Raw genomic sequence first — 71,838 nt, 5'->3', positions numbered from 1 at the left:
ATGTGTCTCACCCTCCCTTCTCTGTGCCGGTCATCCTTCTTTGGACAGTGTTTATTTAGCACATTACCCAGCACATAGTAGGCACTTAATACATGCCAGCTGACCACTGACTTGGGACAAATCCAGCTCACAGTGTCTGGCTTAGGTAATAAGGAGACCCCTCATTCAGTGATCAGTTGGAGGAGTGGGGAGGGTGGTGCTTCCACAGCATAATCAGTAGGGAAGAGTTATCACAGAGAAGAGAGATCTGACCATCAGCCACGGGGGGAGGTGCACGGCAAAGCTCTGGGCTCAAGCTAAAGACAACTCCCTATTAGTCCTGCCAGAAAATGAGCTGCTAGGGGGTGCTGGGAGTCATGGAAGCCTTGGGTTCAAATCTTGCCACAGATACTTCCTAGCTCTGTGACACTAGAACGGACAAGTCACTCAGCTCTTTCAGCCTCAGTTTCCTTTATTTGTCAAATGGAGTTAATAAGAGCCTCTGCCTTCTGCCAAGGTCATTGTAAGGAACAGATTCAATGGGGGCAGCTAGGTGGCGCTGTGGATAGAGCACCCGCCCTGGAGTCAGGAGGATCTGAGTTCAAATCCGGCCTCAGACACTTGACACTTACTAGCTGTGTGACCCTGGACAAGTCACTTAACCCCCATTGACTCACTCCCCCCCCCAAAAAAAAGGTTAAGGAACAGATTCGATAATGTATATCAAGTTCTAGACAGAGGATGGCTAGTGTAGTTAGTAGGGATTTATACTCACTAGAATGAAATTAGTCTCTGCCTAGGATTATAGTCTTAGAGTTGGGAGGGACCTCAAAGATTCTTTACTGTTCAGTTGTTTCAGTCGTGTCTGACTCTGACCCCATTTGGGGTTTTCTTGGCAAAGATACTGGAGGGGTTTGCATTTTCTTCTCCAGTTCATTTTACAGATGGGGAAATGGAGGTCAGCAGGGTGAAGTGACTTGCTCAGGGTCACACAGCCAGGAAGTGTCTTAAACCCTCCTTTTGAAGCTGAGGGATCTGAGGCCAAGGGGAGTTCTGAGACTTTCCCCAAATCACAAAGGTCATAAGTGTCTGAGGTAGGATTTGCACTCAGGTCCTCAGCTCTGTCTGCTTTCTCGGGAGGTTTCTCTTCATCACAGAGGAGAGTGTTGCCCTGGGACTAGCGATGCTGGGGCACTCTGAGCCTCTCCTCGGGGATGAGAGAGGTAAGAGGAGGGGACATGGCTCCGATAGGCGGGGGCTTCCGTCCTTGGGTGTGTGATCAGACCCGGACGGCTGCTGCCTTGCCCTTGTGGTGGCTGGGAGCTCACCTGCCCTGCCTGGGCTTACGAGCTGCCCCGTGTCAGTTTGCCGGTGTGTCCATGGCGCCCTCTAGTGTTTGAGAGGAGAGCAGTCTGGGCTTGAGCAGGAGGCATCTGGTCCAACCCCCTGTTTTAGAGAGGCTGCCTCAAGTGAGCTGCTCCAGGCTAGCCCAGGCTGCTCAGGGAGTTAGCATGGGAGGTGAGATTGGAACCTGGGTCTTTCACGCCCCTCCTCTTGGCGTGCCCCACCCTTTCATTTTGTACACGGAGAAAGAGAGGTCGGAGAGTCCAGGAGAGGCTTTATCAAGGTCCGCTAGCGAAGGCGGGATCGGATGATAGCACTGAGAGGCGGAGAGAACTTGGGAACCATCTAACTCAATTCTTTCCTTTTATAGGCCCAGAGAAGGGAAGGAATTTACCCAGGTACACACAGCTCATAAGTAGCAGAGTCAGAATTTGAACCCAGCTCCCCTCACTCTTTCCCCCTATATGCAGGTCCCAGGGCTTCCTTTCCAGGCTTCCTTTCATCTCATCTCATCTCAACTCTTCTTCCATTGCTAGCTTCCCCTTGGAACTCTGAAAAGCAGCCGGCGCTGGGGCTGACCGGGGGTGGTCTCCCTCCACCCACCTTCCCCCTACCCTGGGATTCCATCCTGGGAAGAAAAGGGCCCTCCATGAGCTCGCTCCCCCAGGATCCTGGCCCAAGGGGGAGGGCTAAGAGGCCGTGGGCCGGGAGATCATCGGTTTCTCAGAAGGAAACGGGAGCCTGGGGTCTGGTGGGGAGGGTGGCAGGAGCCGGCCATCCTTCCCAGCTGGTGTTTGGAGCCGGTCCGGCGTGTGGTCCTTGTCGGCGTCATCCCCCTTGCCCCGTCTCATCCCCTTGGTCGTCCTTGTGACTCCTGACCGTGTCAGCCAAGGTGTCCCATCCCAGAGCCCTGGGGGAGGGGGGGAGAGGGGGGAGTGGGATTTTGGCCAGGATGGGTCTGTCCCCGTGGCCGTGGCTGCTAAAATGTTGTGTCAAGCCTTTGTGTGTTCACGTGTGTGTGTGTTTGTGTGTGTGTGTGTGTATCCTTCTTTTCCCACAGGGAGCATGTGCTGCTGAAGACCCCTCAGAGTATTCTAAACGGACAGTCTAAAGGCCTTCCCAGATTGGGGCCTGTGGCCAGCACCCAGGGGGTCCCCGGAAGCCCCACCAGACACACAAATGTTAAGAAGGTGTCTGGAGTAGGTGGGACCACATATGAAATTTCAGTGTGAAGAGGGAGCCTCCCCCTCTTCTGGCCTTGTGACCGACGGCACCCTGAAGATGGAAACCCAAGAAGATGACACGGGGGGTTTGCCTGCTGTTGTTCCTGTCTTTCTCTCTCTTCCTCCCTACAAACCCACCTTCTTCAACCTCTTTCCCCTCCCCACAACCCCAAGGGAATGGAATGAACAGTCTTGAGAACTGACTGACTTGGGATTGTCAGGAGAGTAGGCACGTGTACATCGGTCCATTCCCAAAGAGGCTCCGATTTGGGGACCAGTTGGAGATGCTGTGCCAGACAGGGTGTACACATCTGTCTTGGGGAGAGCCGGAGGGCCCCCAGTTTGTGGCTGCGGCAAGCAGCACCCCTCTGCTGAAGACAAGCCCAGACAACAAGGGTGTGTCTGTGTCCCTGGGTTCTTCAGTCCTCTCCCTATCAGCCGCCTGGGCTGACTGTGGCTGTGGGTAGGTGTGGATCAGAGAAGGATGGGCCACAGAAACACCCCCCCCCCCCCCGCCCCATTTCTAAGAAGCCGGCTTGTCCAGATGCATCAGCCCCACAGGCACAGCACCTCCCCTGTGTCTCTCCTTGTTCCCCAGCCCAGCCTCCATCAAAGTGCCACCACTTGATTGGAGGAGTGTGAAGCGGCAGGGCTGAGCCTTCCGTCCTATGGGGTCACCTGACTGGGCAGTATGGAGGGCTTGGGGCTCAGCCACATCCTATGAGCCCACTTTGCTACCCGGCTCATACTCTCCTCTTTCTTTCTCTGTTCACACAAGACTTTTTTTTTTTCCACTTTGGACGGAGCTCATCATCTCTACTCTGAATTTTTCCAGGCAGAGCACACATACCTCATTAGGCTTGACCACAAAGACGGGGTAGGGTGATTCCATTAAGAATCCAAAGGAAATCCCTTTTGTTCCCATTGATGCTCTTGGAGAGAGAAGAGCAGGCATAAAAGACCTCTGCTGCTTGGTTGACCAACTTGTGAGAAAGAAGGCACATCTCTCACTGAAACTATGCAGAAACTGCTTGCCAAGTGTGCGCCCGAGATCCTGGCTGAGCGTGCGCCCCTTCCCCCCCCCCAGTCCAGCTGGCTTCCCCTAGCTAGCTCCTTGCATCAGGTCACAGGAGCGGAAGTTGCCGTGTAGAAAGCTGAGGGGACAGAGACACTTTTCCAAGGATGGTGTGAACTCCCACGGACCCTGTCTCCTTGCCTTGATGAGAAGTGAGGAGCTAAGGATGTGAAGGATACCGCCGCATGCCTACTGCTCTCGGCTCCGGGGTAAATGGTGATCTGAAGAGTGTGAACTGGTCTAGCTTCAGTGAAGTCCCACTGGGGCCATGCCTCAGCCCTTGAGGACCCCAGAATTCTTTGTGGTCTAACCAGCACGAAGATGCCAGCCAATTATTTCAATCTTCCTGGAGCTGCTAGCCTTGGTAGACACATGCCTGATACCGACATCTACGAAAGGACCCAAAGTTACCATATCTAGAACCCTTAGTCATGAACCATTGGCAGGCACCCAGATGCTCCAGTGAATCCCTCTGGGCTTGGCACATGGAAACACCCCAACTTCCTGTCTCTATTAACGAGTTGCCTTTTCCCCAACCTCGTTCATTATTATATTTAGCTTCACCAGTTTTCCATCCTTCCTTCCCAGCCCCCCCCTCTCTTTTTCTCTCTCCAAGACCTCCAAATGCCTCCATTTCTTGGCTTTGAGGAGGAAAATAGTGTTACCCTTTGTATTTGCCGATTCCTTTTGTGCCGTGTGTGACAAGAGGGGTGTGTGTGGATTTTTCCAGGATGAGTAGCAATAGTTTGGGTCTCCAATCCTTCTGTTCATGGGTCCGCCTCCCCCCCCCCCAATCCCCTCACCAAGCCAATAATTCTGTTGTCTCTGTTCTCTGGTCTTCTAGAATCTGTCATTTGTCCATACTTTGTATTCACTGTATAATGTGGTGGGGGCAAACTGTGCTTATGACTGTGGGGACGTGTTGTTACTTGAAGCCTTAATTCTCCGTGTTTCTATTGCTGGGTGGGTTGATGTAAATGGAAACCATTAGTTAATTACCTTTGGGAATCATAGACCTGTGTGGATAAAGCAGGCTGGATTTACCCCCTTATCTCCACCCTGACCTCTCTAGGTCCCTGTCAGAAATGATAACCCTTGGGGCCCACTTTCTGCCATTCAGGACCATTAGGTGTCCAGATCAGGAGCTTGGGCCAAGAATGTGCTCAGATTGACCTCACTGAGAAGCGCATTTTCATCATTTGCTTCTGTGTGGGTTGCTTTATTTTTATTTTTTTGGTTTTATATAATTTTATTAAAAAAAGAGAAACCACATGTAATCCATGTGCTGTCTGAGTGAACCTTTGGGGTGCCCCCATCGAGGCTGGAGGATATCTAGAACCCTTGGCCATGAACCATTGGCAGGCACCCGGATGCATCAGTGAAATCCCCTGGACTTGGCACGTGAATACGCCCCCACCTTCCTGTCACTATTAACAAGTTGCCCCCACTCCTGCCCCTGCTTTGTTCTCCATTATATTTAGCTTTATAAGTTTTCCCTCCTTCCTTCCCTCCCTCCCTCCCTCCCAAGACTTCAGTTGACCAATGTGTGAAAGACCACACAGTTGTGTTTCTAAAACAGGGGCTGGTAAATAAGGAAGCTCGTCTCCATCCAAGATGGCGGCCAGGTCTGTGAACTGTCCCTTCTCCCAGTCATGTGGCTGGGAGTCCCTCTGATGGGCGAGTCCAGTATGTTGTGGATGCCAAGAAAGCCCATTTGTCTGGCTTGAGGAATCCCGGGGTGGCAGAACTTGAAGGACCAGACCTTGTGGTCAGCTAATTGAAACCTGTATCTACTTGGCTCTTTTTTTTCTATTCTTTCCCTCTCTAGGCCTCAGTTTCTTTCTCTGTCAAATGAGGGTTTGAATTAGATTATCTCAGAAGTCTCTTCAAATGTTCCATCTTATAGTCCTTTAAAACCCTTCTTTCTTACCAGTGAAGAAACTGAGGCCCAGAGAAGGGTGGATCCAACATCCCACAGCTAGCATGTAGCTAAGGGTCCACGGGGACCACTGTTGAAATGGATGTCAGTGGAGTAGTCTAAGGTCACTCCAGTCTCCAGGTAGTCAGGAGTGAGTGTGCTCTGCCCCCAGGAGGGTCTGTGGTTACTGGAAGGGAAGCCTGGGGGGCCCTGAGGCCTCCTCAGAGTTATTGAGCCTTTGACTGACCTCTGTCTGGCCCCCAGGTAGAGTCAGAGAGGACCTGGCATCAGGAGAGGAGGAGGAGAAGCCTACAGAATTCCTGGGGCCGGGCAGTCAGCTGTGGATGGAGCCTAAGGGAGGAAAGCCCACAGCTATTGCTGGATCTCCCCAGTCTGGGCAAAGTGGAGCCTCGGTTCTCCAACCTCCTGGGCTCTGGCTGAGTGCTGGGGTCTCAGGAATGGTCCAAATGTAGCCATCCAGAGCCCAAAGCTCAGAGGTAGCAGGAGGTGGTGGGGAGAGCCCTGGGTTTGGAGCAGGAGGCCTTCTACTGGTAAACAATGTGACTTTGGCCAAATTCCTCCTCCTTGGTTTCCCTGTCTATAAAATGAGGGGAAGGGACTTAGCTGGTCACTAAGATCCCAGTAAATTCTCACATTCTAACAATCGCCCTGCTGACCCATTTGTCTTCTAGCTCATTTCTACTTTTTTTTTTTGTTTTTTAGTGAGGCAGTTGGGGTTAAGTGACTTGCCCAGGGTCACACAGCTAGTAAGTGTCAAGTGTCTGAGGTCAGATTTGAACTCAGGTCCTCCTGACTCCAAGGCTGGTGCTCTATCCACTGCGCCACCTAGCTGCCCCCATTTCTACTTTTAAGAAAGAAATGTTTTCATACCTGGGTTTCCCACTCATAGCCTGGCAAAGCATCAGGACCTGTGCCACACTCTGCCAAGACACACCCTACTTTTTACAGGTTTGCTTAGGAAAAGAGAACAAAACAGGACTTCTTAAATATTGCCTGATCCCTGGGGGGAAGGCTGCCCGGATGCAGTGGGGGCAAAATATATTTAGATCATAGATCGATAGCTGGAGTGGACCTTAGAGGTTCTATGCTCCTCTTTTTACAAGTGGGGAAACTGAGGCCCAGAGAAATCATTTGCCCAAGGTCACAGAGCTAATAAGCAGCAGGGCCAGAATTTGAACCCAGGTCCTTTGGTTCCCAATGCAGAAGTGCTCTTTCAGCCCCACTGGCTACTTCAACCCTATGGAAAGGCTGCTGGAGAGGGAGGTGTGAGTGGAGGCAGCAGTAACAAGATAACAAGGCTCTCTGAGGGTCTCAGCATGAGGGAAGATCTGGACTAAAGGAGGCCTGAAGAGGTGTGTGTGTGTGTGTGTGTGTGTGTGTGTGTGTGTGAGAGAGAGAGAGAGAGAGAGAGAGAGAGAGAGAGAGAGAGAGAGAGAGGAGAGAGAGAGAGAGAATATTTATCCCCTGTGGCTCCCAGTTGTCTCCCAAACACCAGAGATCACTGACCTCCAAAGACAACTGACTTTGCAGTTAGGGTTTGGTGGGTTGAGTTGGAGGTCCGTGCTCTGCTTGCATTTGGTCCTTGGGAAGAGCCAGGGCATGGAAATATTTAGCTAGAGGCTGCTCTCCTCAGTCAGCATCATGGAGGAGGTCACGGGACTCATGGAGAAGACCCCAGGTTTAGGGCTGGGAGGGGCTGTGATAGAGGAGGGAAGTGAGGGGGGGGGAAGGGAAGGGGCTCCCCAGCAAAGCCGGGATTAGAAGGTGAATGGAATGGTCTTTCCCAGTAATGAGATCTCGGAGCACCAAGGCTGGCTTAGTCACGTGTTTCTACCCAGGAGTCTGTCTCACAGTAGTGGTGGCCCGAACCAGGCCCTTCTGGTGAATGAAATCAGGCTCACCCCTTCCTGCCAGGCTCAAGTGTTCTGTGAGGATGGTCTGGCCTGCTGTGTGACTGCTGAGCTGCTGATGAGGGACCACATAGGCCAGGCCATGCTAGCCTATAGTATATCAGGATGTAGATACATTAGGACAAAAGGTTCTTCCTGGAGGGACCTTGGAACCTAGAACAGTAATGTCAGAACTCAGAGGAGCCTGAGAACATAGACTATCAGGTGGCCTTAGGACAGGGAATGTCAGGGCTGGAGGTGAGGGTGAGACTTAGAATAGAAGGAATGAATACCAGAGCAAGGGAGAACCTTAGAACAGGGGTTTGGAACTTTTCCTGTGTCATGGAACCTTTCGGCAGTCAGGGGAGGCCTATGGGTTCCTTCTCAAGAATCTTGGTTGCTTACGTTCAACATTTAAAAAAAACATTTTTTTATTGATCTTGTTAAATATTTTCCAATTACATAGAACATTTTTAACAATAATTTTTTAAAATGTTGAGTTCCAAGTTCTCTCGCTCCCTTCCCCCTCCATCCTCCATAGGAAGGCAATTTGGTTTTGATGATACCTGTGAGGTCATGCCAAAGCTATTTCCATATTAGCCACGTCGGCATTCATAATTGAGGGAAATACAAAATTTCAGTTTGAGATTAAGGAAAATCAATATGTATTTTTTTTCCTGTCCAAGTTCATAGACCCCCTGAAATTATCCATAGACCCCATGGGACCTAGAGTAAGAGCCCCTAACTTAGAATGGAAAATGTCAGGGCTGGAGAGGCCTGAGAATAGGGGATGTCAGGGCTGGGAGGGGCCTTAGAACAGGGGATGTCAGGGCTGGAGGGGCCTTAGAACAGGGGATGTCAGGGCTGGGAGGGGCCTTAGAACAGGGGATGTCAGGGCTGGAAGGGCCTGAGAACAGGTCATATCAGGGCTGGGAGGGGCCTGAGAACAGGGGATGTCAGGGCTGGGAAGGGCCTTAGAACAGGGGATGTCAGGACTGGAAGGGCCTGAGAACAGGGGATGTCAGGGCTGGAAGGGCCTGAGAACAGGGGATGTCAGGGCAGGGAGGGGCCTTAGAGATTATCTAGATGATAAGGGACCAGATAGGCAGTGTCATGCTAGCCTATAAGATCTCATTTACCTGGAGATCCTCAGAAAACAGGTGACTTGTCCTGGGTGGTCAAGGCTTTGATTCCAAGTCCAGGTCCCTCCCGCTGCCTTCGGGCAGTGGTGGTGGTCCCTTGCCTGACTTGCCTCTCCTCCATTTCTCTTCCTGCTGCGGCCTCCCCCCAGGGGGCGGATCGGAGCCTGCAGCCGAGGATGCGGGAACAGCGGGCGGCTGAACCCCAGGACCAGCCTCCACCTTTGCCGGTACCACTGCGCTAGCTCGGCCCTCCGCCCCCCGTGGAGCCCCACGGCCTCTGGCTACTGCCCCCCTGTCGGGGTGCCCCAGCTGGCTGCCGTATGCCGCTTGCACTCAGCCGCGTCCACCCTTTTTCCCAGCCTCTCTTGGCCAGAACGGGATGCCAAGTAGAGACCCTTGGTGTCCCTTGTCCAGAAGGCCAAACTCCTTTCACAGACTCACTCAGGATGAGGCCCCCTGAGGACTCTGGGGGCCAGGGAGAAGGAATTCAGATTCCAGGGGCAGCTGCCTCCCGCCAGGCCCTGTGTGTAGTGGGGGGGGCAATATTGACAGGGAACAGTCGGGAAATCTTGGCCATAGCTCAGGCTGCCACAGCAGCAGTGGTTATCAGACATCAGTGTTTCTTTCCTTGAGCCCTTGCCCTTAAGCAGAGCCACGTATTAACCTGGACCTCTTGGCAAAGAAGCCCAGGTCCCCCAAACTGAGTGTTCACCTGTTCTAGGAGGCCCCCCAGTGCGGGGTGCCTGGGGTATCTGCCCTACTATTAGAATGGGACCAAACCCCGTGCCTGGAATAATCAGCCCCTTGGAGGAGAAGCTGAGATAAGCTCAATGCCCCCACAGAAGAAGTCTACAAGACACCCTGATTCCAATCCCAGCCCCAAGTCATTTCTCCAAGGTGGCCAGGAGCACTGAGGGGTGAGATGGGAGATGGAAGGTTTGTGAATCACCTCTCAGGGAGTGATGGGAAGTCCAGGCCCTTGGATGCTGAGGAGCTGTGTTGTATCAGCCCTGGGCCACACCAAGGCCCGAGTCCTTCCCCTGAAACAGGCCTGACCCGGCCCAGACTCAGAAGGAGGAGCCAAGGAGAAAGGTGGCCCTTAGGAAGCTGTGCCCCCCCACCCCAGCTCTGCTTCCCCAGTGGTGTTTGTCCTTAGATGCCACGGTGCTCAGAATTGATAGCTCGAGAATTTCCCCAACTCCCTCCACCAATAGGGGTCCCCAAATTCACAGCTCCCGCCCACATGGCCTCTCCCCTCACTCACCCAGCACTTTAAATGTCCTTTCCCTTATGCTGGGTTTTTGGCTTCAGGTAATTTAAGAGGTTTCAGGTTGCATGGAGGGGGGAAGGGGGGGGTCTGGATCCTGAGCAGGGATTGCACCGAGGGCCCACCAGCCTGAAGGAGGGCTGTGCACAAAGTCCAGGAGGCCCTGCTTGGATCGCTGTTCCCTCACCCCCACCTCCCAAACCATGGCTGTCCCCACCTTCCCTCCCCACCAGGGCGTGCACGCATGTTGCCTTAACCCCCCACCATTCCTGCTGCCTACTTCCCACTCCAGAGCCTGGCTGTTCACTTGGCTCTCTGTCCTGTCTTGTGTCTGTATGGAGCCAAACCCCAGCAAGTCCTTGCAACTATGATAAGCCAACATCTCAGGCCCAGGCATTGATCTGGGCCTGGGGGTGGAGAGGTTAGAGGTCCTCCTCAGAGCCAGACTCAGCCAGGCTGGGGCTCGTCTATCTCTCTTCACAGAGAGCACCCTCACCCCTTCCCCCTCCACACACACACACACAGTCCCCACACCCCATGCTGCTATGTTTCAACTAAAGAAACAACCCTTTCTTCCTTTCTCATGCTAATTTCAATGTTGTACAAACCATACCCTATAGATGCCTAGAGAAATAAATGTATTTATCTTCTCCCCAATATCATGGGCACAGCAGGGGGGAAAATCTGCCTCGGCCCTCCCCGGTTTAAGAGTCTCTCTTGAACAATTACTCCTGGAGGGCGTCCCGGGCCAAGCTGGATGGAGAGGGGATGTGGGTCCCAGCTGTCCCCAGAGGGATATCTGGATAACCTTTGCCAAACCTAGGGGCAAGAGGTCGAGGGTTTGGGTCGTTCCCAGAATGCCGAGTGAGGGGCCAAGCTCAGGAGCATCAGTGAGTGGGGACACATTGGATTTGCATGAGTTTATTTAACTGCCTTGAGGAAGAATGAGCAACAGATCTATTTATTTTCAATTGTACTGAAGCACAGAATGACATTTTCAGACCCTATAACCCCCAGCTATGGAATATAAAGTATATATTATGGTCGCCTAACTGTATTTCTTCAAGTTTTTGAAAAACAAAACAAAATTATGATAGATTGTTCTACAAGGGTATTTTTTCCATTTAATTCCCTGAATAAATTTTTGGTGTTTTATCTCCATGCCTCCTGTTTTTATACTTGGCCTAAATTCCCCAGTCACTGACTGGTCTTGAAGGAGAGAAATCATGGCACCTAAGAGTTGAGGCAGAATTGTCAGAGCTTGCCCTCCTGTGTTCTTGGAAGTGGTAGCAACACTGCCAAGCAAATACTGAGAGGCCTGAAACACTAATCTTCTTTGGAAGAAGGGAAGGAGAGAAGGAAACAAGCATTTATTAAGTACCTACTATGCACCAGGCACTGTGCTAAGTGCTTTACCAATATGTCATTTAATCCTCACAACAACCCTGGAAGGTGGGTAAGATTATGTTCCCTTTCTTTGATTGAAGAAACTGAGGCAGACAGCAGTTAAGTGACTTGTTCAGAGTCACACAACTAGTAAGTTTCTGAGGCCAGATCTGAACTCAGGTCTTCCTGACTCCAGGCCCGGTGTTCTATCCACTGCACCACCCAGCTGCCCAAGACAAGATACCTTGGAACAACCAGAAATATTACTAACCTTTCTCTTGGAAATGCTTTAGTAAGGATGATACAGACTGCTACTGAAGACCAACCATGATGGGCCATGAAATGGATTGAAGACATATATGCTTTTATATTATTTTATTTTTTTGAGGGGCAATAAGGGTTAAATGACTTGGCCAGGGTCACACAGCTAGTAAGTGTCAAGTGTCTGAGGCCAGAACTCAGGTCCTCCTGAATCCAGGGCGGGTGCTTTATCTACTGCGCCCCCTAGCTGCCCTCCATATATGCTTTTATTTTACACCAGGACTAGGAAATAACCAAACTCAAAGTAGTTCTTGCCAATTACAGGCAAGGACCTGATGATGGTTTTTTATCAATGAAAACCTCCCTCCAAGTCAAACAACAATATGTTGGGGTTGATGTAGGGCAATCATAAGAAATAACTTTGTTCCTAAGTCCAGATTAGAGGAAATAGAAGTAGAAACTGAGCAATGACTTAAATCTGAAAGGGGGGAAATACTTGAAAGTATTCCAATCTATACCTGAAACTCCCTAAGTACCACTTTATGATGAAATTGATAGCAATAGTAATGCCAGTGATTTTTAAAGAGATGGGTATACTTTGAAAGGAATTTTTAAAATTTTGGTGGCACAAATCCAACTACTACATCAAGTGTGCCCAAACAGGGCAATTTTTATACTTTTAACAAAAATATATTTTTTATTATTTCATAATTTTTATCTGCTCTGAGAAGCAATGTAACCTAGTGGATAGATGTCCAATTTTGGAGCCAGGAAGCCCTGGGTTTAAGTCTGCCTTCTATGCGTACTGGCTGCAGGGCTCTAGGCAAGTCACTGACCCTTTTGGAGTTTCAGGTTACCTACAAGAACAGAGGGAGTTTTATCACTAGACTTCTCTATACCAGTAAAATCACATGTCCATTCCCTATCCCTGATATAACCATCATGAATGAATGTATTCTCCTATGATATTAGAAATTATAAAAATGTTTCAGGACTTGTGCACAACAGTATGTGTTGCAGCTATTGACCCATGGCAATGGTCACAAGAGGTAAGGTGGAACTATCTAGGAATCCTCCCAAACAACTACCATGGCAAGAGAGGCTTGAGAAGACTATGGAAGACCCATGGAGAAGCACTGGAATCAATTAGAATGAGCATGGGAAATAAGCACCATATCACCTGATTAAAGACAATGAAGAAAAAATATGTTATGCAATGTGGAAAATGAATTATATCAGAAATTCTGATATTCTTAATTAACAATGAAAACAAAAGTCATGGTTAAGGTGACAAGGATTTGGTAATTATTGAACAAGTCACCTGAAAGCATTTACACTTCACCTTGGACTCAGTTTTGCACTCATGATTTGTGATTTATTGTGAACAATATATAAAAGATGCAGGCAGTGGTTGTATTGGTGCAAAGGCATTTGTGTAGTCAAGGTTATCTATTTGTCTTTTGTAATTGCCTCTATTTCTTGTTTGGCTAAGAATACATCCCCTACATAGCTGTGAACAAGTATTTGATCTCCCTCTCCTATATTTTTTTTCTAGTATAATCTCTACTATTAAGGCCATACATCTTTTAGAATATATTATGGACTATGATCTCTAAAAAATGAAGATAAGCAAGAATAATGTTAAATAGTGTTAGAGCGTTAAATAGCCACATGGAAAACTGTTTTCTTTTAAAAATATGACACAAACACAATTAAAAAACAATTGTCATAAAAGATGACATCTTCCAGGAAGATGGTTTAGAGCCTGCTACAGTTCTGACTAGCCTTAAATCCATTATCATTCCTGAAAAGAGCTAAGTTTTACTTTAAAATAAGAAAAGGCAGGGGCAGCTAGATGGCGTAGTGGATAAAGCACCGGCCCTGGATTCAGGAGTATCTGAGTTCAAATCCGGCCTCAGACACTTGACACTTACTAGCTGTGTGACCTTGGGCAAGTCACTTAACCCCCATTGCCCCACAAAATTAAAAAAAAAAACAACAAAAAAAAAAATAAGAAAAGGCAGTCTACCAAAGCACCATGTTAATTGCTTGATGTACATGGATGGCACCAAGTTATATATGACTCCACTAGGGAGAGCATCTCCATTTCCTGGAGCCTTTCTCTAACAATATCAAAATGTCTTTTGGGCTCAGTAAGTGTAAAAACCTTCATGCATGCCAAGAAAAGACAGATAATGAATGCTATGAGATTGGATTTCAAGGTTAAATTGAACCAGTGGGCAAAGGTGATATTTACAAATACTTTGGTTTCTTCCAGGAAAGACATATTAAGCAATTCTATCAAGGAACCTTGTATGTAAAGAGACTGGAATCCTAAAATCATAGCTTACTGGGAAGAATATATTTAAAGCAATTAATGCCTATGCAAAACCCATCTCAAAGCATATTTTCAGAACAATAAAATGTTCCATAACAGATTTGAAAGGGATCCAAATTGGGGCAGCTAGGTGGCACAGTGGATAGAGCACTGGCCCTGGAGTCAGGAGGACCTGAGTTCAAATCTGGCCTCAGACACTTAACACTTACTAGCTGTGTGACCCTGGGCAAGTCACTTAACCCCAATTGCCTCACTTTAAAAAAAAAAAAAGGATCCAAATTAAAACTACATACAATGGGGGCAGCAGCTAGGTGGTCCAGTGGATAAAGCACTGGTCCTGGATTCAGGAGGACCTGAGTTCAAATGTGGCCTCAGACACTTGACACTTACTAGCTGTGTGACCCTGGACAAATCACTTAACCCTCCTTGCCCCACCCCCTAAAAAAAACACAACACATACAATGTTAACAAAATAAAAGACCCTTCACCTAAAGCAACTATAAAAAGGTTAATACTTCCTCAGCAAGAGGGAGGAAGAGGATGGATAGACATTTGAAAAGAATATGAAAAGGGGATAAAACCGTATACACAGACTTTTCGAACAAACAGATCACACGGCGATGGGGTAACTCATGGTTCTTGGTTGCTGGAAGTCCTTTTCGTGGGGTCCTCAGGAGGCTCCCCTGTGGAAAGGTGTAGCTTTTTGCGAGGCACCTTGGAAAGTCCTGAGCCTGACTTTCTTCAGTGTGTCTGGGATATTGCTAGGATGTTGATAAGAAGTCCAAATCCTTTTATTTTCAAAAACTACAATGTCATCCTCTAGTTGGGGGTGAGGAAGAGATGGAGCTTTACTTCCACCTACTACCCCCACAAAGCAATTTTCTTTCAGAGCTTGGCTGAACCCTATTTCCCCTCTAAATTTCCAAATACTTGAATGCTGGCTTACTTGTGGGGGTAAGACCCACAGGGCACAACAGGGTTTACTGCCTTATTCGATTGATTAATTAATCCAATTAAGATGTTCTCACCTGGGGTAGCTAGGTGGTACAGTGGATAGAGCACTGGCCCTGGATTCAGGAGGACCTGAGTTCAAATGTGGCCTCAGACACTTGATGCTTACTAGCTGTGTGACCCTGGGCAAGTCATTTAATCCTCATTGCCCTGCCCCCCCCCCAAAGTTGATTTATATGGAGTAGGGAAAGTCAGAGCCTGGGAGACTAGATCATATCCTCTTTTCTTTTTTCCTAGAAGAGTAGAGCATCTTTGCTTACTCTATGGATTCTTACCCAGCCTCACTAACAATCTCCCAGGTAACCCAGGCAGCTAGCCCTTCACCATGTCCGGCCAGAAGCCCCTTGATTTCTATCCACTTAGATCCTCACATCATCAGGAAAGGCAGAGAAAGGTAGAAAATCCCAGTCAGAACTACTCTGGTGATACTGAGATGAGTGAGAGGCCAGCAGTTTATAGGTTCATAGGATTTAAAGCTGGAAGGTGCCTTGAAGATTCTTTTGTCCAACCCTTTCATTTTACAGATGAGAAAACTGAGGCCAATATTTGTACAAAGTCATACAATTTGCAAGTACTCAAGTTGACATTTGAACTCAGGTCATTGAACACCAAATCCAAAGTTGTTTCCTCTAACAATAGCGATAATCATGAAGAATGATCCCAACTTCCAGTCCAAGATGGCAGAGTGAGGCAGGAACTCCCTGAAGCCCTCCCAAATTCCCTTGCACACAACCTTACAATAATGTCTCACAACAAATTTTGGAGTGGTGAAACCCAGACCAGGACAGATCAGAGACTCAGCAGAAAGGAACTATCTCACTGGGGTGGGAGGGGAGCATGATCAATGAGTAGCAGTGGCAGGCTTTACCCCAGGGGGCCACCAGCAAAATCTCCCCCAGGCGCAAGCCAGCAGCAAGGCTCTGCCCCTAGGGCAGGCCAACAGTGAGGCTCCACCCCCAGAGAAGTCCAGTAGAGAGGTCCTGCCTCCAGCACAAGAAGTTTGAGATAGTGCATGACCAGAGTTCAATTCTTACATAAAAGTACAAAGTCACAAAATAGGCAGAAAAAATGAGCAAAAAAACAGAAAAATAACCTGACCATAGAAAGTTACTATGGTGACAGGAGGATGTAGGCACAAATTTAGAAGAGAACAACAGTGTCAAAATGACTCCATGTGAAGCCTCAAAGAAAAATGTAAATTGGTGTCAGGCCCCAAAAAAGAACTCCTGGGAGCTCAAAAAAAATTTTAAAACCCAATAAGAGAAGTAGAAGAAAAATGGGAAAAGAAATAGAATAATGCAAGAGAATAATGAAAAAAGAGTCAATAGTTTGGTAAAGGAAACACAAAAAATGGAAAAAGATATAAAAAAACTCACTGAATAAAACAGATCTTTAAAAAATAGAATTGGGGGCAGCTAGGTGGTGTAGTGGATAGAGCACCAGTCCTGGATTCAGGAGGACCTGAGTTCAAATCCAACCTCAGACACTTGACACTTACTAGCTGTGTGACCCTGGGCAAGTCACTTAACCCTCATTGCCCCACAAAAAAACCAAAAAATAGAATTGGCCAAATGGAAAAAGAGGTACAAAAATTCACTGAAGAAAATTGTTTCATAAAAAGTATAACTGGGGGGCAGCTAGGTGGCACAGTGGATAAAGCACCGACCCTGGATTCAGGAGGACCTGAGTTCAAAACTGGCCTCAGACATTTGACACTTACTAGCTGTGTGACCCTGGGCAAGTCACTTAACCCTCATTGCCCTGCAAAAAAACCCCAAAACAATAAAAACAATAAAAAGTATAACTGGCCAAATGGAAAAAAGAAGTATAAAATCTCAATGAAGAAGAAAAAACCTTCTTAAAAAGCAGAATTGGGCAAGTGAAAGCTAATGACTTCATGAAACATCAAGAAATGATAAAACAAAGTCAAAAGAATGAAAAAATAGAAAATGTGATATTTTTCATTGGAAAAATAAGTGACTAGAAAATTGTTCCAGGAGAGATAATTTAAGAATTATTGGACTAATCAAGAACCATGATAAATAAAGAGGCCTGGCCATCATGTATCAAGAAGTTGTCAAGGAAAACTGCCCTGATTTCCTAGAACCAGAGGGCAAAATAAAAATTGAAAGAATCCATGGATCACCACCTGAAAGAGATCCAAAAGTGAAAACCCCCAGGAATATTATAGTCAAATCCCAGAGCTCCCAGACCAAGGAGAATATATTGCAAGCAGCCAGAAAGAACAATTCAAATATTGTGGAGCTATAGTCAGGATTAAACAGAATTTAGCAGCTTCTACATTAAAGAACTGGAGGGCTTGGGATACGATATTCCAGAAAGCAAAAGATAGCTAGGATTACAACCAAGATCACCTACTCAGGAAAACTGAGTATAATGCTTCGGGGCGGGGGGAGAGAATGAATATTTGATGAAATAGAGAACTTTCAAGCATTCTTAATTAAAAGATCACAGCTGAGAGGGGCAGGTAGGTGGTGAAGTTGATAGAGCACCGGCCCTAGAGTCAGGAGGACCTGAGTTCAAATCCGTCCTCAGACACTTGACACTTACTAGCTGTGTGACCCTGGGCAAGTCACTTAACGCCAATTGCCTAACCAAAAAGAAGGAAAGAAAGAAAGAAAGAAAGAAAGAAAGAAAGAAAGAAAGAAAGAAAGAAAGAAAGAAAGAAAGAAAGAAAGAAAGAAAGAAAGGAAGGAAGGAAGGAAGGAAGGAAGGAAGGAAGGAAGGAAGGAAGGAAGGAGGGAAGGAAGGAAGGAAGGAAGAAAGAAAGAAAGAAAGAAAGAAAGAAAGAAAGAAAGAAAGAAAGAAAGAAAGAGAAAGAAAGAAAGGAAGGAAGGAAGGAAGAAAGAAAGAGAAAGAAAGAAAGAAAGAGAAATAAAGAAATAGAAAGAAAGAAAGAATGAAAGAAAGAAAGAAAGAAAGAAAGAAAGAAAGAAAGAAAGAAAGAAAAAGATCACAGCTGAACAAAAAATTTGATCTTCTAATACAGGACTCAAAAGAAGCAAAAAAAGGTAAACAGGAAAGAGAAAATAAGAGATTCAATAAGGTAAACTATTTGTATTCCTACATGACAAGATGATATTTGTAACTCTTAGGAACTTTATCACTATTAGGGCAATTAGGAGTAAACATAGATAGAGGACGCAGGTGTGAATTGACTACAATGTTATGATATAAAAAAAGCAAAAACAAAATTAAGGAGTGAAAAAGAAGATTGCACTGGGAGAAGAGGGAAGAGGGAAATAAAATGGGGAAAATTATGTCACATAAAAGAGATGTAAAAGAACTATTTCAGTGGAGAAGAAGGTGAAGGGTGATGGTGGTAGGCAACACTTGAACCTTATTCTCATCAGCATTGGCTCAAAGAGGGACTAACATACACACTCAGTTGGATATAGAAATATTTGTTACCTTATATGTAAGTAAATAGGAATGGGGATAATAGAAAGGGGGAACTTATAGAAGGGAGGGTGGCTTAGAGGAGGCAGTGTTCAGAAATAAAACACATGAGGAGGAACAGGATAAAAGGTAAGAGAGTGAGAAGGACAAACAAGGGAAAAATAGGATGAAGGGAAACACAGTTATCATAACAGTAAAAGTGAATGGGGGGCCGCTAGGTGGCACAGTAGATAGAGCACTGGCCCTGGAGTCAGGAGGACCTGAGTTCAAATCTGGCATCAGACACTTAACACTTACTAGCTGTGTGACCCTGGGCAAGTCACTTAACCCCAATTGCCTCACTAAAAAACAAAAACAAAAACAAAGAAAGAGTATGGGAATCATGACATAGATATAGATGAGGAGGCTGCAAATGGCCAAGCCAAGGGACACATGGATAAGGCACACCTGGACTCACCTGATCCAAGAGACAAGGTGGGGTGAGTTCACCTCTTTACATAGCTCACAGGATCGAGGTTGGAAGACCTCAGAATGCTTTGAGGCCAAGCTGTACTTGATCAGAAGGCCCAGTACAACTTCCCTGACAAACAGAAATGAAAATGTGAGGTCCAGAACTGAATATAATACTCCAGACCTAGAGACCTTTGGGGTGTGAGCCCTTCTAGCTCTTGAGTTCTATGATTCTGTGGCCAGAGGCAGTGTGGTGTCACAGAGAGATCACAGGACCTGAAATGGGGTGAAATCAGATGTGTGCCCAAGGGCATCACATCTCCATTTTGAGCCCCAGTTTCCCCCATTGTCAAATGGGGATAGTTACACTTGCATTCCCTTCCTCTTGGGATTATCAGAGAAAGGACCTTTGCAAACCTAAGTCACAGAGAAATGGGCGATTTCTTCTCTGGATGGCCTCTGGGGACCCCCTGGTTTTCTGCCTAGTCTGTGCCCTTCACTGCAAACACACCAGCATTTCAGGCACAGCCAGGCTGGGCCCTGCCCACCAGAGAAAACACACCAAGCTCCCAGTTCCAAACAATTCACTTAAAAATGGGATTTTGGAGCCTGACCCCCTTTGTAGGCTGGAGAAGGCCCCAGTGTGTTTTCGATTAGAGTCAATGTAACTTTATTATGATGTGGGAATTTCCCAACCTCCTCTGCTCCTCTCCCATGCCCTTCCCCCTTCAGATGATGAGACACAGCCTGGAGAGTTGCCCCGCCCCCACCCCAGTCTGGCTCCAGGGCCTCTCATGAGGCTCCACTGACCATCCTGTCCTCTCAATTATCCAAAGTCTCATATATAAGGACCCACCCACCCCAGGTTGAGTTCCAGCAGGGAAAAAAGTCTATCTCTACAAGTTGGCTTTCTCTTATTAGACAAACAGAGCTGCAAAGCTCACAATGCTTCCCTTGGGCTTCTGCTTCTAAGAATTTTGGAGTGCCCAGTGGTGGGAATCAGGTCCCTCCAGGTACCTGACACATCTACTCCTTCTTGTTCCTTTATTTTGGTTATGCCCTGCCTTTTATTCATTTGTTTATTTATTCATCCAGCCATCCATTCATCTAGTTATTTATTTATTTTGGCAGGAGGGGCAGTGTGTTCAACGCTAGATTTAGAGTCAGGAACACTGGGTTCAAATCCTGCTTCTGACTCTTACGAGCTATATGACTGAGCTATTCACTGAACTTCTCAGTTTTCATTTCCTTCTCTGTAAAATGAGGGTAAGAATAGCAAGCACCTCTCTCACAGAGTGGTGAAAGTGGGAGGATCCAATGAGAAAACTGATAGAAAGTGTTCTAAAAGGGGCAGCTAAATGGCGCAGTGGATAAAGCACCTGCCCTGGATTCAGGAGGACCTGAGTTCAAATCTTACCCCAGACACTTGACACTATCTGTGTGACCCTGGGCAAGTCACTTAACCCTCATTGCCTCACCAAAAAATTTTTTAAAAAATGTACTACAGACCTTAAAGAGTTGTATAAATTCTAGCCAAATCCCTATCCCTATCATGTTGTTGTCTGTCCTTTGGTATAAAAGACGTCATGACTTGCACTGAATTGGATTTAAGTGAGGGAGGGCTGTGCAAGGTCACCAACCTCACTCTCTCCTCCAGAGTCATATGGGTCCAGTGGCAAGATATACATCAGCAGGACTGGAGATGGCCCCAGATGTTTTTTTTTTTAAGGTAATTAGGGTTAAGTGACTTGCCTAGGGACACACAGTGTCTGAGGTGAGATTTTGGACTCTGATCCTTTTGACTCCAGGGCCAGTGCTCTTTCCACTGAGCCATTCCAGCTGCCCCTCTTGCATCTTGTATTGGTGTAGAAGAAGTTGAATTGACCTAGAGGGGCCACAAGAAGGCCACACACCTGCGGATTCCCTGGAAAATTCTGGGGACTATAGAGACTCAACATTTCATCATGTCAGAGGTAACAAATGGCCTGGCTGCTTCCAGCCATGTGGTGTCCCTGCAATGAAAAAACTTGAAGTTTCAAATTCTCCCTTGGGCCTCCTGGACTAGTGATCCTGAGATGAATGTGTCTAGGCTTGGAGGTCACCTTGTGAGTTTGAGATTCCTGGGCTAATTTCATGCAGCATACAATAGTCAAGATTGGCCTGAACCTGGCCTGTTTTACTAAAAGATATATATTAGAAGTTATGTGGACAGTGAAGAGATGAGGTGAAATGTAAAATAAGAAATTAGCCATTCCTCAAATTGCTTTATGGTCTGATGATGGTTAAATATATGTCTCCTACAGACTGTAACAGTATTTCTAAGTTAAATTATTGAATCCTGTTTTAAATTTTTGTCAAATGCAAACTTGTATTTTGTAGTTAGCGATCCTTTTGTGTGCAGGAATAAAACAACTGTTGTATCAGATTCCTATTGTGTGTTAGGTACTCTTTTATTCCCTGCTTTGGCAAAAGCACAGACATGAGCCTAAACATTAGCTTTAAAAATTTGTCTCCAGGGTATCAAGGTTGTAGTTTAAGGAGCCAATGAATATTTAAAAAGAAAAAATAAAGGGCAGTCTACTCACCGTTCATAAATGTTTTAGGACTGAACTCAGTCCAAACAGTATTCCTGGGTCCAAAACAGGAATGACCCTGATTAGAAAAGGGATTTGGTACAGTGTCCCAACTCTTTTGGACCCAGGAGTGGTACGTTAGTGTTAGAGTGGAAAGAACATGGGATTTGACTTTTGAAGACTTGGAACTCAGTCCAGATTCTGGTACTTACTAGATATGTGGCATTGGGCAAATTACTTCCCTTTTTTGCCTCTCCGTTTCCTCTTCTATAAAATGAAAGGTTGATCTCAATGAATTCTAAGATCCCTTTCCATTTTATTTTTTTTAAGTCATTTTATTGATTTTTTAAAAGATTATATTTCTTTCTTTTTAAAAATTTAGTTGTTGGTTTTTTTTTTGGTGGGGTAATGAGGGTTAAGTGACTTGCCCAAGGTCACACAGCTAGTAAGTGTCAAGTGTCTGAGGCCACATTTGAACTCAGGTCCTCCTGAATCCAGGGCTGGTGCTTTATCCACTGCGCCACCTAGCTGCCCCTTTTTTCTTTTTCTTTTTTAAATTTAGTTTTAATTTATGGATTAAAACAATCATTTCCATAACATAGTATAATAAAAGGATAATTGCACATGAAACTATAAATCTATTATGCAGAACTTGTTATTTCTTTTAAATATATAATAAAGCTTTCATGTATATTTCTTTTTCCCCCTTTTTTGTTACCTTGCCCCTACCCTAGAGATGGCTACCACTAGACACAAATAGGTGTGTGTATGTATATGCATATATGTGCATAAAATTATTCTATACATATTTCTATTCATCAGTTCTTTCTCTAGATGCAGATAGTGCCTTTCTTCATATGTCCCTTATAGTTACTTTGGGTATTTATAATAGTCAAAATGACTTATTTGCTCAAAGTCATTTTAAAAACAATATTGCTGTTACTATATACAGTGTTTTCTTGCTTTTGTTCATTTTGCTCTTTATTATTTTGTGCAAGTCTTTACATGTTTTTCTTAGATCATCAAGTTCATCATTTCTCATAGCTACGTAGTATTCCATCACAATCATATATCACAACTTTTTAAGTCACTCCCCAATTGATGGTCATCCCTGCAATTTTCAGTTCTTTGACACAACAAAAAGAGTTACTATAAACATATTAGAACATAAAGGTTCTTTTCTTTTTTCCCTAATCATCTTTGGAAATAGACCTAGTTGTGGTATTGCTAGGTCAAAGAATATACGCAGTTGAATAAATCTTTGGGCATAATTCCAGATTGCTCTCCAAAATGGTTGGATCAGTTCACAATTCTACCAACAATGAATAAATATCCCATTTTTTCCTCAACTCCTCCAACATTTGTCACTTTCCCTTTCAATTATTTTAGCCAATTTGTTAGGTACAAAATGTCAAGGTTGTTTTAATTTGCATTTCTTTAATCAGCAATGATTTAGAACATTTTTTTTTCCATATACTATAAATTGTTTTGATTACTTTACTGGAAAACTGCCTGTTCATGTCCTTTGACCATTTATTAATTAGGGAATGACTCATTCTTATTGATTTGACAAAATTCTTATATATTTGAGATATAAGACCTTTATCTGAGAAACTGCCTATACATTTTCCTCCAATTTTTTACTTTCCTTCTGATTTTGGCTACATTTGGTTTTTTTTGTTTTTGTTTTTTTTTTTTGGTGAGGCAATTGGGGTTAAGTGACTTGCCCGGGTCACACAGCTAGTAAGTGTTAAGTGTCTGAGGCCGGATTTGAACTCAGGTACTCCTGACTACAGGGCCAGTGCTCTATTCACTGTGCCACCTAGCTGCCCCTACATTTGTTTTATTTGTACAAAACCTTTTAAATTTAATGTAATCAAAATTATCAATTTTACACCTAACTTTGCTCTCTGTGTCTTTTTATTCATAAATTGTTCACTTATTCATAAGTCTTATAAGTGATATGTTTCATGTTCTTCTAATTTTCTTGTAATACCTCACTATATCTAGGTCATGTATCTATTTTGACCTTATCTTGGTAAATGATGTAAGAGATGCCCAGTTTCTGCCATACCACTTTCTAGGTTTCCCAACAATTTTTACCAAATAGTGAATTCTTTGGGGCAGCTAGGTAGTATAGTGGATAAAGCACTGGCTCTGGATTCAGCAGGACCTGAGTTCAAATCCAGACTCAGACACTTGACACTTACTAGCTGTGTGACCCTGGGCAAGTCACTTAACCCTCATTGCCCTGCAAAAACAAAAACAAAAACCAAACAAATAATGAATTCTTATCCCCAAATCAAATACAAGGTTATTATAATTTTTTTTTACTGCTGTAAGTTGTGTCTATTCTGTTCCATTGATCTTTCTATTTCTTATCCAGTACCAAATTGTTTTGATAATTACTGCCTTATAATATAGTATAAGATCTGGTACTGCTAAACCTCCTACTTTACTTTTTTCCCCATTAGTTTCTTTGATGATCTTAAATTTTTGCTCTTTCAAATGAATTTTATTATTATTTTTCTAACTCAATAAAATAATTTTTTGGTAATTTAATTGGGACAGTATTGAATATATAAATTAGTTTAAGTAAAATTGTCATTTTTATTATATCAGCCCTGCCTACCAATGAACAATGAATATTTCTCCAATTATTTAAATCTGATTTTATTTGTATAAAAAGTTTTTTATAATTTTGTTTATCTAGTTCCTGGGTTTGTTTTGGCAGGCATATTCCCAGGTATTTTACACTGTCTAGAGTTATTTTATTTATTTATTTTTTAAATTTTATTTTTTTTGCAGGGCAATGGGGGTTAAGTGACTTGCCCAGGGTCACACAGCTAGTAAGTGTCAAGTGTCTGAGGCTGGATTTGAACTCAGGTACTCCTGAATCCAGGACCAGTGCTTTATCCACTGCGCTACCTAGCGGCCCCCCTAGAGTTATTTTAAATGGGGTATCTTTTACTATCTCTTCTTGCAGGATTTTGGTTGTGATATATAGGAATGCTGATGGTTTATATGGATTTCCTTTTGTGAGAATATTATTAATTTTATTATTAATAATTAACATTAATATCCTGCTACTTTGCCAAAATTATTAATTATTTCAACTAACCTCTTAGTTGAGTCTTTGAGATTTTCCAAGTATATCAGTATATAATTTGCAAAAAGAGATAGTTTTATTACCTCATTCTTATTCTGATTCCTTCTATTTCTTTTTCTTCTTTTATTGTTATGATTAACAATACAATATTGAATAATGTTTGTGACAATGAGCATCTTTGTTTCACCCCTGATCTTACTGGGAAAGCTTCTAGCTTATCCCCATTACAAATAATGCTTACTGGTGGATTTAAATAAATGCTTTTTATCAATTTAAAGAAAAATCCATTTATGCTAATACTTTAAAGTGTTTTTAAAAGAAATGAGTGGGGGGGGCAGCTAGGTGGCACAGTGGATAGAGCACCGGCCCTGGAATCAGGAGTACCTGTGTTCAAATCTGGCCTCAGACACTTATACTTACTAGCTGTGTGACCCTGGGCAAGTCATTGCCTCACTGAAAAAAAAAATGAGTGTTGCACTTTATCAAAATGCCTTTTCTGCATCTATTAATATAATCATATGATTTTCTGAACTATGACTATTGATATAATCAATTATGTTAGTAATTTTCCTTATTTTAAACCAGTCCTGCATTCCTTGCTCCCACTCGATCATAATGTTTAATCTTTATAATATATTGCTGTAATCTTTTAGCTAATATTTTATTTAGGAGTTTTGCATTCATGTTCATTAATGAAATTGATCTATTTCTTTCTCTGTTTACTCTTCTTGGTTTATATAAGAATAAATAAGAAAGAAGTCAAAGAAGTGAACAGAATTTTAGATAAGCTAGATATGATAGATATCTAGAGAGAACTGAATGGAAATAGAAAGGAATATACCTTTTTCTTGATGGTTTGTGGTACTTTTACAAAGACGGACCATATATTAGTATATGAAATTTTAGAGTTAAAAGCAGAAAAACAGAAATATTAAAAGAATCCTTTTCAGATCACAATGCAATAAAATTATGTTTAATAAAGGAGCCATCAAACATAGATTAAAAACTAATTGGAGGGGCAGCTAGATGGCGCAGTGGATAAAACACCTACCCTGGATTCAGGAGTACCTGAGTTCAAATCTGGCCTCAGATACTTAACACTTACTAGTTGTGTGACCCTGGGCAAGTCACTTAACCCCAATTGCCTCACCAAAAAAAAAAAAAAACTAATTGGAGACTAAACAACCTAATCTTAAAGAATTAGTGAGTTATAGAACAAATTATAGAAACAATTAATAATTTCATTAAGGAGAATGACAATAATGAGACAATATATTTATTTCTGAATGTATTCTTCCCCTCTCCACTAGTCATGGAGCCAGCCCTTGTAAGAAATAGTTTGAAAGGGGGGGGGCAGTCCAGCTAAACTAGCCAACTTATTAATAACATCTGATAGCATAATCAATATTCTGTACTCTTAGTCCTCATTCCTCGATGAAGGGGAAGAGGTTCAGTAAGCATTCAATTCTATGAAAATAGTGGGTTCTGTGACTTTAATATATTCCTGGGGACCTAAGAGTATTGAGCCTGGAGTCAGTAAGATCTGCATTCAAATTTAGCCTCAGACACTTAATAGCTCTATGACCCTGGGCAAGTCACTTAACCTCTGTTTGCCTCAGTTTCCTCCACTGTAAAATGAAAATAATAATAACATCAAGCAAAATAGCATCACAGAGTTGTTGCCCTATCTCACAGGGTTGTTGTGAGAATCAAAAGAGCTTTTATCGGATAAAGCACCGGCCCTGGATTCAGGAGTACCTGAGTTCAAATCCGGCCTCAGACACTTGACACTTACTAGCTGTATGACCCTGGGCAAGTGACTTAATCCCCATTGCCCCGCAAAAAAAAAAAAAAAAAAGAGCTTATATCAATAAAGGGCTTAGTACAGTGCCTGGCACATAGTAGGTGTTTATTAAATACTTGTTCTCTCCTTCCCTCTTCCCTCCTGTTGGAAGGAAAGAGAAAGATCCTTCTCCAAATGATGCAGAGTTTCCTGAGAATGGATGCCCCGACCCCTGCCAAAGCTACACTGGAAGATTCAAAACCTGTCAGAGCTGAAAGACTTCAGAGGCCTCAGATCCTGGGCAGACCCGGAATGGGAATCTCCTAGACAGCAACCTTTCTGAACAACCAGTTAGTGCCTGTTTAAATACTCTCCGTAACAGAGAGCTCACTATGATCCCAGGCTGACCACTCCACTTCAGGATTGCTCTACTTTTTCAGAAATTCTTTCTCATAATCAATCAAAAATTCTGTTTCCCTAACCCTTCTACCCATTTCTCCTGGTTTTAATGTCTGGGGCCAAGGAGAACTTTTTTAAAAAACCTTTTTGACAGTCCTTCTAATACCTGAACTCAGCATTCATCCCTCCCCTCCCCCCACAACCCCCCCCCAACTTCTCTAGTTCCTTCACATGTAGACAAAGAGGATCTTTAAAGCCTTGGCCACTACATGGAGCTGGCCCAGATCTTTTCTAAAATATGCTTATTTTAAATACTATCACATTCCATTCCCAATTTCCCCTCCCCCAGTCAGAGGACCATACCTTATGTAAGAGATACGTGTGGTTGCTGGCTAAATATAAAGATTGCTCGGCAGGCATTTGTGGCATGAGGAGATATTTGATCTGGAATTTGGCCCACTTCTCTCCAAGAAAGACAGATCTCTGTCTTTAAAGAGAACAATAGGAGAACTATGGCTGGGTGCTTACTCCTTCCCTCACCTGCCTCTGAGAGGGGTATTGGACTAGAATTAAATCTATTTACCACACCTTGAATATTGATAGTCTAGGGATACAATCTGTTCAGTCATTTTTCAGTCATATCTGACTCTGTAACCCCATTTAGAATGGTTTCTTGGCAAAGATCATTTTACAGATGAGGAAACTGAGGCAAATAGGGTGAAGTGACTTGCCCAGGGTCACACAGTCTGAGGCAGGATTTGAACTCAGAAAGAGGAGGCTTCCTTACTCCAGGTTTGGCCACTTATACCCACTGTGCCACCTAGTGGTGGCCTTTCCAAAGTTCACACCTGGATTGTAAGGATGCTTTGTTTAAGTGTGAACATTTGCCCTTGCATAAAGGTAGATGATCAGCCTGAAACAGACCAGGAAGGTTATACCAGAGCTTCTTAAACTTTTCCCACTCACAACACCTTTTCTCCCGAGACATTTTTTATGCGACCTAGGTATAAAAGTATATAACAGGGGCAGCTAGGTGGCGCAGTGGATAAAAGCACTGGCCCTGGATTCAGGAGTTCCTGAGTTCAAATCCGGCCTCAGACACTTGACACTTACTAGCTGTGTGACCCTGGGCAAGTCACTTAATCCCCATTGCCCTGCAAAAAAAAAAAATACTCTTTCAAAAGTATATAACAAAGCTTCTTAACCTTTTACTGTTGCCAAATTTTTCACAACCCCCACATTCAGCTTCACAAACCTATACGGGGCCACAACCCACAGTTTAGGACGTTAGGAGTTATCCAACAGAAAATTCAAAACAAAGAAGATGAAGGTTGACAAAGATACAGAGGAAGATAAAGAAGCAAAGAAAAAAAGTCTCACCACAGCAAAGGTGAATTGGAAATAACTCTCACCACTGGAATCGTGTGTGTCCAGGGTAGAGAGAAAACACGAATTACAATTGTTCTCTTAGGGGAGGCTTGGGATTTTGTTTGTTTTTGTTTTTTCACACTTTCCCTTTCACTGTAAAAATGTCAGGGTTGTGAGTCACAGGAAGGAGCAGGTTTTGTTTATCTTTGTTTGGGTTTTTATTTTAGATGATTTAAAAAAATCTTTCATGAATATAAATGTGTAGTATTTAACTATTTGGTGTAAAATTGTGTCATATGTACAAAAATAAAAAAATCTCCCCCTCAAATTCCATGTCTCCCCTCTTTGAACCCTCTGTCTCATAGTCCTGTGCAATATCTGCCCCATGCAAGACCCAGTTTCATGGAGTTATCCCTCAGACAAACTGCCCCAGGCCTGAGCAAAAGTGGGGTTACATTTATAATGAAGAATTACAAAGAGAGAAAATACACCAGTTTGGAAAAACTAATCAATTTAGCAAGAAAGTCCAGTGCTATTATCAGTGTTCCACACTCATAGTCTACAACCTCTGCAAACAGGGAAGGAAGTACATCTCTTCTTCAGAGCTTGCAGACCAAACTTTGAACTCTCCTTGCCTTGCCCCCAGGTGCCAGGGAGGGAGCTATGCTAAATACTCACTGGCTTCTCCTTGGAAAATTTCTGTTGACATGATACTGTTTAAAAAAAAAAAAAAAGACACCTCTTGTTTGGGGAGAACTCTGAGATCCATAAGGCTCCTGGGCGATAGGGTGTTCCTCCCTTCTTTTCTAGAGCCTGAATTTTTCCATGCCCCTAGGCATAGCAGGAGCCAGCTGGCTTGTCGTTGGGGTCTCTCATTTTTTGGTCTCAGAGGTGGATAACCCATCAGACATGTCTGGACAACAACCTGCCCCTTCCTGGAAAATGCATACTTGGGTTACTGAGTCACCCTGGTACCTGAAATGGAAACAGACCCAACTGTCCTTCCCAGTCCTCTGAGAAGAGTAACAAGAGCTTGGTAGGAACTGGATGTGGCCAGAGGGCAACATCTGGAGAGACCAGCAGTCCTGGTGTCTGAGGTCCAGAAGTATCCATTACCTTGAACTTCTCTTCCCTTGTTCCAGCTGGGTCCAGGAGTTCTCATTAGATAGGATAAACTCTTCTGTGTAAGATACTATAATAAAGACCTACTGCTTTAGAAAATATCAACAAAGTTTTCTATTATTAATTTTAAGAGTATATTCAAAAGAGCAATTTATAAAAGTGAATTTATTTTATTGATATGTTAACTTTTATTCATTATAACAAACCTATTTAAAACATTGATTTTGTAAAATTAACATATTGGTTTGTGAGGGCCAAATTTAGTATGGGGAGTTAATTGGGCAGCTCGCTATAATATTGGGGTTCAGAAAATAATGGGGGACCTCTAGGTCCAGAGTTTCCCCTTCTCCAAACTGCCTCTTTTCCAGTTATGTGTCCCAGACTAATAAGAAAGGAGATTAACAAATTAACAAATCAGGTTTTATTAATGGTAACAAAAATTACAACACAAGTGGAATTAATAAAGCTAGGGACAATGAGAAAGGGGATAGAGAAAGTTAGAATCTAATCTCTAGGGTAAAAAGGCCCCAGGTACCTTGAGTAAGCTCTATTTCCTCAGCTACTCATAACAGCTTATCTCAAACAAAAACTGACTCAAACGCTAAATTTGTTTCCAGTTCAGCTGACTTAACGAGACAGCCTTGCTGGAAGGAACACAAACTCACCACCACCTGGAAACTGCAGTTCTAAGGAGAATTAGCTTTGCAGTGTCTCCTGGTTAGGTCTGAAGATCAAACACCCACCAGCTCCTCTCTCTCTCAACCTTCCTCCTCTGTCCCTCTTTGAGAGTCTCTCTCCCCCTTCCTCCCTCTGTCACAGGAAGGGTGGTCCTATCTCAATGCTGAGTCTCTAATTCGTTTAACATACCCCCTAGGCTGTCCCCATTATAATTTGGCCAGGCCCATATGGGCATGGGGGAACTCCTAGGTGGGAGTTAGGTACTTTAGTTTGATACTTTGATTCAATAAATGTTCTTTGTGTTGTTTGTTCCATAATCTCTTAAAGTACACACCCATCTTCTCTTAGGCTTTTAAAGCTTGCATCTTTTCTGTCTGACCATGATGGAGCAAAGAAGGGGTTATAAAAACTCCAAATCACAATTAATTCCTTATAGGTTTTATTATGATGATTAACACATAAATCAATCTTAAAATAAAATAAAATAATGTGGCATGCATATATGTACAAATTATTAAATAATAACAATGTATCAAATAGATTATTAATGTGTCATTAAATATATAAATTAATTTATTATTAATTGGTATATTAAATATATTATATTATAATGTATTATATTAAATATATTAAATTATATTAATGTATCAATGGGCTTTTTTTGGAGAACGTTTTCAAGAGTTTTTGTCTTCCATGACACTACTACCTATCACATTGTAAACTGTGAGAGCAGGAATTCTTTTTGTATCCACAGAGCTTAGCACAGTGCCTGACTCTCAGTAGGCCCTTAAATGTTTGCTGATTTTTACCTATCTATCTATCTATCTGTCTGTCTGTCTGTCTTTGTTTATTTATTTATTTAGGTGAGGCAGTTGGGGTTAAGTGACTTGCCCAGGGTCACACAGCTAGTAAGTGTCAAGTGTCTGAGGCCAAATTTGAACTCAGGTCCTCCTGACTCCAGGAGGTGCTCTATCTACTGCACCACCTAGCTGCCCATACCGATTGATCTTTGATGATGTCTCTTTTGCCTTCATCAATCCAACCCTCACCACCCCTTTTCCCACTGAGCAAATTAAAAACCAACAACAACATAAATCCCTAAATGCCTATGTGCACGATCCATCAAAACAAACTCCCACATTGTCCATATCTGAGACTATATTTCTCTTTGCATTTTAGCTTCATGATCTTTCCAGCAGGAGGTGAATGTCCCATTTCATCTAAATTCTTTTGGACTCCTGCTCTTTCATTGAATGGACGGCCGTCTGAAGTCTTTCCAAGTTCTTTTGTTCTGCTGTTGTCATTGTGTAGATGGTTCTCAGGCCTGCTGCTTGGGGGGCCAGCCTGGCCCTTTGGTGAATGCCTCCAAGTCCCAAAGTAGCTGCAATGGACCTTAATGAACAGTTTGCAGAGTTGGAAGATCTGATAGCAAATGATCCAGAAAACAATACACCACATAGATGCGCATTGGAAACAGGAGCTCAGCTGATTCTCACAACTGTGGAAGGTCGCTGTTACTATGATCTCCAATTTCCAGATGAGGAAACTGAGGCAGGTGGAGATTGTGGCCACAGCTAGGGATTTGAATTCAGGCCTCTCTGACTCATACTTCAGGCTGATTCCCAGCCACAAGGCCACCTAGATCCCTGCCTTAAAGGGCTTCACTGCTAAGCTTAAATATTTACCACACTCAGGTCAGGCCATCTTCTTCTTCTTCTTCTTTTTTTTTTTTTTGGTGGGGCAATGAGGCTTAAGTGACTTGCCCAGGGTCACACAGCTAGTGTCAAGTGTCTGAAGCCAGATTTGAACTCAGGTCCTCCTGACTCCAGGGCTAGTGCTTTATCCACTGTGCCACCTAGCTACACCATGGCTATCTTCTTTATCAGAGTATATTATCTGAGCCACCCTACCCCCCAACCCCCCATGCCCCCACCCCAAATGTATACAACTGGCAGGTGTCACCATCTGCAAAGCTTAGAGGTTTTCCAATAGAACAGGAAAGCAAAAGAGACTCGCGCTCAACTCTCCTTCTTCCTCTTGGGAATGAAGGTTGGGTAGATTCTTTCCAGATCCTATCTCTGGCCTCCAACTGGCCAGCCCAAGAGATTGGACCTTTTCTTGGTTGGCACCTCTATCCGATGCCCACTCTCAGACCAGAAACCTCATAGCCCTTTGCCAGCCTTAGTCACTTGGATTTGGCTCACCAGTGACTGTTAATTCCCCATCCGAAGTCACTTAGCTCATTGACCTCTGCTACTCGGGTCAGACTTGTAGAACTGAGATGACTAAAGACCTGAAATCCTATCTTAGACTCCTTCTTAGTCATTTTCAGTCACATCTTCATGACCCCAATTGGGGGGTTTCTTAGCAGAGATCCTGGAGGGGGTTTGCCATTTTCTTCTCCAGCTCATTTGACAGATGAAGAAACCGAGGCAAACAGGGTGAAGTGACACAGCTAGGAAGTGTCTGAGGCCAAATTTGAGCTCAGGAAGATGGGTCTTCTTGACTTCAGGCCTGGCACTCTATCCACTCCACCTCCTTGCTGTCTCCTCTAAGAATTCCAGAAAGAGTATTTTAGAGACAAAGTATCAGAGCGTCTGAGAGACAAAGTTTCAGATTCTTAGTGACCAAAGCTCTTAGATTGTTACACAGTAGCTAGAAACAGTATTTTTAAAGAAACTGTTTTAGACTCTTAGAAATACTAAATCAGGGAGCAGCTAGGTGGCACAGTGGATAGAGCACCGGCCCTAGATTCAGGAGGACGTGAGTTCAAATCCAGCCTCAAACACTTGACACTTACTAGCTGTGTGACCTTGGGCAAGTCACTTAGGAGGAGGAGGAGGAAGAGAAGGAGAAAGAAGATTTAAAAACAAACAAAAACAAAACCAAAACCAAACAAATGTTAAAAACAACAACAGTGGGGCAGCTAGGTGGCGCAGAGGATAAAGCACCGGCCCTGGATTCAGGAGGACCTGAGTTTAAATCCAGCCTCAGACACTTGATACTTATTAGCTGTGTGACCCTGGGCAAGTCACTTAACCCCAATTGCCTCACCAAAAAAAAAAAAGAAAAGAAAAGAAAAGAAAAAAGAAATACTAAATCAGGAGTCAGGTCAGCCCCAAACTTCTCTGAACCTCAGTGCACTGATCTGCAAAATGGGGATGAGTCCTTCTAATAATCTCAGATAATTCTTCATAGGACTTAAAGCTAGAAAATACCTTAGAACATAGACCAACTGTCTCATTTTAAAGAGTAGCAAATGGGGGCAGCTAGATGGCACAGTGGATAGAGCACCGGCCCTGGAGTCAGGAGTACCTGAGTTCAAATCCGGCCTCAGACACTTAACACTTACTAGCTGTGTGACCCTGGGCAAGTCACTTAACCCCAATTGCCTCACTTAAAAAAATTAAAAAAAAAAAAAAGAGTAGCAAATGGAGGTCCAGACCTGAGGTGATATAGTTAGGTAGAGACAGAATTTGAAGCCATCTAGACTGAGGTGGGGGTGGGGGTGGCTCTTTCCAAACTACCCATTCTTTCAGACAGTTGGAAGGAAAAAACTGAAAGGCAGGTACTGTAAGGGACAGAGAATTAGCCTTGGCATAAAGAGGACCTGAGTTTAAGTCCTACCTTTGACACACACTGGCTGTATGACCCTGGTCAAGTCACTTATCTACTTCTATTCAATGGTTTATTCACATCAGGTTTTTCAGCTGCAGAGGATCCCTGGCCCCCCAGAATCCCAGCTCTGGCACTGCCACCCCCCATCTCGTTGGAAGGACCCTTTAGAAGCACAGGACATGGAGCTGGAAGGGGCCTTAGCTATCTTCTAGTCTAGCTCCTCAGCCTAGGGAGGGGAAATGATTTGTCCAAGGTTACGGGGGGAGAATTCAAGCTCCCCAGGCCCAGCTCTTTCCCTCCAGTCTCTTGGGGCCTCCTTGAGGGGGTTAATAGGAGATTCGCTCTGTACAGCTGTGTCTCACTAGGAGGAATTTTCCAAGGGCAAGGGCTTATGTATCAATGCCCAGACATCTCTTCTGTCCTCCTTATCTTGGACAACCCCAAATCACAGGTTTCACATCCTCCCTGCTTTATCTGCCACTCCTCCTTCATAGAGCATTTGGGTTTTGTTTTAGAGTTGGGTGTTAAAGGAAGAATCAACATGGTGGAGGGGAAAGGGTGTCTCCAGGTGACAGAGAAAGGGAAATGCTAGTATGCAATGGCAACATACTCCCTTTGCCAGAGCAGGGGCCCAGCATCCGCTGCAATGGATGACTCATCCTGAAGGATTAAAATCAGCCTTCCTTCTTAGAAAAACATCTGCAAATATTCCAGGTAAAAGCAGTCTCCAGGGTAATTAGAATCAGTCCAGGAAAAGAAAATCTACTGGCAAGGCAATTGAAGCAATTGCTGTCTCAGAAGCTCGTTGATTGCCACCCAAATGGTGCACACCCCCCCGGGCTCCAGATCCATATTTATTGTTGTTTGGTTGTTCAGTCGTGTCTGACTCTTCGGGACCCGATGGCCCACAGCCTGCCAGGTCCTTCTATCCTCCACTGTCTCTTGAAGTCTGTCCAAGTTCATGTTGACTGTTTCCATGACACTACTCTCTGTCCATCTCATCCTCTGCCGGCCCCTTCTCCTTTTGCCTTGAATCTTTCCCAGTATCAGGGATTTTTCCATTGAGCCCAGTCTTCTCATTATCTGGCCAAAATATTTAAACTTCACCTTCAGTATTTGACCTTTTAGTAAGCAGCCTGAATTAATTTCTTTAAGTATTGACTGATTTGATCTCGTTGCTGTCCAAGGGACTCTCAAAAGTCTTCTCCAGCACCTGGGGACAAAATTAGCTCTTATTGTCTCAGGTATCTTTTATAACTTCTTTCATAACAGTCCCTGATGGCATTGTGGGAGACTGGGCAGGGGGTAACTCAAGTGTCCCCAGTTCTACCAGTCTCCTGGACCCTAACAGACTTCATGCCTGTTCCTAAATGAGCAAGCTATATTCAGTAGCAGTTACCCTCCATTGAAACCTGGAAGGACTTAAATGAACTGATGCTGAGTGAGATAAGCTGAACCAGGAGGACACAGTATACCGTATCAACAACATTGTGTTTTGATCAACTGTGATAAACTTGACTCTTCTCAGCAATAGTTCCAAAGGACTCATGATGGAAAATGTTCTCCAAATACAGAAAAAAAAGAATTGTGGGGGGGCAGCTAGGTGGCGCAGTGGATAGAGCACCGGCCCTGGAGTCAGGAGTACCTGAGTTCAAATCCGACCTCAGACACTTAATACTTACTAGCTGTGTGACCCTGGGCAAGTCACTTAACCCCAATTGCCTCACTAAAAAAAAAAAGAATTGTGGGAATTATCTGACAAAATAAATAAAAAATGCAACAAAACATAGAAAACCATATATTAACATTATCTATGTTAACGAATAGATCTACCATATATATATATATTTTTTATTTTTCTTTAGTGAGGCAATTGGGGTTAAGTGACTTGCCCAGGGTCACACAGCTAGTAAGTGGTAAGTGTCTGAGGCCGAATTTGAACTCAGGTACTCCTGACTCCAGGGCCGGTGCTCTGTCCACTGCGCCACCTAGCTGCCCCAGATCTACCATATATTAACATGATCGAAGTCAATCTGCAAACCACAGGGAACCTTATATACAGTTATACTGGCCCCCATTTCTATTTGGGTTTGACACCACTGGCCTGAGGCAACTGGGTAGTTCAGTGGATAGAGCACAGAGTACTAGGCCTGGAGTCTGGAAGACCTGAGTGCAAATCTGGCTTCGGGCACTTACTGGCTGCTTGACCCTGGGCAAATCACTTGGCTTCTGTTTGCCTTAATCCACTGGAGAAGGAAATGGCAAACCAGTCCAGTATCTTTGCCAAGAAAACCCCATGGACAGGATTGGTGTGCTATGGTCCACAAGGCGATAGTCAGGCACGATTGAGAAACAACCCCCATCACTGGTCTACAACCCTCTGTGCATTTTATTTCCAGGCAAAATGGCTATGAGGGCCACTGCATACTGAACTCTGCCTTTCCTCTATTGCTTGGGTTCAGGGCAGCCTGTATTCTGCCTGAAAACTGCCAGGTCTGGGAGAGATCGCGAGGTCTGTGGCCAAGCTACATACACTACATTGTAAGTTGTGTGTCGCTTTTATTGATTCAGTGCCAGGAGTAAGTACCACATACAGCTAAGCATTCTTTGTCAATTCCTATGGAAGAGGTGACACCATCAGGCAGTCAAGTGACTAGAGTAAGTAGAGGAAGGAGGCAGTGTTTGGGGGGCATACAATGGGGGCTTAGAGAAGATTCTGATTTGAATCCCCATCACCAAACAATGAGCTGCTGCAGACCCCCAGAGGGAGACAGTGGGGAGGGGCACAGACAGGCATCCACTCTTTGACAGGTCCTTTTGGTTGTAGAGTGGCCTGCCCTGAGTGACCTGTGCTGCTGATGTCAGCAGGAGAAACCACTCTCCACAGGCAGTTTTGAAAGACCTCCTCTTTTGGGGGAGGAAGAGTAAACACCTGCTGATGGGAGCTAAGTCTCTTCTGGAGTGACCTTTCCAGTGGTGTGAGCAGCAGGAGCAGATGAGTTCTGCGGGGCCCTGGCTACAAGCTGGTTTTCCATTGAAGCTACAGACCCCAGGTGGTGAGTTAACAAACGAGCCCTGCTCTTTTGAATTAGCTGAACTGGAAGCGAGTTTGAGGATTGTATAGACTTAGGTTAGAGTCAGGAGGATTATCCATATTTCTTTTTCCCTATTCCCTTGTCTTTGATTTTATTAATTTCACCTTTGCTGTTTATTTCATTTCCATTAATAAAACCTGATTTGTTTGTGGAAAAGGGGGCAGCTAGGTGGTGCAGTGGATAGAGCACCGGCCCTGGAGTCAGGAGTACCTGAGTTCAAATCCGGCCTCAGACACTTAACACTTACTAGCTGTGTGACCCTGAGCAAGTCACTTAACCCCAACTGCCTCACTAAAAAAAAAAAAAAAAAGAGGCTGTTAGGCTCCTCTTATTGGCCTGGGAGAAATATCTAAAAAGGCAGTTCAGAGGGGAGGTAGCTTTGGATCTAGAGGTCCCTCATTATTTCTGGGACCCCAATATTACAATGAGCCACTCAGTTAACTCTCCATATATTAAATTTGGCCCTCACAAGTTCAAATCTCACCTCAGACACTTACTAGTTTTGTGAACCTGGGCAAGTCACTCAAACCCAATTGCTTTAACATCCAGGGCCATCTCTAGTCATCTTGAAATATATCCTGCCACTGGATCTAGATGGCTCTGGAGGAGAGAGGCTGGTGACTTTGCATAGCCCTCCCTCACTTAAATCCAATTCAGTGCAAGTCATTACATCACCCCAATGTCTTTGAGGACAAATGACAAATGACGACGACAACCACGATGACGACGATGACCTGCCATGACCATAGGGAGCAGGTGCGACTCGCCCAGTAACTGAGACTTGATGCTGAATAGGACCAGGTTAGGGACTGCAGCGCCACCTGGTGGTGGTCTGTAAATTCCTCAGCCTGGCAGGAAAGCCCTCCTCAGTCTGGTTCCCATCTCTATCCCCACGCTCATTTCATACTCCCTCCCTCTCTTCATACAGTCTCTCTCCCAGTCAAACCAGCCTGTCAGCAGTTCCCATATCTCACATGCCAATGCCTTTCTGCGGGTCTTTGCACCAGATGGCAGGTCATCCAAGTCATTCAGTTTACAGATAGGGAGACTGAAGTCTCACATGATGTGAGGCGTAGTGCAGGGGTATTGCTGTGTGTGGCTTGGAGGAAGGCAGAATAGACATCTCTGGCCCCTTCTCCCCCCACCCTTCTCCAAGGGAGACTTTAATTCCTGCCAGGAGGAGGCACAGGAAGTTGGGGCCAGAGGCCACTCAGCTCTCCTCAGAGAGAGAGGGCACCAGGCTAGAATTCAATCTATCTGCTCCATCAAATATTATGAGTCTAGGTGATATGACCAGGTTCAGTTTAACTTCTGCTCACTCTTTCACTAAATGGGTGGAAGGAGAACCCCAATTTAATCTTCAAGACTTGACCTCCTCCCCACCAAATGCCAGTTCCACAATGAACACATATAGCAAAAAGCAGAGAAATCCAAATCACAGCAAAGTAAGAAGCAGAGAAAGTATCTATAGGAGAATATGTGCTAGGCAAAACAGAGTGAAGGAGCTCTCCCATTAGAAGTGAGATCACTCAGATCAAGCAGAGAAGAGAATCCTAAATAGCATCCAATGGGATACTGACCACCTCACACCCATCAGAAATGACAAATGCTGGAGATGAGGAGGGAAAACAGGCACATTAATTAACTGTTGGAGGAGTAGTGAGCTGGTCCAACCCTTCTGGGGAACAATCTGTAACTACACCCAAAGAACTATAAAACTGGGCATACCCTTTGATCCAGCAATACCACTACTAGGTCTGTACTCCAAAAAGATTAAAGAAAAAAGTAAAAGGATCTATATGTACAAAATACACAAAAGTTACAATATAAAATCTAAAAGCTTTACAAAAACAAAATCATGTATTCAGAATCAAAAGATGAGAAACCAGGATTATGAATGAATGAATGAATAAAATTATTATTTATAGCAGCTCTTTTTGTGGTGGCAGAGAACTGGAAATTGAGGAGATGCGGATCAATTGTGGAATGGCTGAACAAGTTGTGGCATATGATCGTGATGGAATAGTATTGTGGCATAAGAAATTACAAGGGTGGGACGGTTTCAGGAAAAACATGGAAAGACCTATATGAACTGATGCAAAATGAAGTGAGCAGAACCAGGAGAATATTATGCATAGTAACAGCAATGCTATAATGATGGTCAACTGTGAGATAATTCCAAGACAATTCCAAAAGACTCATGATGAAAAAAATGGTATCCACTTTCAGACAGAGAATGAAAGGACTCTGAGTGCAAATTGAAATATAATTTTCTCATTTTTGGTGATGTAGCTAATATGGAAATATGTTTTGCTTGATTTCACATGGATAATTGATATCATACTGTTTTCCTTCTCAGTGGGTGGGAAGGAGGGAGAGAATCTGGAACTCAAAATTGAAAGAGAAAGGAATGTTAAAAATAAATAAATAATAATAATAATAATAATAATAAAAGAAACAAAGAGGAAAAAAATCTCCAGTAATGAGGAACTCATTAGTGAAGCCTGGAGTAAGGCCACTGAAGAAAATCAAGCCGAGATATTTAGCAATGAAAGAGAGAAAGAAGATAGGGTGGTAGCTGGATAAGCCAAAGAAGGGTCAAAGGAAGATTTCCCAAGGATTGAGAAACCTAGGAATGTTTGTAGGCAGATGAGACCCTCTCACTTCACAAGGTTGTTTTGAGGATAAATTTCAAACTTTTTGAAAAAATGAAGTCTGAATAGGGTAGTATAAACATATGGTGCTTTTAAAATCTGACAGTCATTTCTTCTTTCTGAAGGGGACAGGATACAGGACTAGAAATAATGCTGGGGTGGGGGCAGCTAGGTGGCACAGTGGATAGAGCACCAGTCCTGGATTCAGGAGGACCTGAGTTCAAATCTGACCTCAGACACTTACTAGCTGTGTGACCCTGGGCAAGTCATTTAACCACAATTGCCTCACCAAAAAAAAAAGAAAGAAAGAAAGAAAGAAAGAAAGAAAGAAAGAAAGAAAGAAAGAAAGAAAGAAAGAAAGAAAGAAAGAAAGAAAGAAAGGAAGAAAGGAAGAAAGGAAGAAAGGAAGGAAGAAAGGAAGGAAGGAAGGAAGGAAGGAAGGAAGAAAGGATGGAAGAAAGAAAGAAAAATTTTTTTAAAAAAGAAAAAGAAATAATGCTGGGGGAGAATGTGAGGTCTATCCGTTCTGCCTCAAATGTTGGAAGAAACCTTTTTGAAAACCAGGCAGTCAGCTCTAAAGCTGTTTATTTTTATGGACCAGTCTTCCCAGGAAACACTGATAAGTATGGTTTCTATGTCTCTAGGTTGGGAGAAACCTGGGGAAGCAGTGCCAGGGTAGAGAGAGGAAGCAGCAGATCAATGAGGAGGAACATCCCAGGCAAATAAAAATCACTGAAGGGAATGTTTTCAATCAAGTAAGAAGCCACAGACATGATAAATATGGGTTAAGATGCAGCCCAGGGCCAGAGCTCTTTCCTGAACAGAGAAGGAGCATAGGAAACAATCTGGGAGACTGTCAAACACACAGAAATTGGTTTAGGCTGTATCCAGAACCAAGTAAATGTGATGTCTATGAAAAGGAGAGATTGTCTAATTGTGATGGACCTGAAGAAGCCTTCAATTCTAGTCAGATCTCATTGAAAAGCATATTTATGAGAATAAAGTGAGAAACCTTATTGATATAAAGAAGGTGGGAAAGCCTCCAGCTAGAAGAGAAGCCTTACTAAACATTAGAGAGAAACAACAGTGACAACAGCATTTGTATAAGCACTTTAAGGTTTGCAAATATTTTATCATTTGATCCTCACAACAATCCTGGGAGGTAGGTGGTATTATGATACCCACTTTCCAGAGAAGGAAACTGAGGTAGAGGGTGAGACTTGACTAGGGTCAAACAACTACTAAATACCTGATATTGGATTTGAACTCAGGTCTTCCTGACTTGAGGTCTAGTATACTACTGAACCATCCAGCTCTTGAAACCTTATAAATATAATCAATGTGGGAAGGTCTTCCTTGGGAAGACAGGATTTTCTCATCATCAGAGACTTCATACTGGAAAGAGACCATTGCTGTCATTGTTTGTCCTTTGTTCTTGAAGAGGACCATGACATCAGGGTGATGTTATGACTTGTAGTGAATGAGATTTGAGTGAGGGAGGGCTGTGCAAGGTCACCAGCCTCACTCTCTCCTCCAGAGTCATATGGGTCCAGTGGCAAGATATGCATCAGGAACGACTGGAGATGGCCCCAGATGTTTTAAGATCATATGAATGTGGGGCAGCTAGGTGGCGCAGTGGATAGAGCACCGGCCCTGGAGTCAGGAGCACCTGAGTTCAAATCCAACCTCAGACACTTAACACTTACTAGCTGTGTGACCCTGGGCAAGTCACTTAACCCCAATTGCCTCACTTAAAAAAAAAAAAAGATCATATGAATGTAAGGAACATGCAAATGCCTTCTTTCCATATGCCTGCTGGAGTTTACTCTTATCCAACATCAATCAATAAACACTTACTTAGTGGCTCCTATGGGCCAGGCACTGTGCTAAGATCTACTGGAGACCTTATGAAGGTAATCAACATGGGAAGGTGTTCCACCTGAGCATACAATTTATTCAACCTCAGAGACCTTATGAACATGAGAAAGCCTTGAGGAAGTTTTGTTGTTATTCACTCATTTCAGTTGTGTCCAACTGTCTGTGACCTTATTTGGGGTTTTCTTGCCAAAGATGCTGGAGTGGTTTGTCATTTCCTTCTCTGGCTCATTTTACAGATGAGGAAACTGAGGCAAGCAGGGTGATGTGACTTGTCCAGGGTCACATAGCTAGTAAGTGTCTGAGGCTAGATTTGAACTCGAGAAGAGAGTTCCTGACTTCAGGCCCAGGGCTCTGTGCACTATGACGCCACCTCGCGGCTGCTTATGAGGCAGTATGCACCTTAATTTATACAAGAGAAATCTTATGAATGTAATGTGATGGAGAGAATATGAATATGGGAAAACCTTCCACCATAGGACAGTGTTTACTTATCTAAAAATTCATGAAGGAGAGTGACTTTATAAATACAATAAGTTACTTATGGGAAGGCCTTCTGCTGGGGTCCTTGTTTTATAGAATTTCAGAGTTCATACTGGAGAAAAACCTTATGAGTATAATGAATCTGCTTGGGTCTTGTACAGGATACAACTTCTTGTACATGGGAGGATTCATAGAAGCCAAAGTAGTTACTAAATGGATCATACATAGGAAGACTTTCCTCAAAAGAAAATACCTTACTCAACACCAGAAAAGTCATTCTTACCAGATCTTAATCTATATTATAAGGCAGTAATTATTAAAACTATCTGGTTACTGGCTAAGAAATAGAAAGGTGGCTCAGTGGAACAGGGCAGACACACAATACACAGTAGAAAATGATTATAGTAACCTTGCCTTTGACAAAAGAAAAGACTTAAGCTTTTGGGATAAGAATATACTATTTGGTAAAAATTGTTGGGAAAACTGGAAATTAATCTGGTAGAAATTGGGTATAGATCAGTATCTTATACCATTTATCAAGATACGGTCAAAATGGATACGTGACCTAGATATAAAGGAAGGCATCATAAAAAACTAGAACATGGAACACATTACTTATCAGACCTATGGATAAGAAAATAATTTATGAATAAACAAGACATAGAGAACATTGCAAAATGTAATAATTTTGGTTCCATTAAATGAAAAAGGTTTTGTACAAATAAAATCAATGTAGCCAAAATTAGAAGGAAAGCAGAAAATTGGGGGAAAAATTTATAGACAGTTTCTCCAATAAAGGTCTCTTATCTCAAATGTGTAAGAACTTTGTCCAATTTATAAGAACATGAGTCATCCCCCAAATCATAATTGGTGAAAGGATATGAACAGTTTTTTGATGAAGAAATTAAAGTTATATATAGTCATGTGAATCATTATTGATTAGAGAAACACAAATGAAAATAACTGTGAGATGTCATCTCACACAAATCAGAGTGGCTAAAATGATAGAAGGGAAAATGACAAATGTTGGAGGGGATGTGGAATAATCAGGATGTTAATATACTGTTGGGGGAACTGTGAACTGATCCAATGATTTTGGAGAGCAATTTGGAATTATGCCTTAAGAGTCATAAAAGTGTGTATACCCTTTGACCCACAAATTGGTCTGTCTCCCAAGAAAAGAACCTGTATGTTCTAAAATATTTATAGCAGCTCTCTTTGTGGTGGCAAAGAACTGGAAATTGCAGGGACAATCTTCATTTGGGGAATGGCTGAATAATTTGTAATATATGATTTTCTTGGAATACTACTGTGTTGTAAGAAATAGTGAGCTGGATGAGTTTAGAAAAAAACATGGAGCAGGCAGCTAGGTGGCACAGTGGATTCAGGAGGATCTGAGTTCAAATACAGCCTCAGACACTTGATACTTACTAGCTGTGTGACCCTGGGCAAGTCACTTAACCCTCATTGCCCTGCCCCCCACCCCCAAAAAAAAGAGTAGGAAAAAAAGAGAAAGAAAACATGGAAAGACCTGCATGAAATAATGAAGAGTGAGAAGAGTAGAACCTAGAGAACATTGTACACAGTAACAGCAATGTTGTTCTAAGAACAACCAAGAACAACTAAGCTATTTTGAGCATTATAAATACTCAAATCTACTATAAAGGACCTATGAACGAAGATGCTATCTACCTCCATAGAAAGAACTGATAAATAGAAGTATGCATAGGATGGTTTTACATATATTTATAGATCTGCATCAAATGGTGGCCTTGTCTAGTGTGGGGTGAGGTGGGAAGGGATGGAGGAAGAGAGTTCAGAAAAAAATATTTTTTTTTTTTAAAAAGAAAAGAAAATTCATTCTCAGGCTCAGTCTTGTGAGTATAAAGTCTTTTGCCATTAATAAATGTGAGAGAGATTTCACTTTCCTGAAAATTAAACATATCAAACTAAAGAGGAAATCCATGTCAATGAATCCAATCCCTGCCTAATTTCCCAAGGGGGGCGCTACCAATCCTTTTCTTCCTTCTCAAGGCCTCAGCTGCCTCTCTAATCCAACCACCATAAACTGATGCAGAATGAAGGGGGAAAATGAGGAGAATAATTTATACAGTGACTTCATCACTGAAGGAAAACATGAGTGAAAGACTTAAGAATTCTGATGCTTAGATGACCAAGAATAACTCTGGAAGACTGACCATGACGCCTGGTATCCACCTCCTGACACCGGGGTGATAGACTCATAGAGTAGGAGACAGAACTTTCCAGACATGGACAATGTATGAACTTGTTTTGCTGGACTATGTATATTGTTACCAGAGAAGGCTTTTGGAGCACAGGTTGGGATTTGAGGAAGGAAAGGGAGGCTAGTGGTGAAGAAAAGAAAAGAAAAGAAAAGGAAAGGAAAGGAAAGGAAAGGAAAGGAAAGGAAAGGAAAGGAAAGGAAAGGAAAGGAAAGGAAAGGAAAGGAAAGGAAAGGAAAGGAAAGGAAAGGAAAGGAAAGGAAAGGAAAGGAAAGGAAAGGAAAGGAAAGGAAAGGAAAGGAAAGGAAAGGAAAGGAAGTGCATCAATTAAAACCTTTTTTTTTTAATGCACAAAAGAGAACAGAAGACAGACAAGTAATACAGACATGTAACTCAGATGTTAAATTTGTTCTGTACATAAAAAACACAAATTGAATACAGTAGAGACTAGTCATTTAAACATTTTTTAAAATGGGAAAAAAAGAGAAAATCTCAGGGGTGTCCTAGAATATGTTTAACAACTGACTCTCAGTATGTGTGTGAGTACACAAATTAGACATCTAAGTTTAATCTGCATTATTAACATTCTCTCTAACATTTTCTTTTTTTCATTTTTAAATATTTTTCATTTTAAATTTTTTATCTATCATTTTCTTAAGCCTAGGCAACAAACAAAACAAATAAATAAAGGCTTGATTTGTAGCATGTGCTAAATTCTAAGGAGTAAATGCTCACACTGAAAATTTAACAATCAGCTCTCCTGATTCCAGTGCACCTCAGAAAATCACCTAAAAGCAAACAAATATGAATAAGTGAATAAATGAATGAATAAACACAAATAAATAAACAAATAAATTAATAAACAACCCAGGGAATTAATGAATAAACAAACAAATGAATGAATGGATGGATGAGTGAGCACTGCTATGTGAGAATTCTCAGAACCACCCTCCACTAACCTTAACCCATTAGACTATGGGATCCTTGAGGGCAGGGACTAGTTTACCTTTTTTTTTTTTTTTTTTTGGTAATTCCAGTGTTTAGCACAATGCCTGGAACACAGTAAGGCTAAGTAAATGGTGTTAGTTAAGTTAGTAAGCCTAAATCCTCTGCCTATAACCTTGATTCTATCTGAAGCTGCCTACAGCAGATCCTTCCATACTCCAGTATGGGACATTAATACACAAATTAAAACAAAAGGTTTTGTACAAATAAAATCAATGTAGCCAAGATTAGAAGGAAAGCAGGAAATTGGGGGAAATTTTTTATAGACAGTTTCTCCAATAAAAGTCTTATCTCGGGCAGCTAGATGGCGCAGTGGTTAAAGCACGGGCCCCGGATTCAGGAGTACCTGAGTTCAAATCTGGCCCCAGACACTTGACACCTACTAGCTGTGTGACCCTGGGCAAGTCACTTAACCCCCATTGCCTAAAAAAACAGTCTCTTATCTCAAATGTGTAAGAACTTTGTACAACTTATAAGAATATGAGTCATCCCCCAAATGATAAATGGTGAAAGGATATGAAGAAACAGTTTTTTGATGAAGAAATTAAAGCTATATATAGACATCTGAGACCAGTCAAGATTTTTGAATTTTGTCTCTTGCAAATCTCCACCCTAGAGAGTGAAACCCAAAGACCCTAACCCCTAAAGAATCCTTAAACTCCAGACACTGAAACCAAAGATTCCAGAAATAAAAAAAAACAATCCCTGTTTCCCACCTCAGGAAAGTGATGTTGCCAGGACACATAGACCAAGGTCATGGAGCCCCAGGGATGTTTAAAGACAGTTCAGGGGCAGCTAGGTGGCGCAGTGGATAGAGCACCGGCCCTGGATTCAGGAGTACCTGGGTTCAAATCTGGCCTCAGACACTTAACACTTACTAGCTGTGTGATCCTGGGCAAGTTACTTAACCCCAATTGCCTCACTTAAAAAAAAAAAAAAGACAGTTCAGTCTGTGATGTAAACACCGATAAGTACACCAAGGTCTGCAAGAACGATATGCAAGATAGGAATTCCTTGTACCTAGGGAGGATGTTACTAACAGCTCCCTAATGCGACCCCAGAATGCCCCCTCTAGTAGTTTTGCAATCTCCTTACTTGGCTCGGAGCCCTCTTTGTAACTAAATAAGGTCAACTCTCCTTCCAGGGGGAGAGACAATCTCCAGCATGATTCTCCCCCCTCTTCTAATAAACCTCTCTACTTTACAAGATTTGCTGTGAGCCTGCCCCTTCTTTGGGCTTTAGCCCCGCCCCCAGGCCACAGGCTCCGCCCACAACACCAGCACCTCTGTACAGCATCTGGGAGTAGATGCCCATCGTGCTGTCTCCAAAGACATTTATTAATGCTGAAAGTTTGAGGTTCTTCTGGAACACAAAGAGAAGCCCTTGGAGCTCACAAAATGGAGGCAGAAGGCATGCATTTATGCCCGCCGTGTGCCCAGAACCGCGCTAGGAACTACGGAAGCCGAGAGAGGCAAAAGCTGTGCCTGCCCTCAGGGAGCTGCCAGTCTAACAGTGAAAGACGCCAAATCAACAGGGCAGACGGTGTCTACACATAGGGTGGGCGGAAGGTCATCTGAACGGGGGAAAGAACGAGCCTGGGTCTCCTGAAGGAGGAGGAGGGCTGGGGGGGGGGGAAGTTCGGGGAAGCAGCCGCAGAGGGCGGGGGGTCTTGCAGACTACAAGACGGAGCAAGGACTCTCCGGAGCATGCGCACAAGCCGCGGGGCCTGGCCAACTACGTTCCCAGAAGTCCTGACAGTCAAGAAGGAAGGAGGGCGCCCGTGCCCACGTGATCTGCTCTCCCTTCCCTCTTCCCCAGCTCTGTCCCGTGAGTCAGGCACTTCCGCATCTCGTAGGCTCTCGGACCGACGCTCCCGGCCCTGCTCGGGCTCCTGGGCTGGGCTCCCAGCTCCCGCCAGCAAGCGGCGAGGTAGGCGGGACCTCAGGCAGGGGCGAGGCCTCGGGCGCCACGTTCCCAAGGCTCTCTCCCTACATGAGGGGGGGGGGGGGCGGGGCTGGGCCCTTCGCACTTGCGCATTCCAGCTCTGCCTATGGCCACGCCCCTCGACGAGCTCGAGTGCCCATTGGACAGTGGGAGGGCATAAGAATGTGGCCCAATCAGAGGCGTCGCTACTGCCTCGGCGCCTGGGCTTCTTTTCCCATGTATCCCAGGGCCGGAGCTCCATCTCCTGTGACTTGGTGGATCTTCCTCACCACCCCCAGGGCCTGACCGGGATTTCCCCTGCATCCAATCTAATTTCCTCTAATCTCCCCCTCCTCAACTGTTCTTCTCCCCCTCCTCCTCCTGACCTGATCTCTCCCTGAGATCTCCTTCCCCTCCCCCTCCTGAGTGGATCTCCTCTTCCCCTCCCCCTCCTCACCTGCTCTCCTCCCCCTCTTTCTTCTCTGGCCAGATCTCCCCCTCCATCCTTCCTCCTGCTGTCTCCTTTGGCCTGACGGCCCAGGTGTTAATGGTCTCTCCCTCCTCAGACTGTCCCAAGGTTCTAGGACCAGAGCCGGAAGGACGCTTGAAACCATCCAGTCTCACCCCCTCATTTTACAGATGAGGGAGCAGGGGAGGGGGAAGGTAGCTGAGATTCGAACCTGGGACTTTTGACTCCAGTGCCGTACTCATTGCACTCTCGGGCGCTGAGTCCCCTGGACGTTCTAGCTCCAGGCTCAGAGTGTGTCGTCTATACCCTGAGCAGCATGAAGGCTCTTTAGAGGTTGGGATCTGTGCTTAGGGGTGCTCTCCAGGAGTGCGTGTACATGTGCGTTTCCTTAGGATTTACTGGATCGAATCTGGTGTCCACCTCAGCAGGGAAAGGGCTGGATGCTGTGGGCCTGATCCGTGTGATCTTTGTCTTGTCTTCAGTTCTCCGCTTCTGCCTTTGGAAGACCATGCCTTTCCCCAATACCGGGGAGCCCTGAAGATGAGGGAATGGCCCCCGTCCTCCTAAGGGCTGCTAAGGCCCCCCACCAGGTGAGCAATGTGGGTGAATTTGGTTTCCATATGCCCTGCCCTAGTGGGTGGGACCATTGGAAGGTGATAGATGGGGCGCAGGAAGACAGCTCAGGAATGGCCCCGAAGAGGAATTTTTCCCCCGAGAGGGGAAATGACTTCTTTGAGGTTCTGTGGGCTATAAAAGCTGGTTCCAAAGCTCATCTTCTGGCCCCTCAGCAGCCCAGCCACTGCCCGGGAGGATGCTTTCAGCAGGGAATTCAGAATTCTTCCTGTTTGCCTCATGCCCATCTCTTCTCCACCCTGTGCTCCATCCTGCATTTGTTATGGTCCTCAGGGCTGTCCACTCACCTTGAAGTTGTTGGGGATGCAAAAAGAACAGAAGGATAAAAACAATAAAAAATGCTTCTAGGTGTCATGGCAGACTCCTGGGAGTCTGACCCATGCAGGGACTTTCCAGCGTCATAGGCTGGAATTGCTGATCTGTATTGCTGGAGGAAAGTTTTCATACCAGGAGTTCTGTACACGAGTACAGTCTAAAACTGAATAGAAGTATCATATCAACACTTTAAGATTTCACACAAAAAGTGCCAGGTGGTCCATATAATATCCATTTTGCAGAAGAGGACATTTCAGAGAGGAAATAAAAGGGAAAAACCTCAATCCCAATTTAATAATTGGTTATTAATAATAGAAAAATCATTATTTCTTGATGTGGGATGGAATTTAGGGTCAAATTGATCATGAGTCGTCCCAAAAGAATTATAAGACTCAGTGACTCAGTTTCCCAAGTTGTTTTGCAATACTGTGAATGACCACAGGGAGAGAACCAGGAAAGTGGAAAGGTATCTCTTGAATAAGGAAAGAAAAGACAGTTATATTTATAGTATGGATAAATTGATTATCAGTCTCATTATAATAATCTCTACCTTAGGGAGGTACAGGGGAGGGCCTGTCCTAATTTGGAGTTCCTGGGGTCCTAAGCCAACCCCCGAGGTAGGTACCTTTTTCTGTGGAGGTGTTTTTTTGGAGTTTACCCGTCCAAAGGTGAATCTGGGGACAAATTTGGCCTTTTCTGCGCATGTCTCTTTCTGATTCCCATGGCTAGTTTCAAAACATCTTCATTTTTCATTTATTTTTAGTCTAAATTTCTATAACCTCTCATTTTTTCATTGTTATATGACCTGCCCCTTTATGTTCCTGTTATGGGTACTGATTATTGTGGGTAAGAGAACTTAGCATCCTGACTTGTAAATTATCCATTAACTGGGGTCTGAATCCCTCTTAGAGCTCATATCTGAATTAGAGCTTGGGTCTTAGGTTTTTCTGTTAACCCCTTTTTTGCCTCCTACATCATTTCTCTCACACTCTTGGAGTGTATGGGGTGTTCAAGGAGGAACAGCACCTCTGGTGTGAAGGCTTGCTCATCTACCTTTCACTCAACTCTCACTTGTGGTTCTAAGAAGCTGTAGCATGCACAGTGGCCATAACCCAGTAAAATCATCTTGGCAGACAGGCTATACCAGGTTAAGGGTAACTGACAGGCTTCAAACTTGTCAGTGAGTTAGGGGAATACCTACCCCAAGCATGTGGAGACTTCCCCTGGTGGAATGAGTAGATCAGAACAATTTTCCAATGACTGTGAAGAGGGCTGAAGGAGGCATTGTATAGTGTTTAGCGCTTAGGTATCAAAACATCATCTGGGGTTATCCACCAAATCTAGGGCCATTGCCAGTCATCTTGACTTTTGTCTTGCCGCTGGACTTTGATGACTGTGGAAGAGAGAGTGAGGCTGATGACTTTGTGAAATTCTGCCTCATTTAAATCCAACTCATTCAGGAGTCAAGACATTACTCCATGTCATCTTCAAAAACAAAGGATGAACAACAATATTCCCTTGTGAGATTAAAATTGGATATTAGATCATAAATCTCCCCTACTTAACCTTTCCCTTAATTTATCTCCCAGACTAGTAAATGGAAGAAGCTTCTGGTTTTCTAGTTAGAGCCTTTATTGTATGGTAGTCACAAGGTGATGTTGATTAGAAGGATAGGAAAGTAGAAATACAATACAAATTGTCTTAAGTCTCGGCTTAGTCTATATTCTGTATAAAACTCACCAAAACCCAAGGCCACTTTTGGGGAGAGAGACCGAGTCAAGCACGTGCTGTTAACCGAGAGCCGGGCCGAGTCAAACTCCAGTCCGCGTCTGTCTGTGCAACGCAGCCAGGAGACCAGCGAAACAGGAAAAAGCTCCCACTTCCGTTCTCTCCTTGCCTTTTAAGCTCGCACCCCGGAAGTCAGAAGTCGAGTGTTCAGCAGGCAATGTTGTTGGTCTCCTCCCCAAAAGGGTGGTCCTAAAAAAACCCCAAAACTGGCGTCTCTCCATTATCTAACCGACTGTTAAAACTTTTTACCACATTCCCCCCTTTTGTTCCTCAAGAAACAAAATATTTCCTTGACGGAACAGTAAAAAGAATATAATAACTATTGCTAACTAATAATATGTGAACAACAATGTAGAAAAGGAAGAGAGGAAAGTTTTGTCCAGAGGGGCGATTTTTTTTTTTGTCCTCATGAACTGACGCTTTGACATTAGTCTTGCAAAGGGAGAGCCTCTGCAGAGAGTACATGTTACAGATAGTGTATATTATAACAGAAAGGAGATAGTAAAAAACTAACAAAACATATAAAGTCTCTGAGTTCTCTTGTCTTCTTGAAGTGGTAAGATGTCATCAGGAGGAAACTGGATTCTGGTCTGGAAAACTGGATTCTGGACTCTGCTCTGGAAAGCTGGATTCTCTTCTTTAACTGTTTGAATTGCTGTATTTTTACTAAACCTTAGCATAGCAGGAAAAAGCTCCCACTTCCGTTCTCTCCTTGCCTTTTAAGCTCGCACCCCGGAAGTCAGAAGTCGAGTGCTCAGCAGGCAATGCTGTTGGTCTCCTCCCCAAAAGGGTGGTCCTAAAAAAACCCCAAAACTGGCGTCTCTCCATTATCTAACCGACTGTTAATACTTTTTACCATGCCCTTTTCTTTCTCCTCTTAAAACCTTTTTTTTTTTTTTTAATAGAACAGAACCCCTAGATCCTCTGTTTTTCTTATTTAACTCCCTTAATACCCTTTGAAGACATTAACAATCTGAAGGGATTCTTTCCTTCTCTTCTTCTCCCCTCCCATTTGAGTATAGAGTATTAGTCATACATCATATAGCCCCCCTTCCAATTACTCAAATTCATCTTTCTAGGTTTCTTTTTACTCTTGTTTGCATTTTGAGGTTCCTACTCTGTTCTGGTCTTTTTCTTCAGAAATACTAGAAAGTCTTCTATTCATTAAAGGTCTATGATTATACTTAGCTTTTTAGGGTAAGTGATTTTTGATTATAAGTATCTTTGGCCTTTTAAAATATAGTTTTCCAAGATCTCCTCTCATTTCTAGTAGAAGCTTTCAGGTCTTGTGTAATCCTAACTGTGGTTCCTTGGTACTTGAGCTGCTTCTTTTTGAATGCAGTATTTTTTCCTTTGAAGTGGACCTCTGAATTTTGACTTAGATATCCTTAAAACTTTTCCTTTTAGGAATTCTAGGAAGTGATCAGTGGATTCTTTGTCATTACTTTGCTCTCCTTTTCTTATTTATCAGGGTAGTTTTCACTTGTGCCTTTTAAAATGATCTCCTTGACCTGTTTTCTAAGTGAATTAAAAAAAAAAATAACATCTTACATTTTCTTCCATTCTTTCAATTTTTTGATTTTTTTCAAATGTTTCTTTCTGTCTCATGGAGTCATTGAGTTCTGTTTATTCTATTCTGTTTTTCAGAGAATCTGTTACTTGGGTAAAGTTTACTACTTTCTCTTCAAATTTGGTAACTTCACATTTTTCCATATTCCCAAATATAAACTGTTCTCATTTAACAAAATTCTAATAGGTATCTTGTTCCTTACCAAAAGGGCCTTCCTCATCCCAAAACAAAGAAAAAGAAGGAAATCAAGCCTCCCTTTGCAAAAGGAAAGCCTGCTTCCTATAGGATTCCCTGAGCATGTGGGCTTCCTCCCCTCTTCCCAGGGATCCACCAAAATTGACCCCCTCACCCTCAGGTCAAAAAGAAAACTGTCCTGGATGAAAACTTCTGATTCTCTTGGGAAATAGGGCCAATCCTAAATGTGGTCTGGACAAAATTTCTAGGTGTCCCTTTATACACTAGGGGTTCCTGTACTGTAGGCAATTCTCTCTCTCTCTCTTTCTCTCTCTCTCTCTCTTTTTCCCTGGGGCAATGAGGGTTAAGTGACTTGCCCAGGGTCACACAGCTAGTAAGTGTCAAGTGTCTGAGGCCAGATTTGAACTCAGGTCCTCCTGAATCCTAGGCCAGTGCTCTATCCACTGTGCCACCTAGCCGCCCCTGTAGGCAATTCTCTTGAAGGTCCAGGAAGACATCCTCTGGGTCTTTATATCAAAGGGCACCTGAAATTTCCCCCAGTGAATCCCTGCCACTGTAAGGGCACTTGTACTGGAATTCCAGCAATAGGACAACCAGGTGCTGTTAGAGACTAAAGAAAATAAGACCAGAGAAGTGCTGAACAAGTATGAGGCTCCCAAGAAAATGAATTAAGCTCCTGGAGTTGGTAATTTAGGATTTCTAGGCTGATAGGCAAACCTTATCCATTGTGCTTAACTATCTGAGAATAAAGCAAGAAATTTTGGTCTGTTTAAACACAAAAGAATCAAAATAGGAATCTTTATGAGCCAGATACTGGCAGTTAGTAATTCAAAGTCCATACATAGCTTTTTTTTTTTTTTTTGAGTGAGGCAATTGGGGTTAAGTGACTTGCCCAGGGTCACACAGCTAGTAAGTATTAAGTGTCTGAGGCCGGATTTGAACTCAGGTCCTCCTGACTCCAGGGCTGGTGCTCTATTCACTGTGCCACCTAGCTGCCCCCATACATAGCTTAAATATCCATACTTATACCGAAGTCAGCATATCAAGTATTTAAACAAAGTGCAAAAATAATCTTAGGTCTGGCTTTTAAGGAAATACACTGGAAAAACTGACTGCTGTACAATTAAGATTTAAATTTTTTTAAATAATTATGATTTAAAATGGGTGTGAGAGGTTAGTGATGTCAAACTTGAGTAGAAACGAGGTCACTAAGCTGCACATAAATGGGCAATATGGGCAACATATTGACTTAGAAAGCCACATGTTAACATAATCTTTGTTCTCTTGAATTTTTTATTTTGTTAAATACTTCCCAGCTATATTTCTTTTTTTTTTTTTTTTTGGTTTTTTGCAGGCAATGGGGGTTAAGTGACTTGCCCAGGGTCACACAGCTAGTAAGTGTCAAGTGTCTGAGGCTGGATTTGAACTCAGGTACTCCTGAATTCAGGGCCGGTGCCTTAACCACTGCGCCATCTAGCTGCCCCTTCCCAGCTATATTTCAATCCGATTTGGGCCCAACTGGGAGTGTTGCAGGCACATTGTTGTGTGTTTGACACCTCTGATCTAGGGTATCTAATAGCAAAATCCTTCGGTGGAGAATCTCTCCATTCAGTCCTTGAAAATGTGAAGGGCTTATTGTTTCTCCTGGATGTACCCCTACTTGCAGTCTATGGATTTTTATCTCACCTCCCACTCTCACAGGGGAATCTTGGGTCCCAGAGCAACAGCAATAGAGGAGTTTTTTCTAAATCCATTAGCTCAAGTCCCCACAAGCATGCTTCTTTCCCAAGATTATAAATTGAGAATCGATTTAGTCAAAGTCTTAAGTAGTTTCATTAACCTCCTTATTGGTCTCTGCAGCCAGTCTCTCCCTGTTCAAGCTCTTCCCAGCTTCCAAACTGATATTCCTAAGGTATGGTTTGACCCTGTCACTCTCCTGTTCCATAAACCCCATTGATTCCCCATTACATCTGGGATCAAGTATAATACACCTCACAGTCTGCTTCCAGCCAACCTTACAGGTGATTCCCATTCACACACTCCAAGCCCCAGCCAACTTCACCTATCCTCCCAGGTGCGCATGAAGGAGACCTGGGTAGGCAGAGATATGTTGGTTATTTCAGGAACTGCTGACATTCAAGGATGTGGCTGTGGACTTCACCCCAGAGGAGTGGGGGCAGCTGGTCCCTTCTCAGAAAGAGCTGTACAGGGATGTGATGCTGGAGAACTACTGGAACCTGGTCTCCCTGGGTAAGGACAGCTATCCTAGGCTTTAGATAAATCTGTGTGGTGGAGGCTCCTTGCTTCCCTTGTTTTTCTTTATTCCCTTTGCTCTCCTTTCTTTGTACATACCGTGAGGTTTCTCAGATGCTTATTAGATGTCATTTACACTTTAGACAGCCAAGATTGCTACTCCTTTTGTGGCCTTGTGACAAAGTACTTCTGTCTGCTCCCAGAAAAAAGCCTTTGGGTGATACCATAGGTAAATTAGGAGAGGAAGGAATAGTTTACCTCTCAAATCTATGGAGGGGATAATAATTTATGACCAAACAAGGGATAGAGAATATTATGAAATGCAAAATGGATGATTTTGATTACATTAAATTAAAAAGGTTTTGTACAAACAGAAGCAGTGCATCCAGAATTAGAAGGGAAGCAGAAAGTTGGGAAATGATTTTTACAGCCAGTGTTTCTGATAAAGGCCTCATTTCTAAAAATATATTGGGAACTAAATAAAATTTATAAGAATGTAAGTCATTCCCCAATTGAGAAATGGTCAAAGGATATGAACAGGAAGTTTTCAGATGAAGAAATCAAAGCTATCTATTGCCATATGAAAAAATGTTCTAAATCACTATTGATTATAGAAATGCAAATTAAAACAACTCTGAGGTACCACCTCACACCTATCAGATTGTCTAATATGACAAAAAAGGAAAATAATAAATGTAGGAGAAGCCGTGGAAAAATTGGAACACTAATGCATTGTTGGTGGAGCTGTGAACTGATCCAACCATTCTGGAGAGCAATTTGAAACTATGCCCAAAGGGCTATGAGACTGTGCATACCCTTTGACCCAGTAATACCACTACTGGATCTATATCCCAGGGAGATCATGGAAGGGGAAGAGGGACCCACATATACAAAGATATTTATAGCAGCTCTCTTTGTGGTGGTGGGGAGTTGGAGATCAAGGGAGTGCCCATTGTTTGGGGAATGGTTGAACAAGTTGTGGTGTATGAATATTGTGGAATACTGTTGTGCTGTAGGAAATGAGCAGGCAGATTTCAGGGGGACTTGGAAAGACTGGGTGAGATGAGCAGAGCCAGGGGAACATTGTATACAGTAGCAACAGTATTGTGTGATGATCAACTGTGGTAGACTTGGCTCTTCTTAGCAGTGCAGTGGTCCAAGATAATTCCAGGGAACTCATGTTGGAGGGTGTTCTCCACATCCAGAAGGGGGAACTGTGGATTCTTAATGTGGATTGAGCCATACTATTTCTGCTTTTTTGTTGTTTTCTTTTTTTTCTTTTTTGAGGTTTTTCCCTTGTGTTCTGATTCTTCTTTCACAACATGACTAATGCAGAAATATGTTTAATGTGATTGTACATATATGGCCTGTATCAGATTGCTTTCCGTCTTGGGGAGGAGGGAAGAAAAGGAGAGAGGGAGAGAAATTTGGAACTAGAAATCTTTTTTTTGTGTGTGTGAGGCAATTGGGGTTAAGTGACTTGCCCAGGGTCACACAGCTAGTAAGTGTCAAATGTCTGAGGCCAGATTTGAATTCAGGTCCTCCTGACTCCAGGGCCAGTGCTCTATCCACTGCACCACCTAGCTGCCCTGGAACTAGAAATCTTATGAAAACAAATGTTGAAAACTATCTTTGCATGTAACTGGAAAATAATCAAATACTTTTATGATTTAAAAATGCAACAAAAAAATTAAAAAGAATTTAAAAAGCAACAAAACAGAACAAAAAAGAAAGAAAAAAAAGAAAAAAGCCTTTGGTCTGTAGAACAGGAAAGCAGCCACTTGATTGTGTCTCCTGAGGTAGTCCCTCTGTTCCTCCAAGTCAGAGACTCTCCCCTAAAGCCCCACTCACCAGTATCTTGGCAGGCCCAGGGTCAATGAAATAATTTTCTGTCTTTGCTCAAATTGACTGGGACCCACTTCCCCAAATTCCTAGGAACACAATACTGGGTCCTTCAGGAGTCCATTGTCTTGCCCACTGGGTCTTCCTAGGGTAGCCACTTGTTCCCAAAGAGAGAAGAGACTGGGACTGGATTCTGAGGTGGTTCTCTGAAGACAACACTTTCCCATTTTCAGGACTTACAGATGCCAGACCAGATGTGATCCACCAGCTGGAGAGAGGGCAAGTGCTTTGGATGCCAGAGAGAGATGGCCCAAGAAACACCTATCCAGGTGAGTGAATCAAAGCCAAGTTAAGAGGTCTTGACCAATAATATCCTGCCTTGTTATTTGGAAGCAACACTAAGCATATTGGGTGGGGAGCTTCCCTCCGAGCCCCTCAGGCATGTGGCTAAGAGCTGAAGTCATCTAGGATGAGCGCCTACACCAACAAAGCGCTCTCTGTACATCTCTCCACTTACATGGCCCCCTGGACCCTTCACAGTGGATAGGTCCTCTTCTCCCTTCCTTTGGCATTCCTGATGCTTTATATGTCAACTGATCCCATGAGGCTCTAGACTGTTGTGTCCTTGGGGAAATCAGTCCTTTTTTTCTCTAGATGTTCACTAACCATCCCTTGAAATAAGCGCTTCTCAAAGTGTGGTATGTGGGCCTCCTGACAGGGAGACTATAAGGTCAAAACTATTTTCATAATAACACTAAGACATTATTTTCCTCTTAAAATACTCCTCCCCTTCCCAACTACATATCTGTGTGAAGCCAGGTTTTCTTCAGGTGAGAAAAACTTCAGCCAAAACAACAATATCACAACAGATTTAATGCAGGAAAAGAGAGGACAATCCAGTTGTTCTCTATTGAGCCAGACATTAAAGAGATTTTCAGAAATGTGTAAAATAACATTATTCTTCTCACTAATTTTGTTTTGTTTTGGAACACAGGTTTTTTTTTGTTTGTTTTGGGTTTTTTTAGCGAGGCAACTGGGGTTAAGTGACTTGCCCAGGGTCACACAGCTAGTAAGTGTTAAGTGTCTGAGGCTGGATTTGAACTTGGGTACTCCTGACTCCAGGGCCGGTGCTCTATCCACTGTGCCACCTGGCTGCCCACAGTTATTTTTCAATAAAATGTTATTTATGTTCTAATGGGTTTATTATTTGAAGTGAAGAAATCTCTAATTTTTTTTGCTCAGTTTTAATTTCTAAAATGGTAAATATTGATAGGCATAATCCACATAAACAAGCTTCCTGGGGTCCTCAGTAACTTATAAGAATATGAAGGGATCCTGACACTAAAAAATGTTTAAGAATTGTCTTTAAAATTAGGTCTTTGAGGGGGCAGCTAGATGGCGCAGTGGATAGAGCACCGGCCCTGGAGTCAGGAGTACCCGAGTTCAAATCTGGCCTCAGACACTTAACACTTACTAGCTGTGTGACCCTGGGCAAGTCACTTAACCCCAATTGCCTCACTAAAAAAAAAAAGAAAGAAAAAAAATTAGGTCTTTTAAAATGTCCTAACTGACCTCTATACCTCACAAGCTTGTTTTGAGGATCAGCGAGAGCTTTTTATTTTATTTTTATTTTTTTTTTTTGTTTGTTTTTTTAGTGAGGCAATTGGGGTTAAGTGACTTGCCCAGGGTCACACAGCTAGTAAGTGTTAAGTGTCTGAGGCCGGATTTGAACTCAGGTACTCCTGAATCCAGGGCCGGTGCTCTATCCACTGCGCCATCTAGCTGCCCCGGTGAGAGCTTTTTATAAGCTGAGCATACATACATATGCATGTAACTATAACTATGTATATATGAGGAACAGGTAGGTGGCACAGTTGATAGAGTACTGGGCCTAGAGTCAGGAAGATCTGAGTTCAAATATGGCCTTGAACACTAACTAGCTGTGTGACCCTAGGCAAGTCACTTGACCCCTATTTGTTTTAGTTCCTCATTTGTAAAGTGGGGGTGCACTGGAGAAGGAAATGACAAACCACTTGTTAAGGGTTAAAATTCTAGCTAGTCTGTCTAAAATATCTAATGAGTGGTCGCCAATCAATTACAAGCTTTAGCAAGAGTTAGACTTTTAAGCATTAAGGAGAATAAGAATTTGGTAAAGAGAGAGAGAAAGGCCTAGATTCCTATCTATTAAAGGGAGAGCACATTTCTAGCTCCCTTCTCCGCCAGAGTCCAGAGGAAAGAGACGCGCGAGACTGAGCGCCAGTCTCTTCCTTCCTCCTCCCACTAGCCCGCGTCACTTCCTGACTCCTGGTCTTGCCCTCAAAGACCTTCCCTTCATGGGCAGAACTCTTCTACAGTAAGTATCCAGCAGGTGGCGTTATTCCAATCGTTACAGTCCCCCCTGTTGTTCCTCAAGAAACAAAATGTTTCCTTGACGGAACAGTAAAAAGAATATAATAACTATTGCTAACTAATAATATGTGAACAACAATATAGAAAAGGAAGAGAGGAAAGTTTTGTCCAGAGGGACGATTTTTTTTGTCCTCATGAACCGACGCTTTGACATTAGTCTTGCAAAGGGAGGGCCTCTGCAGAGAATACATGTTACAGATGGTGTATATTATAACAGAAGGAGAAAAAAACCAACAAAAACAACAAATCAAAACTGTTCATTTAAAGTCTCTGAAAGTCTTTTCTCAGATGTCCTCTAGGTGTAGTCGTGGAATGGAAGTCTTTTCAGGGGTTGATGTGTGGATGCTGGTAATCAGCCAGGAAAATTTCCTACAAAATTGAGCTTAACACAACTTTAAAATAGCTTTGTCAATAATCAAATCAAACAATGAAAGTTCTCAAAAACATGTCTAAGGGAATTCAGAATCTTAGTTGTTACACATGAAACATATAATAAAACAAAAATTGAACCATTCTTTAAAATTATAATATTACTATAGTCCCCCCCTTATGGAGGGTAATTGAGAAGACAATTGCTGCGATATTAATTATTAAAAATAATTTTTTATCTTTGTTTCATCACTTTTTGTATCATCTGCCTAATTATCCTCATGCCATTATGAGAAATTAAAAAATCTAATATAATTGGTAACAGGTGTCAAGGCCAAATTCAACACTGTATTTATCATGACACCTGAGATAATTATGGGGGTTACCATAAAAGAACAGAGAAATGATGGGATATGAGCATTCCCACACTTGAGCAATATGTACTGCCCATACAGTATGCCAGGCTTAAAATAGGTGGATGGAATATATGTCCATGCCACCGAACATATTGGAAGAAACTGAGTCAGACTTAATCAGATGCATGGGATTGAGATGTCCATGGCATCAGGCATATAGGAGGGAGCATAGAAGCCAGGTGTAGAAGTGAGATGGGTGGGATGAATACTTCCAGCTGTAACGATTGGAATAACGCCACCTGCTGGATACTAACTGTAGAAGAGTTCTGCCCATGAAGCGAAGGTCTTTGAGGGCAAGACCAGGAGTCTTGTCTTTGGTATCAGGAAGTGACGCGGACTAGTGGGAGGAGGAAGGAAGAGACTGGCGCGGAGTCTCGGGGCTTTTTCCTCTGGACTCTGGCGGAGAAGGGAGCTAGAAATGTGCTCTCCCTTTAATAGATAGGAATCTAGGCCTTTTTTCTCTCTCTTTACCAAATTCTTATTCTCCTTAATAAATGCTTAAAAGTCTAACTCTTGCTAAAGCTTATAATTGATTGGCGACCACTCATTAGATATTTTAGACAGATTAGCTAGAATTTTAGTCCTTAACAGATGGCTGACCACGAAGAGGAAAGCTAACCCTCAGTCTTCTGATCTGCTGGTTGGGTAAGAAATTTCCCCTCCCTCTCCCTTTAACTGCTAAGTACTGGCGCACTGGCTGTGTTTTCCTTTAAATTTTTTCGAATGGACCTTTTAAACTCCCTAATTACCCTATTTTTGATTTTAGTCTGTTTAACCAGACAAATGGGAGATAAGATCATGTTAATGCTTTGTTTTTGTGGATTTTCTATTTTTCTTTTTATTTTTGTTAAAAGAGCCAGCAACTTACTCACACAAGGAAATATCTCTCCCTCTCCCAACCATGCTTTTTCAGAGAAACCTGAAGAGATTCCTGCAGCTTTTCCCAGTTCTAACACTAATTGTTGCTTTAATTTTGCATGCCTGGAGGCAATGACCCACCCTCTAGAAGCTTTTAATCCCCTAGCACCTGGAGGCCAAGTGGGGGAAGAGGAATCCAGGCCTGAGTTCAAAATCAAGTCTGATTCTAATTGCTCTGGTCCCTCCCCTCCTCTCCAAACCCCACCCTCTACTCCTCCCATGGCCAAGCCCATTGCTTCCCTGGCCCGGGAAGTCCAAAGATCTAATGCGCATGCTCAACTTTCTCTAACTGCATTTGCAGCTTCAGGCTCACCCCTTCCCCAGCCTGGCTGTGCTTCTGAGACAACTTTAGAAAACCCTTTAAATTCCAGATATGCTCGTTTTGTTCATAATTTTGCTAACCTGCTTTTGTCTTTAATTAGTAATCTTATAAAGCATTTGTATGGTGAAAAGGCTGACAGACAATATAGAGGGGTTAAAGAAGAAAAACTTAAGCCGAATAAGAATGACAATCATCAACATAGTTCAAGACTCCGATTCTTTTGCCATGGAAGGGTATATATTTTACAGAAATGTAGAAGTAAGCAGCAAGGTATTGATATGAGTATTGGGGATTTTAGATATCGGAATCAAAAGTGTTCTGAATTGACTCAGAGTAATAGTATCAGTTCAGAGGTTACATAGGATTTCTATGCTATTATATGTACATTTTGAAATTAATGGTATAGGTTTATTTTCGTAGAGGTTTTCATGCATTTGAGATTGTGTTTTATACTTAGTTTCTAAAACAAAGAGAATATTTGTAAAAGCTTTTTATAGTCATGTGGTCCAGTTTATATTTTATAATACTCTTATTGATATTAAGTTCATATTCATTTAGATTTCCCTAGTTTGAATTTCATTGTCTTTTATTGTTCCACATGTATCTTCTTCTATTCATTCATCTATCTAATTTTGAAACATGGTTTTGATTTCATAATACAATGTTAATTCTAGGAGTATTGTGCTCCCATATTCTGAGTTGTTTGTTTTTGTTATTTTTTCTCAACTGATTATTTGATCAAACTCTTTAAAGCATTTCCCTAGCAAATTGTTTGCCATGGCAAGTGTAAATTGATTCTAGAAGTATTATTTTTGATAAGCATATTCCAAAAAAAAAAAAAAAGAGGGGAACATTTGTAAAAGTTTTCTTTTTTTCAAAAAAAAAAAGTTCTTTGAGATTCTGTTGTGCTTTAACTTGTATTTAAGTATGTTCTGATTTTTCACAAAAGTAATTGTATACTAAGTAAAAAAAAAAGGGGTATTATTTGAAATTGTTGCATAATTATATATTGTGTTCTGAGTCAAGATGTATTCACATTTTTTGCAATCATTTATTATCCTCAATTTTTAAATCCATATGAGACTTGGATTATGGGAACTTATCATTTAAGACATTAATTGCCTTTATTCTGAGTTATCAGATGCCAGTTGGCAAAGATGCCATCCAATCACAAGAGGAATACATGCAAGAGCAGACACTGAACTGTCACATGAGGGGAGACATGCATGAAGTCAAGGTATGGCCGAGGGAACGGCTTTTGACAAATGTTGAGGTTGGATTCTCTTGGTTTAATATTTTATTTTATTTTTCCCCACAATATTGTACAGATGGCTGGAAGTATTCATCCCACCCATCTCACTTCTACACCTGGCTTCCATGCTCCCTCCTATATGCCTGATGCCATGGACATCTCAGTCCCATGCATCTGATTAAGTCTGACTCAGTTTCTTCCAATATGTTCGGTGGCATGGACATATATTCCATCCACCTATTTTAAGCCTGGCATACTGTATGGGCAGTACATATTGCTCAAGTGTGGGAATGCTCATATCCCATCATTTCTCTGTTCTTTTATGGTAACCCCCATAATTATCTCAGGTGTCATGATAAATACAGTGTTGAATTTGGCCTTGACACCTGTTACCAATTATATTAGATTTTTTAATTTCTCATAATGGCATGAGGATAATTAGGCAGATGATGCAAAAAGTGATGAAACAAAGATAAAAAATTATTTTTAATAATTAATATCGCAGCAATTGTCTTCTCAATTACCCTCCATAAGGGGGGGACTATAGTAATATTATAATTTTAAAGAATGGTTCAATTTTTGTTTTATTATATGTTTCATGTGTAACAACTAAGATTCTGAATTCCCTTAGACATGTTTTTGAGAACTTTCATTGTTTGATTTGATTATTGACAAAGCTATTTTAAAGTTGTGTTAAGCTCAATTTTGTAGGAAATTTTCCTGGCTGATTACCAGCATCCACACATCAACCCCTGAAAAGACTTCCATTCCACGACTACACCTAGAGGACATCTGAGAAAAGACTTTCAGAGACTTTAAATGAACAGTTTTGATTTGTTCTTTTTGTTGGTTTTTTTCTCTTTCTGTTATAATATGCACCATCTGTAACATGTATTCTCTGCAGAGGCCCTCCCTTTGCAAGACTAATGTCAAAGCGTCGGTTCATGAGGACAAAAAAAATCGCCCCTCTGGACAAAACTTTCCTCTCTTCCTTTTCTATATTGTTGTTCACATATTATTAGTTATCAATAGTTATCATATTCTTTTTACTGTTCTGTCAAGGAAACATTTTGTTTCTTGAGGAACAACAGGGGGGACTGTAACGATTGGAATAACGCCACCTGCTGGATACTAACTGTAGAAGAGTTCTGCCCATGAAGCGAAGGTCTTTGAGGGCAAGACCAGGAGTCTTGTCTTTGGTATCAGGAAGTGACGCGGACTAGTGGGAGGAGGAAGGAAGAGACTGGCGCGGAGTCTCGGGGCTTTTTCCTCTGGACTCTGGCGGAGAAGGGAGCTAGAAATGTGCTCTCCCTTTAATAGATAGGAATCTAGGCCTTTTTTCTCTCTCTTTACCAAATTCTTATTCTCCTTAATAAATGCTTAAAAGTCTAACTCTTGCTAAAGCTTATAATTGATTGGCGACCACTCATTAGATATTTTAGACAGATTAGCTAGAATTTTAGTCCTTAACACAGCCATCTGTACAATATTGTGGGGAAAAAGAGAATAAAATATTAAACCAAGAGAATCCAACCTCAACATTTGTCAAAAGCTGTTCCCTCGGCCATACCTTGACTTCATGCATGTCTCCCCTCATGTGACAGTTCAGTGTCTGCTCTTGCATGTATTCCTCTTGTGATTGGATGGCATCTTGGCCAACTGGCATCTGATAACTCAGAATAAAGGCAATTAATGTCTTAAATGATAAGTTCCCATAATCCAAGTCTCATATGGATTTAAAAATTGAGGATAATAAATGATTGCAAAAAATGTGAATACATCTTGACTCAGAACACAATATATAATTATGCAACAATTTCAAATGATACCCCTTTTTTTAACTTAGTATACAATTACTTTTTTGAAAAATCTGAACATATTTAAATACAAGTTAAAGCACAACACAATCTCAAAGACAACTTTTACAAATGTTCCCCTCTTTTTTTTTTTTTTTGAATATGCTTATCAAAAATAATACTTCTAGAATCAATTTACACTTGCCATGGCAAACAATTTGCTAGGGAAATGCTTTAAAGAGTTTGATCAAATAATCAGTTGAGAAAAATAACAAAAACAAATAACTCAGAATATGGGAGCACAATACTCCTAGAATTAACATTGTATTATGAAATCAAAACCATGTTTCAAAATTAGATAGATGAATGAATAGAAGAAAATACACATGGAATAATAAAAGACAATGAAATTCAAACTAGGGAAATCTAAATGAATATGAACTTAATATCAATAAGAGTATTATAAAATATAAACTTGATCACATGACTATAAAAAGCTTTTACAAATATTCTCCTTGTTTTAGAAACTAAGTATAAAACACAATCTCAAATGCATGAAAATCTCTATGAAAATAAACCCATACCATTAATTTCAAAATGTATATATAATAGCATAGAAGTCCTATGTAACCTCTGAACTGATACTATTACTCTGAGTGAATTCAGAACACTTTTGATTCCGATATCTAAAATCCCCAATACTCATATCAATACCTTGCTGCTTACTTCTACATTTCTGTAAAATATATATCCTTCCATGGCAAAAGAAGCAGAGTCTTGAACTATGTTGATGATTGTCATTCTTATTCAGCTTAAGTTTTTCTTCTTTAACCCCTCTATATTGTCTGTCAGTCTTTTCACCATACAAATGCTTTATAAGATTACTAATTAAAGACAAAAGCAGGTTAGCAAAATTATGAACAAAACGAGCATATCTGGAATTTAAAGGGTTTTCTAAGATTGTCTCAAAAGCACAGCCAGGCCAGGGAAGGGCTGAGCCTGAAGCTGCAAATGCAGGTAGAAAAAGTTGAGCATGCGCATCAGATCTCTGGACTTCCCAGGCAGGGGAAGCTATGGGCTTGGCCATGGGAGGAGTAGAGGGTGGGGTCTGGAGAGGAGGGGAAGGACCAGCGCAATTTGAATCAGACTTGATTTTGAACTCAGGCCTGGATTCCTCTTCCCCCACTTGGCCTCCAGGCACTAGGGAATTAAAAGCTTCTAGAGGCTGGGTCATTGCCTCCAGGCATGCAAAATTAAAGCAACAATTAGTGTTAGAACTGGGAAAAGCTGCAGGAATCTCTTCAGGTTTCTCTGAAAAAGCATGGTTGGGAGAGGGGGAGATATTTCCTGGTGTGAGTAAGTTGCTGGCTCTTCTAACAAAAATAAAAAGAAAAATAGAAAATCCACAAAAACAAAGCATTAACATGATCTTATCTCCCACTTGTCTAGTTAAACAGACTAAAATCAAAAATAGGGTAATTAGGGAGTTTAAAAGGTCCATTCGAAAAAATTTAAAGGGAAAACACAGCCAGTACGCCAGTACGCCAGTACGCCAGTACTTAGCAGTTTAAAGGGTAGGGGAAATTTCTTACCCAACCAGAAGATCAGAAGTGAGGTTCAGCTTTCCTCTTCGTGGTCAGCCATCTGTTAAGGGGTAAAATTCTAGCTAGTCTGTCTAAAATATCTAATGAGTGGTCGCCAATCAATTACAAGCTTTAGCAAGAGTTAGACTTTTAAGCATTTATTAAGGAGAATAAGAATTTGGTAAAGAGAGAGAGAAAGGCCTAGATTCCTATCTATTAAAGGGAGAGCACATTTCTAGCTCCCTTCTCCGCCAGAGTCCAGAGGAAAGAGACGCGTGAGACTGAGCGCCAGTCTCTTCCTTCCTCCTCCCACTAGCCCGCGTCACTTCCTGACTCCTGGTCTTGCCCTCAAAGACCTTCCCTTCATGGGCAGAACTCTTCTACAGTAAGTATCCAGCAGGTGGCGTTATTCCAATCGTTACACACTCCAGCATCTTTGGCAAGAAAACCCCATCGACACAGTCCATGGGGGTCACATACAATCGGACACAACTGATAACAACAACATATATATGTGTGTGTGTGTGTGTGTGTGTGTGTGTGTGTGTGTGTGTGTGTGTGTGTGTGTGTATACATATATATATATATACATGTGGTGGTATTATTATTATTGCTATATTTGAGAGTCTGACATTTTTCTTGATGGAGGGGACAGAAGATAGGACTAAATGTAATGAAGGGGAAATGAAGGATATCTATGGGTTTTGTTTTCTTTCAGATTGGGAGCTTAGCCTCCAAACCAAGAAGTCAGCTACCAAGATGAGCATTTCTGCAGAAGAATCATCCCAGGAAAGATTCACAAGACATGATGACTTTGTTGCTAAGCTGGGAGAAACCTGGGAAGTAGGTGACAGCTTTGATACACCAAATAGTGAAGAGAAACCTTATGAATGTGACCATTGTGGGAAGGCCTTCCATCAGAGGACAGGACTTACTAATCATCAAAAAATCCATACAGGGGATAAACCTTTTGAATGTAATGTCTGTGGGAAGGCCTTCCGCCGGAGCACACACCTTACTCGACATCAGAGAATTCACACTGGTGAGAAGCCTTACGAATGTAACAAGTGTGGAAAGGCCTTCCATAGGCGGACAGGACTTAATGAACATCAAAAAATTCACACTGGAGAGAAACCTTATGAATGTAAAGCGTGTGGAATGGCCTTTCGCTGGAGCACAGGACTTCTTCGACATCAGGCAATTCATACTGGGGAGAAATCTTATGAATGTAATATATGTGGGTCAGCTTTCTTTGAGAGAAAATCACTTGTTCAACATCAAAGTGTTCATTCTGGAGAGAAACATGAATGTAATGAATGTGGGATGACCTTCTTCAAGAGGAAATCCCTTATACAACACCAGCGAATTCATACTGGAAAGAAACCCTATGAATGTAATGACTGTGGGAAGGCCTTCTTCTGGAAGACAGGTCTTCTTTGCCACCAAACAGTTCATACTGGAGAGAAACCTTATGAGTGCAATGAATGTGGGAAGGCCTTCGCTCGGAAGACGGGGCTTATTCAACATGCAACAATTCATACTGGAGAGAAGCCCTACAAGTGTCATAAATGTGGGAAGGCCTTCCGTCAGAGCGCACACCTCGTTCAACATCAGAGCGTTCATACTGGACAGAAGCCTTACGAATGTCATGAATGTGGGAAGTCCTTCTCCCGGAAGACAGGACTTACTCAACATGAGAGAGTTCATACTTGAGAGAAATTTTAGGAATGTAATGCGGATGGGAAGATCTTCTGTAGGAGTGCAGAACTTTTTCAACATCCTGAAATTCATATGGCAAAGAAACCTTTTGGTTTTCAAATGGCTTTCAAGAGCAAAAAACTCAGTTGACCTCAGAGGATTTATACCAGAATGAAACCTTATGAGTCTAAAGTTTTTTGTGTATCAGAAGTATTTGAGTCAAAATACATGCATATTTTACTCAAAAATCTAGAATTAAAACTAAAAGAAAATCTGAACTTCTGGCTATTCTGAACTTTCTCTCTCTCTTCCTTTCCCCTCCCAGTTCATGCTTATAGAAGATGACTTAGATGAATTCACTGAGAACATTGTTGATCTCACAAGTGCCCCTTCCCTCAATTCCTTGACTCTAAACTGCTGAGAATTGTCACCCCTTTGCTCTTCCTTCTTTCTGATCATAGATGCAAAGCATTAGACTAAATATTACCCTGTGTGTGCCCTTGATCCCATTACCTCCTGCTTACTGCGGGCCCTCTCTCTGGCACACATCCCTTCTCCCATGTGCTTTCCATCTGTCGCTCTCTATTGGTGCTTTATCATCTGGCTGCAAACATGGGCCTGTCTCCTTTCATGATTTTGATTTTTCTCCCAACTGTGGCAACACATTGAATACTTCCTAGCCTTGATAACCCTCTGTGTGAATAAGAGGGTTTGGTAGAGTATCCTGCTTCTCCCTCACCTGACTTTTTCCAGGACTGTCCTGGGATATATCCGAGGATCATAGGCTGACTTTCCATTGTCCAAAGTGCAAGACCATCTTGATTCAGCGATATCCTTGAATGATCATATGTACTTGACCAAAGAACATGGCATCCTATCCATTTTATTAGGACAGGCTTCTCCTTTCACTGAAAGACCTCCCAAAAGGTCATTGTGTCATGACTGGGGATGAGACTGAGACAGCACCTTGGGCCCTAGCAGGAGAGCAGAGGACTAAAAATATGACCTGGAGTTTTATTCCTTGACCCTGCTCCCTCAATTTCTCCTCTCTGACTGCTGAGGGATTGGAAACCTTTCAGTCCCATGCTGACTTTCTCTGTTTCCTGCTGGCCCTTCCCCTTTTTCTCTTCCCTTCCTTATGTTAGCAAGATCTTAGAGAAAGTAGTGAGCAAAGAGATAACTCATTGACTTTCTGATCTGGCAGAACTTGGAATGTAGAAGATAGGGATTACCTTCTGCCTTCAAAGTCAGGTGATGAGAAACAGGCTTGGCTTCTAGCACATAACCCAACTTGATGAGAGATAATTGGGGAAGGGCAGCCTTTTAGACTCATCTTCTAGAACCACTTTAGCCCCTTCCATTTTCTTCTGTTTCAGTGGGAGAATAAAGACTTGGCTCATTCCTTTTAAAGAGCTCTCTTGGAGGCAGCTAGTTGGCACAGTTGATAAAGCACCTGTCCTGGATTCAGGAGGACCTGAGTTCAAATCCGGCCTCAGACCCTTGACACTTACTAGCTGTGTGACCATGGACAAGTCACTTAACCCTCATTGCCTTGTAAAAGAAAAAAAAAGAAAGAGCTCTCTCTTCTTCTCCATCTCCTTCATGGGCTAGGGAGTACTTCTTGGCAGCTGCATGGCAAATCCAATGTGTCTGGGGCAGTTATCAATCAATTTTGAGCCTCTTCAGAAATAATTGTGTCATATATTTAAGATTAATTTTAATGATGTTAATTTTGTGATGTAGGGGTCCCTTTTGATAGGTAGGTAGGTTTTTGCTGACCTAGACATTTCCCCTCATGGTCCCCATTAAATACCTCCCTCAGGCAAAATTGTGCCTTTATTGTGATTCAACTTAGACCAGGGCTTCTTAAACTTTTTCCACTGGCAACCCCTTTTTCCTGAGAAATTTTTACATGACCCTAGGTATATAGGTATATAAAATAGGTGTACATAACCTTTTACTGTAGCCAAATTTTTCTTGACCCTAACATCCAGTTAAGCTACTCCATATGGGGTTGCAACCCACTGTTAGGAAGCTTTGACTTAGACTAGGCAGTACCTAAAAGTCCTTGAGAATGCTGGCCCCCGAGAATTCTGCAGTGTGGCTGGCTTATTAACAGTGCTAATACAAATAAAATGTGTGGGTAATAACGGTAATAATTAGCTTAGCTCTTCAACATCTGCAAAGCGCTTCCCAAATATTGTCTCTTTTGATCCTCACAACAACGTTCTGAGTTGGGTTCTAGATCAGAGAGAGCTAGGGACTTGCTGAGGACCCCACAGCACTAAGTGTGTGAGCTAAGGTATCTAAGCCTTAAGGTTTCTGTAGCTAAGCCTTTCTGCTTCATCCAGTGCTCTGTCTTCTAGGCTGTGCCAAGCTGTTTAATCGAAGCCCTGGACCTGGTTCACCTAAGGATAAACACATCTCTTCATCTGGTTATGTCCTCATCACTTCGTAAGCTCCTTTGAGGGCAGTGACGATTGCAAAAAGAAGAAAGGGAGCACCTAGTTCAAGCCTCTGGATCTGATGACCTCTAGCAGAGACCTTTAATTCTTTTCTGTGCTCTACCCCTTTTGCAGTTTGGTAAAGCCTATGGACCACTTTTCAGAATAATGAGCCCTGGACACAGTGCCATGAAGATCTGAGTTCAAATCCCACTTCACATACATATTGGCTGTGTGACCCTGGGTAAGCCGCTTAACCTCTGTCTGACTCAGTTTGTTGAACTGTAAAATGGGAATAATAGCACCTATCTCCCAAAGTTATTGTGAGGATAAAATGAGATTACATAATACAGTGTTTTGTAAACCTCAAAGTGTTATATAAATATTAGCTACTATTGTTAGAAAATAAAACAGAATTCTTGGGGGGGGCACTTGGGGTTAAGTGACTTGCCCAGGGTCACACAGCTAGTAAGTGTCAAGTGTCTGAGGCCAGATTTGAACTCAAGTACTCCTGAATCCAGGGCTGGTGCTCTATCCACTGCATCACTTAGCTGCCCTTGTGTTTTGTTTTTTTTTTTAATAAAACAGAATTCTAAAGAAAGCCAAACATATGAAATGAAGTTATCAAAATACTTTTTGAAAACAAGTTCATAGACTCATGGAGGAAAACAACCTCCAGGACCAAAAAAGCTTTTGTATGTAATTATGAGACACTGTCCTTGATCTTTGGGAGGTCAGGGAGAAAGGGAACTGTATGTACCACCACAGGATTGGGAATGGGCAAGTGTCCCAGGTTTCAAAACAAGGAAGAGAATGGATTCTGAAAGCTGTCAGCCAATGAGCCGATTCATTCACCAAAATGAATGAAGACCTATGAAGAGAAGTGGTGATCCCAACCAGTACGGCTTTATCAACAACAGGTCATGCACCTATTTTCCCTTCTTGGACAGGGTCGTTAAAATGGTAGATCTATCAATAATGCTTCTCCATTGTCTAGGGAGGCCAGCAGAAGGCTCTATCATAGCCAGCAGAAACACTATGAAGATTCCACAATAGGAGATTACTTCAGGCACTTTGCCGCATGTGGTCTCTAAACTTGAGGCTACTTATTATGAGTTATTATTTCATGCATTTAAAAACATTATTTTGAGGGATACATAGCCTTTGCCACAAAAGGGGTGTGCATAACCCAAGAACCTCTTCTCTAGAGAGAGGTATCAGGCTCTCTCAAACTCCAGCTCTGGGGAAATCACTTAAATCTCAGGTTTAGCTTAAATCTAAGGTTTCCCCCAGGAGGGTTACTCATCTTCCCATCTGCCCTGCCACTGCCTCCTGAGACACCTTAGCATCTGCTCTTGATGCTGTGTTCCAAAGACTAGTGGTATTGTGATCTGGCCTACCTGTGTAACCTAAGGACCCCGGGCCTTGCCATCCACCTGGTGACTGGACCCTTTGCATTTCCAGCCTTTTCTACCCAACTCCCAGCTGAACTTTCTTTTATGTGGTCTCCGCCAATTGGAGCGTGAATTCCTTGAGAGCAAATAAGACCTTGATTTTTCTATTTGTATTCCCAGTGCTTGGGATACAGTTAATAAATGTTCATTCATTCGTAAGTACACATATACAGACTGTAACGATTGGAATAATGCCACCTGCTGGATACTTACTGTAGAAGAGTTCTGCCCATGAAGCGAAGGTCTTTGAGGGCAAGACCAGGAGTCTTTTCTTTGGCCTCAGGAAGTGACGCGGACTAGTGGGAGGAGGAAGGAAGAGACTGGCGCTCAGTCTTGCGCTCTTTCCTTTGGACTCTGGTGGAGAGCGGAGCTAGAAATGTGCTCTCCCTTTAATAGATAGGAATCTAGGCCTTTCTCTCTCTACCAAATTCTTATTCTCCTTAATAAATGCTTAAAAGTCTAACTCTTGCTAAAGCTTATAATTTATTGGCGACCACTCATTAGATATTTTAGACAGACTAGCTAGAATTTTAGCCCTTAACAAGAATAAATGCAAAGTAGTTGAATTCAAGGTATTTGAGGAGGGAAGGCACTGATGGCTGAGGGCATTAGGAAAGGCCTCACATAGAAGGTGGAATTTGAGAAGTATCTTGCAGGAAGAGAGGGGTTTTGTGAGGTAGAGACGAGAAAGGAGTGCATCCCAAGTACGGGCTGGGGGTGGCCAGAGCAGAGGCAAACTTGTGTCGGAAGGAGCCAGTTTGGCCAGATGCCAGGGTGCACGAGGAATCGTGGCCGGTGAGGCTGGCAAGAGGGGTTGGGTCTGCTTATGAAGAGATTTAAAAGTTCAACAGAAGGGGCAGCTAGGTGGCGCAGTGGATAGAGCACCAGCCCTGGAGTCAGGAGTACCTGAGTTCAAATCCGGCCTCAGACACTTAACACTTACTAGCTGTGTGAACCTGGGCAAGTCACTTAATCCCAATTGCCTCACTTAAAAAAAAAAAAAGTTCAACAGAAGGGGGCAGCTAGGTGGTGCAGTGGATAAAGCACTGGCCCTGGATTCAGGAGGACCTGAGTTCAGATTCAACCTCAGGCACTTGACACTTACTAGTTGTATGACCCTGGGTAAGTCACTTAAGCCTCATTGCCCTGCCCCCCCCCCAAAAAAAAAAGTTCAACAGAGGAGTTTGTATTTGATTGTCAAGGCAATAGGGTGCCATTGGAGTTTCCTGAATAGGGAAGCCAACAACATTCTTGGACCCGTGTCTTCAGCAGGTGATTGGACTATGGTTGGGAGTGGGGTCAGGTGGTAGCCATATAAGTAGGAAGAAGGGGATGGAGGAAAGACACAATGTGGGGATAGAAACAATTGGTAATTGCTTGGCTATGGACAATGAGGCTGCCTTGGTGAGAAGGGTCAGCTCTCTATCAGGGCCTGGAATAAAGAAGAGAATAGAGCATGA

The 71,838-nt window shown here is 42.8% G+C and overlaps 2 protein-coding genes across 4 annotated transcripts in view; both read left to right on the top strand.

Moving 5' to 3' along the window:
- The window catches only part of ZDHHC8 (zinc finger DHHC-type palmitoyltransferase 8), an 81,255-nt gene extending 70,240 nt beyond the window's left edge, over positions 1 to 11,015 (top strand). For 2 of the 3 annotated variants that reach the window (XM_043987171.1, XM_043987162.1), the window contains exon 11: positions 8,741 to 11,015. In XM_043987171.1, the coding sequence (XP_043843106.1) occupies positions 8,741 to 8,981 (241 nt within the window). In that variant the 3' untranslated portion in view covers positions 8,982 to 11,015. Of the gene's footprint in view, positions 1 to 2,383; positions 4,892 to 8,740 lie in introns of those variants that run through there. The other variant, XM_043987179.1, reaches the window with a different exon arrangement.
- A 26,174-nt stretch (positions 11,016 to 37,189) lies between these two features.
- Positions 37,190 to 69,173, top strand: LOC122744203 (zinc finger protein 829-like). Its single transcript, XM_043989636.1, has 6 exons — positions 37,190 to 37,225; positions 46,488 to 46,658; positions 47,604 to 47,711; positions 53,746 to 53,872; positions 55,951 to 56,046; positions 65,501 to 69,173. Exons 1-6 carry the CDS (start codon positions 37,190 to 37,192, stop codon positions 66,493 to 66,495), a joined length of 1,533 nt encoding a protein of 510 aa, XP_043845571.1. The 3' UTR covers positions 66,496 to 69,173.
- Positions 69,174 to 71,838: the final 2,665 nt, after the last annotated feature.

This window comes from Dromiciops gliroides, chromosome 1, assembly GCF_019393635.1.
Source record: "Dromiciops gliroides isolate mDroGli1 chromosome 1, mDroGli1.pri, whole genome shotgun sequence".
In the NCBI taxonomy this organism is placed as follows: Eukaryota; Metazoa; Chordata; class Mammalia; order Microbiotheria; family Microbiotheriidae; genus Dromiciops; species Dromiciops gliroides.
The sequence above is the reverse complement of the archived record's forward strand: the minus strand, read 5'-3'. Positions and strand labels throughout refer to the sequence as shown.

Bases quoted from the DNA above. Each gene is read 5' to 3' on its own strand.
- LOC122744203 (XM_043989636.1), top strand. From the start codon at position 37,190: ATGACGACGATGACCTGCCATGACCATAGGGAGCAG. The intron at 46,659-47,603 runs GTAGGCGGGACC...TCTTGTCTTCAG, and splicing joins TCCCGCCAGCAAGCGGCGAG to TTCTCCGCTTCTGCCTTTGG. The intron at 53,873-55,950 runs GTAAGGACAGCT...TCCCATTTTCAG, and splicing joins CTGGAACCTGGTCTCCCTGG to GACTTACAGATGCCAGACCA.